At 36.9% G+C, this 72,089-nt stretch overlaps 1 protein-coding gene across 1 annotated transcript; it reads right to left on the bottom strand.

Annotated features, from left to right (window-relative positions):
* Window positions 1–40,440: 40,440 nt before the first annotated feature.
* plppr5a (phospholipid phosphatase related 5a) lies at window positions 40,441–71,311 on the bottom strand. The gene is made up of 5 exons (XM_053647479.1): window positions 70,834–71,311; window positions 56,897–57,029; window positions 53,538–53,788; window positions 46,239–46,415; window positions 40,441–41,864 (listed from the first exon to the last, which is right to left on the bottom strand). The coding sequence occupies exons 1-5, from the start codon at window positions 71,035–71,037 to the stop codon at window positions 41,730–41,732; spliced, it is 900 nt and encodes a 299-aa protein (XP_053503454.1). The 5' UTR covers window positions 71,038–71,311; the 3' UTR covers window positions 40,441–41,729.
* Window positions 71,312–72,089: the final 778 nt, after the last annotated feature.

Below are 72,089 nucleotides of genomic sequence, written 5' to 3'. Positions count from 1 at the left end.
GAGCATTCATAGTAAAATACATAAACCAGACAGATAACACAAGATACAGTATAAGGAGACACAAAGAATATGGTTTAAAATTACAGCTTTAATGCATTCACCATTTTATAAAGATAATCAACCAGCTAGAAGTATATTACCAAATAAATATACATGAAAATGATGATCAGCAGGTCGTGGCAGAGCTAGAGCTGGTATGATGCAAACAGGAAGTAAACATATTTTAGATTTGTATTTTAGATTAGCAGCATTTCTCAGCCGTTACATTACTTAAGGCTGTCCAAATAAGATACCTCAACTGCATCTGTCATACCGATCAATGTCTGTTTTTTTTTTTTTTTTTTTTTTTTTAACTCAACTTAAATTATATAGCTAACATCTACACCAAGGGTTCAGCAAAAGAAAGAAAAAAACTGTTATACCTAGAGACAAACTGCAAGGGAGCCTGGAGCCTATCCAAGGGCACAAGACAGGGGACATCCTGGATGGTGTGCCAACCCATCGCATGGCACAATCACACACACGCACAATGTCACACACAAATTTGGACATGCCAATCAGCCTACACCACGTCTTTTGATTGGGGGAGGAAACCGGAGTATCCGGAGAAAACCTCTGAAACATGGGGAGAAAATGCAAACTCAGCGCATGCAGGACGGAGGCTGGATTCGAACCCCGGAGGTGCGAGGCAAACTTGTTAACCAATATGCATCCATCCAAGACACTAATATTTCTGCTTATTTATTTACTAAAATGTAATAGAAGTCTATCTCAACCAAAATCAGCATACACTTGCTTCAGTTGAGATTGACACAGTAGTGATAGTAGTTCCTACTGGCTATTTGTGTTGCCAGTTCAAAAAACCTCCTTGTTTTATACAAAATTATACCAAATTGCAGTAAAGAAAAGTTCTTCAAAATGGCCTCCTAATATACCTCTAATACAAAACTAAAAATGTTTTGACTAACTGACTCCACTTGTGGCTTTGGTAAAATTGTGTGATGTTAATTTTTCAACAAGTCATCCTTTAAAGGTGTATTAGGATGACTAATCATCACCTCTGAATCTGAATCTACTCTGTCAAGTCAACAGATTGGTGTAAGGTTGAAAAATATATATTTTTAATATAAAAGATGTGAATTATATATTTTTTTAATTGATACTACAGTTTTAAAGTAATCTATCTCTTAAAATTATTTTAGTCAGTAATTTTAATCTTCATGAAAAAGTATAACTCATAATGCATTACATATCTGCTTTTGTATTTTCAATTCGTTTCCCTTTTACTCCTTACTCTTGCAGACTGAGACAGTCATGTGTGAAATTTTATATGTGATGTTGAGTACTGCCTCTTGTTAAACACTCATCCTGGTTGTGTGATGGCATAAACAACAAAACTGACAAAACAAGATATTTCTGTTCATTATCTGTAGCAGCTTTAAGGAGGTGTTAATGCTTATAAAACAGCAACATTACTAGTGAAAATTAACTCTTGAACTTGGAGTGTAGCTTTAGTATAAAGCATGAATGAAAATTTACTTCTTGTAATCATTTTCCAGGGTGGTACATTTTTTTTTAATAGTAAGGCATCAATTTATGAAAAGGAAATGTAACTTTTTTTAATTGAACTTTTTAAAATCTCTGATCATTTTGCTCTTTTCTCCCCATGGACACTCTAATCAATACATAGCAGCTTTAAAAGAATAAGACATTTAGAAAACAGCTACAGAGTCAATGGAGTCAATGCTTTCCATATATTTAACTTTACATTTCTTTCAAGGATCCATATAGGTACATGCCAGTAAAGGATTATGGAGTCATGTCAATGGATTTTCAGTGTTTCACTTTCTAGAGGATGTATTCAGAGTCAAGTTACATGCACATAATGAGGATTTAATACTGAAATTGCACACATGAAATTGGTATTCAGACCTCAAGACTACAGACTTAAGTATTATTCAGAGTTGTACACACAGGACAGAGTTTTCAAAGGCATGTTTCAGTTATATGCAGTTCTTAAACATAGTGTTAAATTCATAATGACTCATTAGATATTGAAAGCTAGGTTCAAGTTAAGTATATGGATGTGGGTTTTGTCTTCTTGAAGTTTGTGCCACTTGACTGACAGAAAAATGAATGAAATCCAAACAGCCTCTGCTTGGTTGTACAACTTTGTCATTAGATAAGTTTGTTCAAAGATTAAGTGTTAAATAAAAGCTATGTGTTAAGTAAAAGCTGTCTTTCACCCTGATATTAACTATTTGTAACATTTTCCTCATGTCTCATAGTTAACAATCATTTCTTAACAAGTGATGAGTTAGAAACAGCATTAGAATTAGTTACATTTGCATGCAGCCAATTAATCTATTTACAGAAATCCTCTATGCTACTATATGACTAGAGTAAAGCATCTAAGGACAGAATTTCTACCTGAACAACAGATGAGGATAAGCTGTGTAAATTTGTAAACACACTGACCAATGTAACGGCTAAATAAATGGGCCTGTGAAGTAAAAAAAAAAAAAAAAAGAAAAAGGCAAGATTAACAGAAGTAGGGGGTGAGTGCTTCTGCATTTATCTTACTTTTCAGGATACCAGTACTTCTTCTTGCCTTCAGTTCAGTAACATTTGGAAGATGTTTTGCTGAGCCTGGCATTATACAGCCTGGCAAAATACAAATGATGGTATTAAACACTTGGCGCACTAACAAAACTGTTGTTTTGATGTTCGTGCATTCATCTTGGATTACGTGCAATGTAAATGAAGATGTTCAACAAAACATCATGTAAGCACTTAATTTGGATTGATGGAAATATTTAAGACAAGCCACATCTTTAGAGCCATTGCTTTTTACACTCAAACCTGAGTGAGCCATAATATAGATGAAAAGCACTTCACTCCCAATAATCGGTCATTCCTGCAAATCCTCTATAATCGTGGCCTCCAATCCAGCAGGCGTAATAGTGTCTAATGCATCCATCTACTGCAGTGTGGCCAACTACAGCAAGACAGTCCGCTCTGGCCGTGCTAATGGACCAAATGGACGGAAATGCCATGTGAAAGGGCCTGATGTATGGGAGCTGCTGTTGAGGGGGAGGTTAGTGTTGATCTAATTACACACTGGCAGTGATGGAGCAGGGCCTAGCATTGAGGTCTGACTCACGCTGGATCTGGGAAAACGCCACCGGGCTCAATTGGGCCCACGATGCATGGCTCTGCTTCCCACTATTGGCATGTGCAAGACGGCGACCCGGGGAACATTAGTCTTAATATTTTTCCGCTCGGAGCGTCGTGTCCCCGACTCGTTCGACAGGACGTCTTCCATTCATCGTAAATGCATTAGGCTCCTTCAGGGCTTGACTTCTTTTTGTTGCCCTGCAAAATGCTACAATATATTTCTGGATAGCATCTCAGATCAATTCGATTAGAGGTCACAACAGGACTGGGAATTTCATATGCGAGTACATTCACTTGTCTCAGATTTATTTATTCATTACAACAATGCATATGCATCAATTGTCAAGCTGAACAAAAGCAGGTTAAATCAATCCGAATGGAAAAAATCTATTCAAAGTGTGTTAGACGACATGATTGGTTTATGATGACCTTTCTAGTGCTCTCTTTCATCCGGCATGGCCTAACTAGTTTTAGATATGATCTCTTTGGAGCCTTGCCAAGATTCACCAATCAAATGTAGAGGAAATGTAAGGTCATTTAGTTCAGACAATGAGTAAATTTTAAAACAATAAAGTGGTTAAAAGTAATACGATCAGAAGACATCAGATTGTATGGCTGGTCTGAAAAGATTAGTGTTGGTCTGGAGTGTTTTCCTGTTTTAGCATGCCTGATTTAGCTAAAGAAGAGCTTCAAACAGACAAAACTATAAATTACTTGAGATGTAAGGAGAAAAGCTGGAATGGAGAAACAGGCCACCATCTGGAGCTTTGCAAACAAGATTCATGATACTTCAAGACCTTAAGAAAGCCTATAGGAATTCCAGTTTCTCTGGGTTTTATTTATTTATTTCTTTATTTTTATTATTCTGTTGGTGCCTTGATACTATTATTCAAAGTGCATTACAAGCCAGGCCAGAACCACTTCACTCATCAAGCTAATCAGTTGATGGTTAAGAAATAGTCAGTGGTTCCAGCTGAAGTAAATTGGAGCTATGTTTTAAAATTCAAAATTCTAACAAATGCAATCCTTCTGAATGCGAATCCAATACAAGAGCTTTCTGAATTGACTGGCAACATGATTGGAATGGAAACACCTTCTTGTTCTGATTGGATGGATATTAGTGTTAGGATTTGTTAGTATTCGGTTTACAGAGAGTGTTACTACCACAAAGACTAGAGATTTTCTTTATACAGATATTTTACTGATAGCTGGTAGAATGTCTGGAAGACCTAAAAATGACCCCAACTTTAAATGTCTTGCTCCAAGACCAAACAGTGGATGTGCTGGGAATTGAACTCTGTATTTTTTGGTCTGGAGAACTATCACCAGTAGACAGTTAAAGATCGGACAAAATACCAGGTGATGTTTTTCCAATCTGCAAATGTCCAATTTCAGTTTCTTCTGGCCATTGTAGGCTCAGATTCCTGTTCTTGGCTGACAGGAGTGGAACCTGATGTGGCTTTCTGCTGGCGTAGCCCATCTGCCTCAAGATTTGACATGTTCAAGCTTTGACAACGTTTGACATGTTGGCATTCCAAGATGCTTTTCTGCTTACAATGGTGTAAAGAGTGGTTATTTAAGCAACCATAGCCTTACTGTCAGCTAAAACCAGGTTGGCCATTGTCCTATGATCTTTCTCCTCAACAAGGCATATCTACCCCACAGAACAACTGCTCACTGGGTATTTGTTTGTTTGTTTTCTCACCACTTTGTGCAAACTCTACAGACTATGTGTGAAAATCCAAGGAGATCAGCATTTTTAAAAAAATATTCAAACCAGCCATTCTGGCACCAACAACCATGCCACAAACAAAATCAATGAGTTCACATTTTTTCACCATTTTTGCCATTTGATTGGCTGATTGGATAATTGCATAAATGCATAGGTACTCAGGTGGCTATATGGAACGAATGAGTTTTCACATCAGCTATTACATCTTCACTCTTTTTCAATATCTACTGGTTTTACCTCTTACAGTCTCAGAAGCACTTTGTTTGCACAGCTGATGAAGGAAACGTCCTGGTTCTTTGGAAACTTTGTGTACCTCACTTAATATAGGTGATGCCTTCTACTGTTCTATTGTTTTGAGTCGGTAGTCACACAGTGGTGAGCTTGTGTGGAAATCAGTTTTGAGGGTGTTTTGGGGGTTTTATTGTGCTCTGATCAAATAAAGTTGTGTCTTTCATTCCATCTCAATATTACTGAGAAATTCAAACAATAAATTGGAATACAATTGGAAGATTTCGAACTATGACGCATTTGCTACTTTCAACAGAAAGTTGCATTAGGCTGCGAAACCAAGTGAACTGTGCAATACATCTCTGTCTCTCGCTCTGTTCCCACACTCATTCCTCCTCCTCTTTTCTTACAAGTTGTAGTACAAAAACTCCAAACTCATTGGAATATTTGGTACATTCTCTCTTAGTGTCACCCAATCAATAAATGTTTCCAGATGAAGACTGGCATCCAATTTGCAAGTGCATTTGTGTGTTTGTTAAAAAAAAGATGAACTTAAGGGCATTTTTGTTTTCTTAAAAATTAGGTTGGATGAGAGTCGACATTTAAATAAACATTTATGCTGAAGCAAATATAAGAAGTAGAGAACATGTATTCATTTAATTAGACATATATCAAAGGAAACCAGACACATTATTAAACTGTGTCTGTAACACAAAGCAGTGGGCACAAAGTCGATGTGTTTGTGGGAAGAGAACAAAGATTGGCATGGAATATAGATCATGTTTTTATGTCAGAGCTGTTAAGTTCCTCGCACCCACTCAGATACAGTACATACTGATCATTAAACTATACACTGTTTCTGTCTATTATACATGCAACCACTGATTTTCATGATCTATTTACTGAAACTATTAATACCTATGCCTCTACACTATATATTGGCCAACTCCAAAATTATTGGCACCCTTCATGGTTGATATTTTTAGCTTAAACATATGACAGTCACTGTGCAGTTTTATTTTAATAAAATATTTGTTCAACCATTACACAATACCGGAAGTAGTGCAATTGTTTTCCACACAAAGCTGCTTTAAAAATGATCAGCACCCCCGCAATTATTATTTGGCGACAGACTCTACTGGAGAGAATAACAGCACAGAGGCTCCTTCTGTATTTTCTAATAAGGTTGGAGAAGCGTATAAGAATTCGTAGGCCATCTTTCCATGTACAACATTTCAAGCTCCTTCATTTTAATAAGGACTTCCCTTTCTAATTCCAACTACAGATATTTTAGAGTTGAATTACATAGCGTGAGATACTAATCATGGAATTTGTTCCTGAAATAATTTCTTTGCTCATCCATGGTGAAGTCTTAACCTCCTCACAGAGGCAACTTGGAGTAAAATATCTTTTTACATACTGTATTACAGAATCCATTATGCTATCAATCTTCACAAAATCCCCTGAACCAACAGCTGCAAAGCATCCCAAAGTATCAGTGAGCTATCACTATATTTTACAATGCATTTAGAAACATTTCCCTTTTTTTTTCCAGCAAATATGTCATTTCATGTTTATGCCCCAAAATTTTGACTTATGTTGGTCTAACATTATTGAAATTGATGCTAGGCTAAATTCAGGCACTGCTTTTTGTGCTGTCCGCAGTGACAATACTCTTACAACCCTTCTTCATTGTACTTGTTTAGCAGTTTTTTCATTAATTTAAATTATATTCAACATAATTGTACTAAATGTTCTACTATGTGAAGTCATGTTGAGGCTGGTAGATGGAACACATGAGGATTTTAGAGCAAACAACACTGACATCTCCTGGCCAAACTGCAAACAAGGATACAAGAAAAAGGTAAACGTACTTCCATCAGTTATCAAAATTAGTACAAAATCTACAGTAGGTACTTATTATTTAAGAATAAATTGTATGAAATGGTGACAATTGTGTAGTTTTTTTTTTTTTTTTTTTTTAGCTAGAAAGCCTACATATGAAAATCCGTAAATGCAGTAAAATAAAATTAAAAAAAATATATCATCTGAATGCTCTGTATAGTTAACATTTTCTAGAGGTTAATCCTTAATGTGTTGTGCATTGTGTGTCCTTAATGTGTTAATGTATCATCCATAATTCTTTCAGATTATAAACAGGCTGTTTCATAGTTCTGTTAGCAAACTGTGATATATTTTTTTTAAAAAACAAAAATATCTTAGCTTTTTTTAACTGATGAAATAAAACCAGTTCCTGGTAATGGACTCAAGCTTTTGGACCTGACTATAGACGTAATATAATATAATGTAATGTAATGTTATTTAATATAATATAATATAATATAATATAATATAATATAATATCTCTCTGAAAAGTAACTTACCTTTGTACAGCACATTTAATGCTCAGGTAATGTCTTCATTCAGAGCAGTTATAAGCGTATTTTTAAGGTTCTCTATGTGGAGGTCATTTTCATCTTCCATGTGCATAAGATTAAAAAAGAGGGCTTTTAAAAAGAACAGGCCTTTAAGTGGAGCACTTTTTCTCATGTTTTTAAAAATGCTGGTTACCAGCGACTGAAGGACAGTTAGAAATATAAAAAGCGTCTGTCTATCCATCTGACAAAAGCCTGGGCCATTTCAGAATCATTACAGACACTTATTGACTAAATGGGTTCACCTTTTGTCAAAGGAAAAAACTTCTGGCATTTCGTTTTCTTCCCTTTAAAGAACTTTTTTTTTTTCTTGACAAAAGTTCATTTGGTGTATTTTTTTTTATTATTATTATTGTCCTGTTGATTTCAGATTAAATTTTGTGACACTGGGAGCCAGGGGCAAGGAAGATGTCCAGCCATCCATCCATTTTCTGTACTGCTTATCCAACACATGGTTGCAGGGAGCCTGGAGACTATCCCAGGGGACTAGGGTTGTTGGACTAGGGGAGGAAACTGGAGTACCTGGAAGAAAAGCATGGGAAGAACCTGCAGACTTCGTGCACACAGGACGGAGGCAGGAATCAAATGTGAACCCCAGAGGTGTGAGGCAAATGTGCTAATCGTTAAGCCAGAGTTGCAAGGGGTATGTAAAAAAAATGTATATATACAAAATTCACATCCAATCTGTATACTACAAGTATCTTTCAACTGGAGTAGGAAGATGAAAACATAAGAGTAAAATGAATTATCTGAATGTCATAGTTAATTTTTTGTCCTGGCATCACATTTACTTTAAACAGCTGCCAAGTTCGTGACTATCATACACTGCCTAAGGTTTGCAAAATTGCATAAGTATTCACCCCAGTAATGTAAACTCATAAATTTGTTCTGGTGTAATTAGTTGCTATCAAATGTCACATAATTAGTTGAATGGAGTTTAACTGTGTGCAAGTGTCACAAGATTTCAATATAAATACACCTGTGCCTGGAAGATCCCATGGTTTGTTAAAGAACACAAAGGAGTTATCAAAAGGTTCTGGTAAAATATACATCATGGTTCAGTCATTTAACACAGCTCAGACTGTTTTTTCACATGAGAACCATAGCCTGGAAACTCCAGGGATAAACTGTATGGAAGAGTGTTGAGAAGAAAGCCATTATTGAAAAAAGCTACATGAAAACTCTGCATATGAAAACGGTCCTCTGTTCTTATGAGACCAAAATTGAATTATCTGAAATGTTACATTTGGCTAAAACCCTACACTGTTCATCACCCTGAGAACACGATCCTCACACTGAAGCATGGTGGTGGAAGCATCGTGTTGTGGGGATGCTTTTGAAAGCAATGTATTTGAGAAAAAATGGAATACTTTAGTTATTAACTACGAGTTACAATTTATAATATTGTCCATAGTTATACATGTAATTATATAGTTATTTTAAAAATACATTTATAAAATGTCATAACACATAATTTAAGACAAATAACTCTTCCTGACATTTCATAAAGAGCACTAATGGAAGTATTTTAGACCAATTTTGGTTGGTCACTGAGATGATTAATTATTGTGTAAAAATGTAAGACATTTAAGTGCAAGCCTGGGATCTACTTCTGCTCTTGAAATAAATACATGTTCTGTGGGGAGAAGTGGTATTATTTTTTACCATTAACACAAATGCATGTGCTGTTAGAAGCACCATTCTTATTAGAGCTGAAAAGACTAGTGTTGAAAATTACTAATCTTACCATGACATTAAGTGTTTAGGCACATTCACATCATTCTTTTTGACAGGACACCATATCAGATTAAAATGAAGGTCCAGAAACACTTACATTTTTACCTGAACCATGCCGAGCAAAACACCAGCGTATCGTAACATGTGATGTGGCAGAATGCTTTGTGTGAAACAGTAACTGTTTTAGAGACTGCCACCGACATGAATATAAGCACATATTGCTTTTAGAAATTGACATATGAGCAATACAATTTAGGAGTGATAAGAAATGTACTTCTCTGTGTTTGTATAATATGTACAGTCCCTTCCAAAAGTATTGGAAAGGCAAGGCTATTTCTTTCTTTTGGTTTTTTTGTTGTTGTTGTTTTTTGTTTTGTTTTTTTGCTCAGGAAATGAAAGCTGAAACTCTGATCTATTATCTCATATTCTCATTCTCATTATCTCATCTTCTGATCTCAAACCCAAATGTCTTCAGTGTGTAGCAAAAACAAAAGAATTGGTCTTGCCATTACAGTACTTTCACAGGAGACTGTATAATCAAAGCATTCAGACATCCTGATGATAAATGGTTGTTTTATATGTCTGTCTTTGTTACAGCGTGCAAAAAAAACATCACTCAGGCTATCTGAAATTAACTGCAGAAACAAAAGCAAGTAAGAGACAAGAGACAAAATACAGTATATGTATATATACAAATTATATTTTTGACACCAACTTGAGTAAAAAGTAGAATCTTAAATATTTACATGGATTTCAGGGTTTCTTAGTATTTGCTATACAGTGCTCTCCACTAATATTGGCACCCTTGGTAAATATGAACAAAGAAGGCTTTGAAGAATTGTCTTTATTTTTTAACCTTTTGATCTTTTGTAAAATAATAATAATAAATAAAGAAAGAAAGAAAGAAAGAAAGAAAGAAAGAAAAAAAAACATTTACAAAAATACTCTGCTCTCATGGATATCAAACAATTGCAAACACAATACAGGTTTATCCAAAAAAAAAAAAAAAAGATATATCTTTGTTAAATTTAGATGTGCAAAAATTATTGGCACCCCTATGAATTCATATGAGAAAAATTTATTTGAAGTATATTCCCATACATATATTTAGTACACCTGGGTGACTAGAAACAGGAAATTGTTCAACCATGACTTCCTGTTTCACGGGGGTATAAATATGAGTAACACATATCCCAAATTCCCTTAGTCATTCATTACAATGGGTAAGACCAAGGAATATAGCTGTAATGTGTGGGAAAAGGTTGTTGAGCTTCATAAAATGGGAAGTGGCTATAAGAAAATAGCACAAGCATTGAAAATGCCCATTTCCACCATCAGGGCAATAATGAAGAAGTTCCAGTCAACTGGAAATGTTATGAATCAACCTGGAAGAGGACATGTGTCTATATTGTCTCAACGCACTGTGAAGAGGATGATTCGAGTGGCTAAAAAATCTCCAAGGATCACAGCTGGAGAATTGTAGAAGTTAGTTGTGTCTTGGGGTCAGAAAGTCTCCAAAACTACAATCCGAAGTCATCTACATCACCACAAGTTGTTTGGAAGGTTTCAAGAAAAAAGCTTCTACTCTCATCCAAAAACAAACCCAAGCGTCTTCAGTTTGCCAGACACTACTGGAATGGTTTTGAGGTGGTTTTGGCACACACAGAGAGGTAGCCATATGGAAACGTACCTCATGCCCATGGTTAAATATGGTGGTGGCTCTTTAATGTTTTGGGGCTGTTTTCTGCCAGAGTACCTAGCATTTTGTTAGGATACATGGCATCATGGACCCTATCAAATATCAACAGATATTAAATGAAAACCTGACTGCCTCTGCCAGAAAGCTTAAAATGGGCCGTGTTTGGATCTTTCAGCAGGACAATGATCCAAAACATACATCAAAATCAACACAAAAATGGTTTACTGACCACAAAATCAAGGTCCTGCCATGGCCATCCCAGTCACCTGACTTGAAACCGATAGAAAACCTGTGGGGTGAACTGAAGAGGAGAGTCCACCAGCATGGACCTTGAAATATATATATATATATATATATATATATATATATATATATATATATATATATGTATGCTTTTGCAATTGTTTGATCAAAAGGTCAAAAGGTTCAACAATAAAGACCATTTTTCACAGCAATTTTTCTTTGCTCATATTTACCAAGGGTGCCAATATTAGTGGAGGGAACTGTATGTCCCCTTTTTTGCTTTATTGACAGTGTGCACTCGAGCTGGCATGGACTCCACACATTTGTCAAAAACCTGTGATCAATTTTACATTAAATCTATTGACATGTCATCTGAACACATGCTTTGATAGAAGAGATTAAGCATGAGGAAAATCCCAGCTCTTCGATGTCGTCTCAGACTTTTAGATCCTACTATATATCTGTTTGGAGAAGGCTTTGAAAACTTGGTTAGATAATGTTTGATGTTACTATTTTTTGGAAAATTAAATAAAATTAAAATAAAATTTTTGACTGTGTGCTTTTCATGTTTTTTGTTTTTTTTGAAAATCCCTAAACCTGATAATAATGCTTTTACTTTAAATGTTTAAAAGTTAAAATGTTTAAAAGTTTTCCTCTCAGGAAAACTGAGAAGTTTCCTACTTAAGAAATTAACTAAGAAATTAAACATAATTTAAAAACTGTGAGAATGGGATGTTAAGATTTAAACTATTGATTTTTTATCTAAAAGCTACAATTAATTATTCTCAATTTTAAATTATGCATTTTGGTTAATTAAAATATTCTATTATTTTTTGATAAATGATGAAACAAAGATGTATTGGTAGCATGTATATTTTACTGCAAGCTGATTACAATTAAATGTGCATCAGAGAAGACAATTTTAAATTTGTTTTAATACATAGATCAACATTCTGTATTGTAGCTGACACATCAGCATGTTATACACTTTATAACCAACAGATGGAGGCAAAGGCGCAACAAGAGGACGTTTCTCAGTCTTCCTTATTATGTAGTGCTGTGGGAGCTAAAGCAGAAATGATTAGTAATATCATTAGAGGGGAGATGAGCAGTTGAGCCGGCCCTTCATGCACACTCTCATTATAATTCATGGTCCTGGTTTGATACTTTTTAAGCAGGTATTCAATCCTTGCGTCCAGGGCTAGGCTCTGGATTCACCTCAACCTTGACAAGGATAAAGCACTTACTGAAGATGAATGAATGAACACATTCGGAGTGACCTATGTTATCATCCATATAACTCTCAGCTTAGTGACTAATTGAAATGATAAAGTTTAATGATGGTAAAGTTTTGTTCATGTTAAATCACCACAAGTCACACTGTATGCTAAATCACCGTTTGTATATAATCACTGAACAACTAAGGCAGATATTTACACATTTTGGGTGAGACAGAATTTCTTTTTCTTTTTTTTCTTTTTTTTAGTCTTGTAGCTCCAGTACAGGTCTAAAGAAGGAGAAAATGTGTACATTTGATTATTCCTTTAACTGTTAGCTCAAAGTGCTTTGTGGTATGTAGGGTTAAAAAAAATATTGCTTCTCAGGCAGTGATATCACCAAAAAAAAAAAAAAAAAAAAAAAAAAAAAAAAACATTAAAAGGAACATGAAATTATAAAGAAGGCCAGTTAGCAGTGATGCCTCAGCTGTGCTCAGTGATGGATCATAATACAGCCAGAGGAAATGTGGCCCACACACACACATATTTGTCTTTCTATACCTACTAACTCGTCCATTGATGTAACCTAGTAACAAAACAACAGTAACAAATCCTAGTCTTTTTCTATTCTTCACCTGTCCAATTTCAGTGAGTCTGCAGCCTCAGATTCTTGTTCTTGACAGGAGTAGAACCTGATGTGGTCTTCTACTGTTGTAGCCCATCTACCTCAAGGTTCAACACACTGTGCATTCTGAGATGCTTTTTTCGGCTCATCACGGTTGTAGAAGAGTGGTTATTTGAGTTACCATAGCCTTCCTGTAGGCTCAAACCAGTCTGTCCAATCTCCTCTGACTTCACTCATCATCAAGGTGCTGCTCACTCAATGAGTTTTGTTTTTCGTGTCATTCTGTGTAAACTCTCGACTGTTGTGCATCACAGGTGGTCAACAGTTTCTAAAATCCTCAAACCAGCCTGTCTGGCACCAAGTCACTGATATCTCATTCTGATGTGAACATTAACTGAAGCTCTTGATCTGTGTCTACATGATTTTATTAACTGAGCTGCTGCAACATGATTGGCTGCGACTTAATTACATGAATGGGCAGTTGTATGGGGGTTCCTAATAAAATGGCTAGTTGAGTGTATGTTTACTTTCACATAGTCACGTTTATAAGTTTGAGTCTATACTATGAACTGTTTTCATTTCACATTTTCCAATGTGTTAGTACTTATTATTAAAGCTGAGATAAATATCTGTTGCTGTTAGAGAAATCATTGTATGAAATTAAAATCTGAATAATATATTAACACAATTTTCTCCGTAATTTGACATTTAAATCTGACTCTAAATTACATATTGATGCACTCTGGTTCATCATCTTCAACCGATTTTCTTGTATACATACTGTACATATGTACATTAGTGCACATAATATAATCAGTGCGTACTCTGAACCACAGCCAAGTTCAAAATCTTCTCCTCTATCTCATACCTGCATGCAAAGGCAAGCATACTAAAAAGCCACATGGCTCAGCCCGAAGCAAGGGCCCTTAGAATTGGTTCCCTTGTTTGAAGTGCCAATTTATTAGAGGCTGCATTATGAGTCAGCCCCCAAACCATGATGCAATGGACCCATTTAGAGGGTCACTTCATTACCTGAGGTCATGAAGATTCAACAGTTTGAGCATTTTGAAGGATGTACTTCGTCAGAATCTAATACATTTGAGAAAAGTGAAAAAGAAAGCCACCACAAATGAGTTGCCCTTCTTCAGTTCCAACTACAACACAAAAACAGAAAAACAGACAGACAAAATGATAGACAGGCAATGAAAACAAGAAAGATAAATAGTTCTCTCTATGGCATTGTTTATTTTCCTAGTGCCTGAATATTTTTGGCTAGGACCTAAATACATTACAGATATGTTCACTTAATATAAACCGAATAGGCCTCTCAGATCATTCGGATCAGGTCAGTTAGAAATACCAAGGGTTCACTCAATACAAGGTGAGACAGTTTTTAGTTATTATGCCACCCATGGCTGGAACCAGCTTCCTGAAGAAGTAAAATATGCTCAAACTCTACAGCCAAACTATTGTTTTGACAAAGTAGCCAGCTACACTACAAGCTACCAAGGAAAAGTGACTGAAGGTACTTTGTGAAACTGGGGAAAATTATTGACAATTTAATTTTAGTGCACAAAATAAAATTTCTTGTACAAAATAAAATGAACATCAATTTGAACAGGGTAATAAAGAAATTTAGCTTTTTTTACTCTTAGTAAGAATGAGTTAATTTTACTTAATTGTAAAACAATAAGGGGGGGGACACGGTGGCTTAGTGTTTAGTATGTTTGCCTTGCACCTCCGGGGTTGGTGGTTCAAATTCTGCCCCTGCTCTGTGTGCACGGGGCTTGCATGTTGTCCCCATGCTTTGGGGGTTTTCTCCAGGTACTCCAGGGGGTTTTTTCCACCAGTCCAAAGTCATGCATTGTAGACTGATTGGCATTTCCAAATTGTCTGTAGTGTGTCAAATTGTCTGTAGTGTGTGTAGTGTGTCTGTAGTGTGTCAAATTGTCTGTAGTGTGTGTGTGAGTGTGCCTTGCGATAGGTTGGCACCCCATCCAGGGTGTCCCCTGCCTTGTGCCCCAAGTTCCCTGGGATAGGCTCCAGGCTTCCCGCAACCCTGTGTAGGATACGCAGTATGGAAAATGGGTGGATGGATGTAAAACAGCATGGGTGGATGGATGTAAATCACTTGTGGAAAAAAATAAACTTAGTCCTTACTTACTTTGGTTCAGTACATGTCTGGAAATATCTAGCTAGCTAGTTAACATTAATGGACATAAGTACATCAATGCATATAATACTGAATTAAATAGCCATGTTTGAGTGTTTGCTGCAATATGAATAATAATGCTGGTTATTTCAAATTGGCTGAATATTAAACTAAAAACTTGAACCCATCTGTCATGCTCTGTCCAAACAGTTACCTGTTTTGATAATTCATTGCTTCATTGCAATAATTCAATATAAAATAGGCTGCTTTACACCTAATGTATTCACTCCTGATCAAATACTTAAATTAACCAGCTTAGTAATCAATAATTTAAAAAAAAAAACATAACTTACTAACCTTTATGTGTGCCCTTAAATTGGTGCTTAAAGTTTTGGATTTTTTATTTTTGGTTAATATACGTTAGAAATAAACTCGTGTCTGTTGTTATCTGAATGTTTCACACTCAATAATATGAGTAATTTTGGCTATGGATGTTTGAAGTGATTTGAGTTTTGATTCCGTCACTAGAAGAATGCCTAGTTGTATCTAGTGAGTTCCTGCTATTCTCTACACAGGTCCATGAAAGCTGAGGTGCACATGTTTAGGCATGTTCTACACTACTCAGATGTATTGAACTTGGTTTAAAAGTTTGCAAATTGTGATGCGTTTAATTAATGCATTTTAATTAATGAACTGGATATGTAAAAAAAAAAAAAAAAAGGAAAAAGCAGTGTACATTATTTTGAAAATAGAGCAGCTCCTGCCACAATACTAATATATGTAAGTAGCTAGTAGATAAGTAGTTATTAGCATTGCTACTTGCTCCCCAACACTGTCTGTCTGTTAGTTTCTTTGATTTAATGTCCATAACAGTCCTTGGGCACTTGCTTTTGTCCAGTGTTTCTTCCTGACAAATTGCCCAAGTCTGTCTTAACTACAAACCTTATTTCACATTTATACAGAACCCTTCCATTTCCCCTGTAGGCTTGTAGTAAATGAATCAGGAGTGTCTACGCTGTCTACAAAGTGAAACAAAGTGACATTGCCTCTCGCTGTCACTCTTCTGTATGTTCAAATCAAGCCTTTGATAAGTGTTGTGCAATCAAGTGGACCTAAAGGAAGATAGAGGTCCAGCATGGAGATCAATAGAGATGACATTATCTCGACAGACAATGTCAAATTTCCTTGCACACACTATGTAATATGATGTAAGTGTGCATTTATTTCCATATCATTGCTGTCCAATAAACATTTTAGTGCTATTGATAGCTAATAAGGATAAATAATATTCCCAAATGAATTTTATTGCTATTCTCTTCATACAGATATTCGGGAAAGACTGGTTTTCCGTGATCACGCTGCAAGATACCAGACAATGCAGGGCTTCTGTACACACAACTAAGGGAAAAGTGCACAACGAATGCAGCACAATAGAATAAACACTGTGTGGGTGGCATCAGGAAAGACCAGACAACATAATTAGCTCTTTGGGTGAGCAAACTGCATTATAAGTAGATGCATATAAAGAACGTATACACTCACAGTCAGGACAAAATTTGACTTTAAGGAGTAATTTTCAGTTCATGAAAAATGGACTCGAACCTCAAATGTTCAGTAGTTGATCACATTTGTAAGTTACTTTTTTAAAGATTTGATTTACACAGAGTTAATGGTAGCAAAGTACCTGACTAATGTAAGCCAGTTAGCTAAAAGACAGGAACAAGAACATAAATTTGATCAGATAACAAACATTGTTTAGGTAAATTTACTGGAGCAAAGCACTGACAATGTTCTTATTTTTTCTGTATTTGTATATGTTTAGGACACATTGTCTGGTTATACTGAAAAAATATATTTGTAAACCCCTACTGGTTAGCTACATTCACTTTGTAACTTTAATGCCAAACTAAAGTAGTATACTTCAGACAGCAAGATTGCCAAATGTAGCTTAACAATTCAATTAAAGATACAAATATCCTGCAATTCCCTATAGATTAATGGAATGAGCCCATTGTGGACAACCGCTTAACTCTGTATGACGCTACATTATTTTGTTTTGTGTTTGCTCAGCACTGACCAGATAGCTGGTGCATAACTGATAGTGATGTAACATTATAGGATTACAGACAATGAATGCCATTATCACCAATACAGTGTATATTTGTCTGTGTATGTTTGTGCGTGTGTGTGTGTGTGTGTGTGTGTGTGTGTGTCTTAACAGCCTTCCTAACAGCTGTGTGAAGTCCTGCTAATGTGTGGTAATTAGCACTGATTCCAGGGTCCTGCACACAGCAGTGTTTGCATCTGTATACGTGTGTGTGTGTGCGTGTGTGTGTGTGTGTGTGTGTGTGTGTGTGTGTGTGTGTGAGAGAGAGAGAGAGAGAGAGAGAGAGAGAGAGAGAGAGAGTCAGAGGGAGACAAATAAAGAAAGAGTTAATTGGCCCAGTCCATTATCCTGAATGGTCTAACTGCAGGTGTTAAATGCATCGTGATCTTTCCTGTGTCACTCTCCCAGCTTGATGAACTGTAGATCAGATCAGGAAGATGTCAGCTCAGATGCTATTATGACGAATGTTCTAGGTCCAGTTAGAGATACAAGCAGGATGCCGCATTGAGGTGCGCTGGGTTATTCTGAAATTCAAGACATGCTAGATCACCTTACATAGCTACAGTAGCATTACCCTGGCAATGTGTGCTTTGCTAGCTAGCTAACAAATCCACTTTTCATAACAATACTAAAATACAGCAGGTAGCTCACAACAGCTTGCAAGTGTGTTTTTAAATGTTTTTTTGTGCAGCATTCAGGAAACACTTTACCACATATTAAGGGTGTTATTTTGCCATTCAGATCCAGAGTTGTTTGATCATCAGAGAAATATCTGATTACACATCATAGAAATATATTGGTTTGGGGGTTTTTTTGTTGTTGTTGTTTGTTTGTTTTTATGGGGGGTTTTTTGGGTTTGTTTTTTTTTTGTTTTGTTTTGTTTTGTTTTTTTTGCTTAAAGGTTTATCTTTGATATCCCAGGAGATTTAATAATGCATCCTACTTGTGTATCATTTCAGTATCAACTCTATCAGATATATTTCTCGTAAATGTAATATTCTAATATGATTAAATTCTATATTGTAGGTGTAATTAGGCTGCATTATGTACAAAATCTGGTGTACAAGTCTAAATGTGCAGTTTACATACAGTTTATGTAAAAACATGTAAAAGTGTGTATCTGTGTATGAGGACATCTGTGTATGGAATTTGATTTAAAAGGGTGGAGAATCGGAAATTGCAGCTGATTTTCTATTTGATTAATTAAGTGCATGTGATTTAGTGGCAAACAATTCTCAGGCATCAGGAATTTAACACATACATAGGCCTTAGGAATGAGAGCATCCTTCAGTACAAATATGCTTTAGCCTTAAGAGTATTTTTAAATGAGTATTTTGGAGTGCTTCATAGGTGTCTCAATCTGTTATGAGTAGTAAAATGTATTATGTAGTAATATGTAGCAAAATGTACTATGTAAATGTATAATAATAATAATAATAATAATAATAATAATAATAATAATAATAATAATTAGCACGTTCGCCTCACACCTCCAGGGTCGGGGGTTCGATCCCCACTGTGGCCCTGTGTGTGCGGAGTTTGCATGTTCTCCCCGTGCTGCGGGGGTTTCCTCCAGGTACTCCGGTTTCCTCCCCCAGTCCAAAGACATGCATGGTAGGCTGATTGGCATGTCCAAAGTGTCCATAGTGTATGAATGTGTATGTGATTGTGCCCTGTGATGGATTGGCACCCTATCCAGGGTGTACCCCCCCCCCCCCCTTGTGCCTGATGCTCCCTGGGATAGGCTCCAGGTTCCCTGTGACCCTGAAAAGGATAAGTGGTATAGAGGATGGATGGATGGATTATTATTATTATTATTATTATTAATGAAACATAATAGAGAATTCCACACTGGTATGATCGTACTTCTTATGCACTTCTACTGGCTGTTATCATGTTTATGCCGGATTCTGCACTGGACTATGTCACCCATGAGCCCCAGCAGGTCACACGTTTCCCACCACATGCACCTGTGTCTCGTTTTCACCCTGATTAACACTGTTCTATAAGTTCCTTTGTTCCAGCACCTGTTGTTGTGCTCCTGTGTAACTTAGTAAGCCATAGTCTTACTCATGTTCTGCCTGTTTTGCTCTGTATCTCTGGTTTGGGTTTGTGTTTCTGGTTTTTCACTGTTGAAGTTACTTGTTTGCACCCTCTTAAAATAAAGTCTGCACTTGTATCCACTGCCTCTATGTACATGACAGCTACTGAAAGGACAGATTTCGAGAATTGGAGCACTTTTGGGTCGCTGATGCAGTTTGCAATTTTCATAAATACTACTTATTTGTGAAAGAACTCTTCAGGTCCACTGCTTCTGCATCGGAAGCTTTTTGTCATCCAGATCTGGATGTTAAAAAGCTTGAAATGTATTATTTTTCTCTGTGATATCAAGTGGGTGGTAGATCATTAAAAGCTGGAGAAGAGCAGAGATCTTTATTCTTATCTGCCATCTGGATTTTGCCCCCCTGATGCATCCATCAGCTGTTCCTCTGCTCTCGGGCTCCTCGCTAAAGCCCAAGCAGAGCTATGCATATGAGACTGCATTAAACATGACCCTGCATGACAGATAGCTTGCATAGTAATGATTATGGATATGCTTTAGTGAGAGCTGAAGGGAAAGCATTTAGCAAGCATGCAGTTAACATACTCCAAATACAGTCAACATTGAATTTATTTGCACTGTTCGAGCGTATGGGCAAAAACTCACTTACAAGTATTCAGTAACTGCTTTATCCTTGTCAGGGTAGCATTGGGAGGAATCCAAAGAATCTGAGGACACCCACACAGACATGGCAAGAACATGTAAAATTCCAACCTGAGCTCGGGATCAAACTGGTGTCCCTGGTGCTGTGAGGCATGCAAAGCTCCCCAATGCAATACTGTGCTGCCCTGGGCTAAAAATATTATATGAAATTGATTTTGCACACCTGTTACATACAATTGTTTAAAGTTTCCATTCAAACTATTGCAGAAAATCCATCCATTTTTCATACCACTTATCCTGCGCAGGGTTGTGGGGGACCTAGAGTCTATCCTAGGGAATTTGGGGAACGACACCCTGGACAGGGTGCCAACACATCCCAGGGCACGATCGCACATACATTCACACAATACAGACAATTTGGAAATGTTAATCAGCCCACAGCACCTGTGTTTGGACTCGGGGAGGAAACCAGAGCACCCAGAGGAAAGCCCCGAAGCACAAGGAGAACATGCAAACTCCACACACAGGGCAAAGGTGGGAATCGAACCCCCAACCCCGGATGTGTGAGGCAAACATGCTAACTACTAATCCGCCATGCCCCTTATTGGACAAAATCTTTTGGGGACATTTTTCCCTCATTTTTAAATGATTCATCCATCCATCCATCTTCTATACTGCTTATTCTTCCTTCAGGGTCACAGGGGAACCTGGAGCCTATCCCAGGGAGCATCGGGCACAAGGCGGGGTGCACCCTGGACAGGGTGCCAATCCATCGCAGGGCACACTCACATACACATTCACACACCCATTCATACACTACGGACACTTTGGACATGCCAATCAACCGACCATGCATGTCTTTGGACTGGGGGAGGAAACCGGAGTACCCAGAGGAAACCCCCGCTGCATGGGGAGAACATGCAAACTCCACACACAACGGTGGGAATCGAACCCCCGACTTTTTAAATGATAGCAAACTCTTTTGTGCAAACTTTTGTGGTAACATTGTTGATAATATTGAGAATATTTCAAATAAATGCAAACAAATTGTCATCCTTGAATTTTTTTTATTATTATTGGTCTGATTATTTATATGCTCTGTTCTTCCATCACCACGAAAAAAAAAAAGAGCTTTCCACACAAACAAGAAAGATGGCTGTTTTTAGTTAGTACAACCTTGATGGTAAAGCTTGTCTTGCTATATAAGCTAGATCAGTCTTGCTGATTGCTTGCTTGAAATTATTATTTGTATACAGAAATGTCATGGTTGATGCTGTGAACACTGACCAAGTCATGGCATCAGTGTGTTAACAGTTTGTTTAAATATGAGTAAATGTTCTGTTAACAGTTGTTGTGATGTGGATTAGTGCAATCACTGAGTTAATGGCATCTCTGTGATTCTCCATCTGCTCCCCATTTCATATTAAGAACATGCAGTACTTTGTTTGAAATGTACTGTAGATAAATGTAGCAGAACAATTTATCAGTAATGTTATTATAGTTATGTTATTATTCTTCATGTCATCCTCATGTCTTGCAGCTCAGCTTGAGGATAATTTATGTACTACATCTCCTAATGGTTCAAATCTTCACAGGAGAGCTGTTTTTAAAATGCATGAGATCAGCATGCAGCATAAAATGAATGTTTGATTAAAGCTTTGATTAATTCCTTGTTTTAAAGCTTTAATCAAGTCTGTTTATTTTACATTAACATTGAAAATGCGTTCACTTGGTGTAATAAATATATGCTGCCTAAATTATTTATGGCATCAGCATTTAAGATTAAATCTTATATAAGATTAAGAAATGAATCAGCCAGTTAATTCCAGAGTCAGAGCGCAAATGTCTAGACTTTAAGAGTGACAGTGGAGCTATTTAAAGCCCACGCTCAGGCTCAGGCTGCCAGATAGAGTAAAGAGCTATAAATTCGAGCATTTGGAACAGTCCCATTCAGATCTTCCCTCTGATACACCCTTCTCTGCTGTGTGGCAGTTGGTCCTTTCCTCAGTATTAGATAAGAGAGCTTTGGAAACGGTGAAGACACACACACGGAATCAGAGGAAGAGGTGTTGTATTGGTAAAATGTAATGATACCAGACACTAACTTGTCTGCAACATTAAATGTAACTATAAATGGTTCAAAGCATATGTCATTGATTTCATAAATGTAAAATTGCAAGTGTAGAATGTGCTGCTATAGGAAAATAATCCACTTCAGTGTGATAAAGCATCATACCAACACATACTTGATTATTTTCCTATAACAGCACATCCCAGTGTTATTCCTTATGTACACACCCCAATTATTCGAGTTGTACGAGTTGGCTAGGGTTTCAAAATCAGGTTTGCAATCTTAAAAATGGTATTGCGCATAGAATTTGAATTTGGGAACCATTATGAAACCCAAATGGCAACCCCAAGGCAAACTTTTTGGTGCGCACTGCTTCTCTGGTCAAAAGAACATTGTGTAATTTTATTGTACTTCCACAGCTGCAGCATCAGATGTTCCCTGCATTTGCCTTAAAAACTGTTCTACTTTGCACAGTGGAAATGCCTTTCTTAAAACAAGCAAGAGACACTTAAATCTTGTTAAAGTGTACTAAAATCAAGCAAAAAAAAATCTGCCAACAGGGTAAGCAAAATTGCCTTGGTAAGTAATCTTGAAAATAGCATAAATTTCTAGTCACTAAAAATGCTATTGGATCTTAAAACTACACAAAAATGGCAAAATATAAGCAAGTTGTGCTTATTACAAGCAATGAAAACTCAGTTATTCAAGATAGACTTACTTAAAATGAGTATTTTGGTCTCTTGACTGAGCCAACTTTAAGAATTTACCCCTTAATCTGAGATGAATAATAAGCAGAAAAAAGCTTGCAATAAGACACAATTTCTTCAAACAGCATAATAAAAATAAGTGACTTTGTCTTAAAATAAGGCACCAGAAGTATTGTTATTTTTAGCATTTTTACTGAAACATCACAAAACTCCTTCAGGGATTGGAGAAGGCGGCAGATGCAAGTGCAAATTTTTACTGAATAAAGTGCAAAACAAACAACCAGAACTGTGAAAACAAGAACCATAAACATAACAATGAACCCAAGGCAAAAACACACAGACTATGAGAGCGGCTGTAGGACACATGATAACACATGAACACGACAACAACAAAAGCTTGACAGTAGGGTGCTGCAAAACTAGAACTTCTATAAGGGTGGTTATTAGGGGTAACACAGGACAGGTGTGAGTGATCAGTGGGACATATGACATGGTCATGTGACATACCAGGGCTGATGGGTAATGTGGATTTCAGCATAACCATGACACATATCTGCTTCATTGAAAAATTTAAATGTATTAGTCTTAAAATAAGGAAAACCATATTGTTCCTCTACTGGAATATCATGCACACCATTTTTTTTTAGCTTGCTACTGGTTAAACCTTGCTCAATATTAGCTGGAAGACCTTATTAAGACAAATTTAGATATATTTTCATAAAATGAGATTACTTTTCTAATGCAAAACATGCTTGACAGGATTGTTTTTCTTTTTACACAAAAAATGACTAATTTCCCCATAAACAAGGCTTTTTCTACGTTCTTGAAATTCCTTTTTTTGCAGTGTGATGCTAATTTAAACAAAATTGCACACACAAGGTTCTTTTGTAGGGGCTCCCAACTGCTAAGTATTTTCTACCTGTTATAATTACAAGCCAGTTGCTTTATATCTGAAATACTCTAGGACATGTCTCTCTTATGAAGCATCTTATAAAATGGCATAATAACAAGGCATGAAGAAAAATCCTTTTTTTTTTTTTTTTAATTTAGTGTACCGTAGAAGCATTTGAACCATCAATCTTGTGGATATTGATGTATTCATATGATGAATTGCAGTCTTTCTCTAGTAAGCTACACTTATTGGAGAATACATACAAGATACGCATCTAGGCACTCAACATAAATGCATTTATTTTTCACTTGATTAAAAAAATTAAGTTCGTTTGTTTTTCTTTCTTTAGCAAGACATCTCAAACACAAGCTATTTAGTGTGTCCTGACAAGGAACAGGTGTTAGTACTCAGGGAAAGTGGAGTGCTGGGAATTTCACTGCTGAGAACAGAAATCAGGAATATTATCAGATAGGCTATGGCATAACTCTCTGGCTACATTCTGACACTCACTTAATGCTTGAACATACTTTGTGAAGAGCTTATTAAACATTTCAAAAATAGAATTTCTTTTTAAAGGAATATTAATATTATCAATATTATTATTTATACATAAATACATAGTTTATATTATAATAAATATATATACAGTACCATTCAACTGGAAATGTACCATCATCCAAATAACTTCTAATGAACATCACACCTTCTACATGAGTTTAATGCTGCTTTTGTTTCAAACTGAGATCAGGCTGTTACTGTTTTTAGCTGTGTGTTGTCCTTCTATATATTTTTATATACTCTATACCAATGTCAGAAACCACATATGCACAGAAACAATTTTTTGTATGTTTAGACTTGCATGTTTAGAGTTGAGTAATATAATGATTTAGGCACACAGTTAATATGATCCTAAACTGGACGCTATAAGCTTTCCTTACATGTTAGCTAAATTAATGTCGTAGCTCAAAGCTCATTTACAATTATAAACCCTGAATAATTTGGGTGATCGCCTACTGTAAATTTGGCGTAAAATACAGTTATACAGTTAAATACAGTTGCATTTTTCTTTTAACATTTCTCAATACACAATTATATACCCATTCTAGAAGTGACATACTTTTTGGCATAGTAGCCAGATCTTCATAGTGTTTATAAGTAAGCCGTGAAATTGTAGCATTCAGCTTTCTAGTTTGATGATAAACTGATTAAATGAATGACAGAGAAGATTTGCCATATGTTTATAGACGATGTCCGAGTGTTTCATCCTGACACCATCTGATCTGTTAAAAAAAGAAGGAAAGAAAAAACAGTTCTTTCATCCTCAAAAAAAGCACATTACATAGCATTAACAGAGCACTAGGTCTTCCTTGCTTTAATCAATAACAGAGGAAGTAATGCTACAGAGTAAGAGCTAGCCTCTGGAGCTTTCCATTTATTTCCATAGAAATCCATCCATTGTGAAAGCCTGCATTTGGAAAGGCTGTATTTGGAGCAGTGAGATTCTCCTGTGATTTAGGAGGACAGACAGATAGGATAGGCTCGCTGGACCAGGCTTTCATTCTTCTCTCTGCCTCTTTCTCTTCATGTCCTTCTCTGTCTCGGGTACTCAGGAGAGCCCAGAAGATCTGTGCCACACTGTGAAAGAAAGAAGCACTCAGGCAGTCAGACAGCTGCAGGATAAAAATCTACTTTAACATGTCTCCTTGTATAGGCTGGCCCTTTAAGGCATGTAAAACTCTTCATGTAAGTGTTTGGCTCGAGGAAGTGTCCTGAGCTATTTTTAGCTCATTGAAACATAGCTTCTCAGAGCTATCTGAAGAAACAGAAATGCACAATGTAAGGATAAAGATATTCATTATATGTAGAATTCACCTTTATTGTGTTGTGACACTTCCCTACATACACTCCTCATAGAATATTTATAAGTGTGACCTGCATGAAGCTCTGTATACTCAGCCATCAACTGCATCATGCCAAACTATGCACAGTAACCTGATCTCAGGATCAAACCAGGGAACTTGGAACTGTGTGGAAAGTTTTCCATAATATAAATAATATTCACAATGTTCATATACTAAAATATATATCACAAAAGGTTAACTGTTACATCATCATCCACCTGTATGTGCCCTTGTGTGTTTTGAATCATCTTGAATCAAAAATTAAATAATCTTATAATCAGGTTTTTCCATTCAGACTCAATTATGGACAAAAGTTGAGGAAACAGCATCACAAATAATCTACAAACAAAGCATATTGTATGACTTAGACAAATGAGAAACTTGATTTCTTTATATAGATATTATTATGGATGCCATTTTTAAATTTTTGTTAGATTTCCTACACAAATTGTTGTAATTATTATGAATTGGCAGTGTTGGCTCATACTCTCATTTTGTTGTGATAAGTAAAGTTACATAAAGTCACATGAACTTTACACAATATTATCCAGCCATACCTGAGTACTATGGTACCTGCTTCTCCATGCAAACCTAGATAACTAGTCTGATATAAAATCAATGTTATTATAAATAAAGTTTCTTTTATCTAATTATCATATGGCAGAATTTTTTTAAAGATTACTTTGTTTATTATGGAATATATTCTAAATGTATGGGTAGTGGTACCTTAGTATTCAAATGTTGTCACTAGAAAGTAGTGAGTTAAAATGTAAACAAATGGAAAGATACAAAGGTTGAGCTTAAGGTTAAGAGAGGGTTTATTGTTCATACCTGAAATGAAATGCAGCCACAGTTCCTCACGCATGTTAAAATTCGTATAATAATAATAATAATAATAATAATAATAATAATAACTTTTATTTATAATGTGCTTTTTGAATAAACACATAACATACAACAGCAACCACCATACCAACAAATTTGGTATGACAAAAGGCAACAAAAGACTCAACAGAAAATTACAACATACAGCAGCAACCACAGATAAAACTAATATTAATAAATACTAAAAAACTATCTTAAATAAATGAGTCTTAAGTAACTTCTTAAAACAATTCAAGGTTGGGGCATTTCTAATAGTAAAAGGAAGAGCATTCCATAGCTTAGGGCCTCTGAAAGAGAAACCTCTTTCCCCCATAGATTTAAGTTTGCAGGAGGGCTGCTGAAGTGCAAATGAATTGGCAGAACAAAGAGAACAGGAGGGAGTGTAGGGCGCAACAAGACTGCAAAGATACTCTGGTGCAATATCATGGACTGCTTTATATGTTAAACTGAAAGTTTTAAAATCAATACGGGCATGGATCGGAAGCCAGTGCAACTGCGAGAGCACGGGTGTAATGTGTTGACATGGTGAGGTATGTGTTAGAACATGAGCAGCACAGTTCTGAATATACTGAAGCCTATTTATTGTTGTTTTTTTTTTTTGCTGGTAGGCCAGAAAAGAGGGCATTGCAGTAATCCAGCCTTGAGGTGATAAAGGCATGGCTAAGCCTTTCAGTATCAGCCAGAGAGAGGAAGGGCCCAAGTCAGGCAATATTTCTAAGGTGGTAAAATGCTGTTTTAGAAATATTTTTAATGTGTGCATCAAATGTCAACTGGGCATCAAAGATGACACCCAGGTTCCGTACTTGAGAGGAGGTAAGCACAAGGCTGTTGTCAACCATCAATTTGAGATTTAGGTCAACTTTACAGGTAGCAGCCAGCGTACCAATGAGCATGAGCTCAGTTTTGGAACAGTTCAGCTTCAATAAATTGTGCTGCATCCAGGTACTAATTTCTTGCAGACACTCCATCAGCACAGTTAAAGTGCAGTTAATATCAGGGCCAGTGCTGATGTAGATTTGTGTATCATAAGCATAGCAGTGAAAACCAAGGCCATACTTCCCAATAATCTGCCCGAGGGGAAGCATATCAATGCTGAATAGAGTGGGGCCCAACACTGACCCCTGTGGCACATCCTGATGCACTGGTACAGTCTCGGATTTAATATTACATTAGATTTTATGAATTTTGGATGAGATTAGGCCAAAGAGCTGCTTTTGGGATTTGAGCAAAACCCCTTATGTTAATCTCAACTGCAGGCTGGGATTGGATTCTGCTTCAGTTGGATAAAAACTAAGTATGAATAAATATAAAGGTACAGAATTCTGAATTCATAAACACACACACACACACACTTGTCTTAATAATTCTCTAGTATTTTTTTTTTTAAAAAAAAGCTCCATGTTCAAACAAACAAACAAGCAAACAAACAAACAAACAAATTTTCAGGCCATAACAGTCAGCAAACTCCAGAACACACCGCGGCCTACAGTCATGGCCGCCACAGACCACACATCCCAAGAGACATGCACATTATCATGCTCACAGTCACCTGATTTATAAAGCATGCAAACCTGTCACTGATCACCACCGGCACTAGATACTGGACTTTGACAAACACACAAAAAAAGGAAAATCTCAGTTTGTTTGTTACATCTGGCTTTACCAAGCCTTATAATTCTGTGTTCACTGTTTCAGGTTTGACTTTTGCTAGCTTCTTGGTTTTCTTGTTTTTGCCTTAGCCCTGTTCACTCTATTTGTGCCTCGTGTGACCTAAGCCTGTTTTTGACTTTGATCTTACATAATGTTTTTCGTTTGTCTGCCTGCCTTCCAGTTAAAGAACACTCACTGTAACTGCATCTGTCTCAGCCTCCTATTTCATGGCACAAATAAACAAGAGGTTTCCTAGTAGGGACCAGCCAAATGTCCTCATAAGGTGAAAATTGTCAGATATTCCTAACCTTGTAGGGTCATTTAGTATCTATCAAGATATAAATACATGTGCACACGCGCGCACACAGGAGTTCGTCCGTCGATTTCGATGAAGACCGAAGTTTCCATTTCTGCCTCCATTATGGAGAACACAAACTGGAACTCGACTTGCGCATGAATTGGATTAAAGTGAAGAAGACTTGCACAGCATCGGCCTCACTCTCACTTCCCGGTGACCACCATGATCCAGTGGCAAGACTGAGTCAAGACGACTGAAGATGGCCCCCGGGCGCAGTGATTCATACACCCATTCATACACTCATTCATACACTATGGACACTTTGGAAACGCCAATATGCCTACCATGCATGTCTTTGGACTGGGGGAGGAAACCAGGAGTACCCGGAGGAAACCCCCACAGCACGGGGAGAACATGCAAACTCTACACACACAGGGCCACGGTGGGAATCAAACCCCCAACCCTGGAATTGTGAGGCGAACGTGCTAACCACTAAATAAATACACACACACACACACACACACACACGCACACACACACACACACAGAGACAGAGAGAGAGAGAGAGAGAGAGAGAGAGAGAGAGATGCACAGAAACACACAAGTACAAGGTTATAGCTCTAAATCTGACCTCATCCCATTGTTCCTTTTGGGCTAGTAAACCCTTAACCCATTGTTACCATAGTAACTGTAGTAAGGCAATAAAAGAGCACTGCTTCTGTACAATCATAACAAAGTTTAGTGCAATACACATTTCTCATTTTGTTAAAAGCTTCCATGCACACAGATCCATGCAAATTGACCTCTTGTTAAACTGTGTGGCAGTTTTAGATTATTACTTCATGCTGTTAACTACATCCCAGTTACAAATGCGTCCAAGTTCTTTTTATTTCTTTTTTTAGGCAAGGTTAAATATTATATCAGCGTTGGACTCTAAAAAACTTGCATGGAGTTTTTTAAATATGACAACCAGTAAACATTCCATATACTATTAAAAGGGTAAATGAAAAGAGAAATGAGTGATTTAATACCACCAAAGCAACCTATGAGTATAAATAATGAATGTTGAATGTAAATTAAATTTACATAAAGTGTGAATAGATATAAATGTGAGGTAGCTTAATGACAGCAACATGGAGTCAAATAGGCATTTTATCAATTCTTCCTTTTGGAAATTAGAAGGCTTTCAATTCCATTAATTCATTCATTCATTCAAGAGCAGCATTTCTCCTTCACAGCTCCTCTGAAATTGTTTGATGCAATGATAAATTCCACAACTGATCTGGCAGCACACTTCGTAGGTAACACTGCACATACTGTGCCTCAAATTATGCTCTTTATTTAAAAACAGCATGCATGTGAGTCATCACATTCTTGTTAGAGTCCTTATTAGAAGTCAACCTGTGAGGTCATGCTCATGAAGATTTATTAATAGGACATGACATTTGGGAATAATAATAATAATAATAATAATAATAATAATAATAATAATAACAATAATAACAATAATAATAATAATAAACAACTTTATTTTATTGAGCACTTTTAAAAGCAGCAGCTTCTGAAAGTGCTGTACACAAAATAAGCAGTAAATAGCACAAGAAATAAATAAAAAACAAAAAACAAAAATTAACACCAACAAGCAAATGCTAATTTAAAAAAGTATGTCTTGGCTGAGCTTTAAAAATGTCATAGGTTTGTGGAACAGTCAACAAATTAGACTGTGAGGAGCATGGTCTGTGATTTGGGGTGTAAGGGATTAGCAATGCAGATAAATAATGAGGAGTCAAGCCATGTAATGCCTTGTATGTCAGCATCATCATTTTAAAATCAACACGGAACCTGACTGGGAGCCAGTGTGAGGACTCCAGAACAGGACTCATATGATTGCATGTCCTGGTCCCAGTCAGGATCCTGGCGGCAGAGTTTTGTTCATATTGGAGCTTATTAAGTGTGGATTTAGAAACTATGGCTAAAAGGGCATTACAGTAATCTATCCGAGACAACTAATGTGTTTATCAGCTACAGAGAACTCTAGCATAGGGCACAATCTTGCTATATTTCTGGGGTAAAAAAAAAAAGGATGCCTTGATAGTGCTCTGTACAAAAGAATCAAATTTAAGACTGGCATCAAAGATGACTCCAAGGTTCCTCATTTTACTTTGAGTCTCCAGAACAGAGTCATCGACAAATAGTGAGTCGTTTACACAAATCTGTGACACAACGAGGAATGAGAATAAGAGATACAGAATTTACACTGTTAGGTATCTAACTAGTAACCTTCTAGCTAATTTGTGCTTTGTAGATTAGGGCTACAAATCTAAACAGATTTATTTCTCTTTCAGGACACAGTAAATGCAGGCAGATTTTAACTAGCTAATAGTCTGCATGCTAGTCAGCTAACTAGCTAACTGGCACAGGGCTCATGAATGCGAAACACATCTGACCTCTAGCAATATGTTACAGTCTCAGACCCATGCTACTTAGTGTGTGATATATTTTGTCCAAATTTCTGGCCACATGTTTTAGGTTGTTGAAGGTTGCAATCTTATTCACTACCAACTCTTCCATGCACTAGTTTTCAGTAACAAATTCTTGAACAAGGCAACACAATAAACATTTCAGAGCAAAGTCACTGGATTGAAAAATAAAAGGTCACATCAAAGTTTGTGAATAAAAGAGATATCCTTGTAGGTTTGCTGACAGGCTACATGAAATGGTCTGTGGTTGTACCATGTCAGCTAAACAACCTCTTTCTGTGAGAGGAAGAGGCTCTTGACTAATTGTATTTGACAAATTTTCCAGAGTCATTTGAAAATTTTAGAAGTCTGGCTTGCAAGATTGAATCTGATCAGAAACCAGAATCTGATTGGTCAGAAGACCAGAATCTGATTGGTCAGAAGGTGTTGAATCATTTTCTACAACAGCAACTCTAACAATATGTGCTTCTTCTAATACACTACATGGCCAAAAGTATGTGGACACCTCACACCCATATGTGGGTCTTCCCCAAACTGTTGCCGCAAAGATGGAAACACATAATTGGAGAACCAAACGTGTTCCAGTATGAGAATGCCCCTGTGCACAAAATGAGCTCTATGAATACATGGTTTGCTAAGATTGGAGTGGAAGAACTTGAGTGTCCTGCACAGAGCCCTGACCTCAACCCCACTTAACACTTTTGGGATGAACTGGCACACTGATTGCATCCCAGACCTCCTAGCCCAACATCAGTACCACACTAATGCTCTTATGGCTGAGTGAACACTAATCCCCACAGCCATGCTCCAAAATCGAAAGGAAAGTCTTCCCAGAAGAGTGGAGGTTATTATAACAGCAAAGTTGGGGCTAAATCTGGAATGGGATGATCAACAAGCACATTTGAGTGTGATGGTCAGGTGTCCACAAACGTTTGGCCATATAATGTATGTTACTGTTTCTGTGGTAACACTTCATTCACTGGGACTCATTGTATATGGCAGACAATCTACATAATCTAATGTTAATAATATATGGAATAAAAATGTGTTATACTATATTTAACAAAGGAAAACATTAGAAGTCTCACTGTCAGTGCTTTGTAATGGTCAATAAGATATAACACTATAGTTAATTTTATTATGCAATAATTTAAATGTCAGTTATGTCACTCAAATTAACACTATATGAACCAATGTAAATGTAAACCATTAAAATATATTTTTTTTACATTTATGTGGTTTCTTAGGGGCGCACAGTGGCTTAGTTGTTAGTGTGTTCGCCTCACACCTCCAGGGTTGGGGGTTCGATTCCCACTGTGGCCCTGTTTGTGAAGAGTTTGTATGTTCTCCCTGTGCTGTGGGGGTTTCCTCCGGGTACTCTGGTTTCCTCCCCCAGTCCAAAGACATGCATGGTAGGCTGATTGGCATGTCTAAAGTGTCCGTAGTGTATGAATGGGTGTGTGTATGTGAGTGTGCCCTACGATGGATTGGCACCCTGTCCAGGGTGTACCCCGCCTTGTGCCTGATTCTCCCTGGGATAGGCTCCAGGTTCCCTGTGACCCTGAAAAGGGTAAGTGGTATAGAAGATGGATGGTTGGATGGAGGTTGTTTCTTAACTTATTATACAATTATTAGTATCTACTTTGAATTATTGCATAACTACAGTTACAGGACATTTTTGGAGATGAGAAATAAATAAATAAATCTGGACCTACCAAAGGATACCAGCAAGTTAAAAGAGTTTTGTTGTTTGGTTTTTTTTTTGTTGTTTTTTTTAAATGCAGGCACTCCAGTATGAACATAAATTAGTCATGAGTTGTAGCATAGTTTGTATCACTTGATGCATGTAATATGAAACATAAATCATGAAGCAATATGCTTGCTGTTCTAGATGAATTACTGTAATTCTTCCACATTTCTGTTTTCTGTCTGATTTGTGTTTTGAGTGGATGGGGGGAAACCCTCCGAAAATCTGAGGAGACATGCTAAAAACTAGTTATAGATAGCAAAAAAGCAATTTGGTGTAAACACAGAAACATGAAATTGATTCTGACATGAAATATAATTTATTTATGAATTCAGTAGGAAAATCTCATTGCTGGCCTGTAAGAGTTCATACTCTTCAAAACATAAACATGGTAACAGTAAACATGAATCCAGTCCTCTGGCCTCTACTGAAGTCTATCACACAACGTACACACAAATATCTGTCATGAAAATCACAAAAATACATACACACATATTTCACATAGAGTGTGGTAAATTGACAGGATTTACAGTAGTAAGGGAATCTAATCTAGGCAGTACTATAGAGAATATGTCCAGTGTTTTTTTTCTAGTACTGTAGATGTCTGTAAAGTTGTATCACTAGAATGCATAGAATCCATTCTGATTATTGTTTTGTTTTGTTTTGTTTTTCATGTTTATTAAGTGTGCCCAAGCTTCAAATCTTACTTGGGATGAGTTGATGAGTGAGTTTAAGTGATGAGTTGAACCAAGGGTGTTAAATCTGACCCTACGTTCACACTAACAAGCGATAAAGTGTCAGGCAATCATTCATTTTCTATGTTTGTGTACAACATTGAGCTGTGATTTCAGTGACAAGAAATGAAGCAAAAGTGTGATCAGTGACCATTTGAACTGAGCTTTTCTCATGTCTACACAAATTAGGTATGACATGGAAAAACAACAAACTGAAATGGCTGGCTCAAACTATTCTTGGGACCAATCTTATGATGTGTGGTCCAATGGTTCTTTAATTTTCCACTTACAACTTTAATTCCTAGCTGCAATTAGTTCCTATTTACACTTTGATCCACAAAAAAGTGGTTTCATCTTAACCTGTCATATATGACCTCTCATTAAATGTGTAGAAACATTATAAAGAAAAATAAAGCATAGAGCCCATTGGTGCCACTGATGAGTGTGTACAGCTAGTATACTTGTACTAGCTGTGTATATAATGTACTACTTAATGTAAATCAAACAACCTATTTTTACACTGATTACTCCATTATTTCATTTGTCTTTTAATAATTAGCTTCTATATAACACTACTATTTATTTGAATTGGACTGTATACTCCCACAAGCAACAACAATTTAGCAGTCACTACACATCCACAATAGAGTACAAGCAACATGAGCAACTTGTCACTCTATATCACCAACACTCTATATCAACTCGAACAGCCAAAATCTGACATCATAGGATGTTCATTACATAATCATTTGAATGCTGTAGTCCAAGTAACTGCCATTTCTACACACACAATGCATTATGGGAATTGGTCAATGAGACTATAATAAAAATAATAAAAGAAAATTTATTTAAAAAAAAACAAACAACAACAACTATCAAAATATTATTCTATGCATTCTAACATTCCTAAACTGACACAACGTCCTACAATGGTGTTCAAGTAGGAACACTAACTATAAATTAATTTCATACAATGAAATTATTACCAGCTTCATTACCAGCATATAAACCAAATGCATACTTTATTTATTAAACAAATATAAATCAATATAAATATGTGGAATCTGCATGAACTAATTGATTATAATATTTTTTTTACTTTTGATTTGCATAATTCCTGAATGAATTGATTTTGTCTTGATTTAATTCATGTTAAAAAAAACCTTAATATAAGACACATGATCAAATAAAATGAAATGCACACATTATGCAATATATATATATATATATATATATATATATATATATATATGTGTGTGTGTGTGTGTGTGTGTGTGTGTGTGTGTGTGTATTAAATATAGTATATATAAATATAGTTGAATACAGAGTTTCTGAGAACAGAGCGTGTTACCTGGTTGTTGGGTTTTTTTTTTTGACCCACTTTACCTGTTTTAGGATATTGATTATGGTGCCTATTTTTAACATGGTCTGTTCAAATGCTATTGTCCCCTGAAAAGATTTCTGACTAATGTATTTTAAGCCTAATCTCTAACTCCAACATGAAACATAGACATATTAGACTCAGATGTGCAATAAACCATGCTCTGGCCTTGCAGGATGTGAGTGTGACACATCAGGGATTAAGAATGATGATAAACAGCTTTGTCTCAGTAAGATCTCTCTCTAACGTAAAGATATCATTAAACGGTAAACTGCAGATTGTCTGACAAGGCTCAGCTGATAAAATAATGTTGTCCTGTGTTTATGTGGAGCACAGGAAGGACGTAAACACACACACATACACACACACACACACACACACACACACACACACACACACACACACACACAGTTCACTGTGACTGGACCGTGTGGTCAAAATCTGAGCGTGTCTAATCTTTTGTGAGTTCTTTAATCTCCAGTCAATTGAATGTGCCGGCCCTGGCTGAGCCACTGTCTCTAAAGATGACACCAAAATCAATCTTAGCTGCCACTTATCACTTCTCTTACACAGTCTGCCAAAAAAAAAAAAGAAATCTGTACAATAATGTTACTTAGCTGTGTTCACAACTTTTAACACACTGCTAAACAGATGGTGGAAACCCACAACCAAAGTATCTTAATACCGTAGCGCTGTTAAATTCTCAATTCTGATTGGTCGTAAGATGTTGATTGATTTTCTACATCAGCAGCTTTGACAGTAATTCTGGCTGCAAGGTTTATATTAACACACTCTTTCTAATACAGTATAATTTCTACAGTACAGGGATTTGTATGACATGCGCCACATAAACAGATTGTAAAAAAAAAAACAAGTGTATAAAAACGTGTTAGTATTTTTGGAAGGAGTCGTCAGTGTCAGCGCTTTGTAACAGTCAGACATAAAGCTGTAACCTTAAGTTTTCCAACCTGGGAAAGTCTTCAGGCTGGTTGGCATTGAGCTTTTTAACTAGTCTTTATTAGTTGTTTAATACTCGTACTAATTTCAAAAGAAATGGAAAAAAGAGGCTGGTGAATGAATATATGTTTATAGCTGCTATAACATAAATGATAACAGGAACTAACTTGTTTCACGGACATCCCATAACATTAAATTGAGCTATGAACAGATAAAATGTATGATGTGTTGTACATTAAATTAATAAAATATAATTGGCAATCTGATGTAGTATAAAAGGAATAAAACACTTTAAGACCCACTTTGTTTGGAAAACTTGAGGTGTTAACAGTGACTAACAGCTTCACAATGAGCCACATCACACCCCTTTTCATTAATTATTTTCCTATAACAACACATCCCATCATGTTTTATTCCTTATGTAACATTTGTTTAAAGACAATCAACAACAAAACATTTTATCAGTCATCACGAACACTAATAACGTGACAAATAACAACAGCCCACAATGGACAGATTGAAAAGAATTTAAGTATTGCTCAGACAATGGTTTACTTATGTACATCACTGATTAACTCATCTATTTATGGACAGTAAAATTAATCCATGGATCTTACAATCGTAAACTAATTCACAGATGTAATGTAACACACAATCTATTAACATATATACTGATGTCAAAAAGTTTTCAGTAAGACTACACATAATTCACAAAAAAACACACTGTCGCTTTGCAACATTACTTCCTGATGCTGTAAGGACGCTGATACAAACTGGTCATCTTTATAAAAATAGGAATATGCACTACATTTGGTAAAAGAACAAGACAAGGAAAATCTGGGTTTATACTAAGTGCTGCAGTAATTTATGGTAAAAAAAAATCCTTCAAAAATAACATCGCACTGGTTTGTCAAGAAGAGCTGCAGCGTTTTCCTCGAATTTTGGGACGTTCGCATGCTATTGCCGTCATGTGACCTCAGCGTAGGTAATAGGACTCTGAAAACAAGATAAACAAAACAGGAAGTTTGTTCACACATTGCTATAACATTATTATTATTATTATTATTATTATTATTATTATTAGTGTCACATCTGATATCTTCACGAGCCAGGAGCCACTGCTGCTGTTCCTAATCCAGTTGATATTAACACTCACCTGAACACTAGCTCGCCTTTTTCCTGTTTAGCTTCCATGAACTCTGCCCACATAAACCAGTTAAACTCTATTGCACTTTTCGAGGTTCATGCTTTCTTTGTTCTAATTCAGAACTGTTTTGTGTGTGTGTGTGTGTGTGTGTGTGTGTCTTGTGATTTCCTGTTTTGTTAGAAGATTTTTCTCTGATCCGGTTTTGCCTGCAGTGTTCTGTTTGTCCAATTGATTGACCTCTGCCTGATTTTGCCTAATGACTTGGATTTGAAGAAAACTGCATCTATATGGGGGGGGGGGGCAAAAATTCCTGGAATTTAAATAAAAAAACTTATAAAACTTAAACGTGTTATAAAACTTATAGCATTCTTCTTTAATTCCCTTCAAGGTACTCTCCTTGTAATACACTTGTGACTTGTAGTCATCTTCTGTCATCATGTTTCATGGTGGTGAATCTTTTCCCCTTCAGTCTCATTTTTAATTTTGGGAACAAAAAGAAGTCGCAAGGAGCAAGATCACGTGCTTTGTCATGGTGCAAGATCCAGTTCTGGGTGCACCACTTGTCCGGATGTTTATTCCTGATGCTTTCCCATAAACGCCTAAGCACTTCAATGTAAAACTGCTTAGGTGTACATGCCAAGAGCGCACACCACATTCGAATTCAGAGAATTTTTGGCTCCACACTTGTACATGCAGAACAAAAAGTCCATGAGGTGGAATCAGACCTGATTCCAGCCCCTCCTACCTGGGCGGAGCTGGGTGAGTCAGTCAAGAAGTCCAGGGGGTGGAGTATGTTTCAGGCTGGATAGGTGTGTTTAATGTGTTGTTTCAGGTTGTACAGCATTTTGTGGGTTTGGGGTTAGTGTTAGGGTTAGGGTTATGCTTACTAATGGAGTTGGATCAAATCCAGCTCCACCCCCTGGACTTTTGGTTCTGCAGTGAGAACTGTTGAGGCTCTCCCACTTCATGACAATTTGGTACAGATTTTATAAGCTCTAATAAAGTACTATAATTAATTGCGTAAAGATTTTGAACCCAAGCTGTTAGTTTTGTGTCCAGATATTAATTATCCACGTGAAACGCAGGAGTAACTGCATTCAAGACCAATTTAAAAACAGATTTATGTCTATTCACTTAAACCACATTTTATCAGCAGACACCATGTTCATATTAAAGCTGCTTTATAATTATGCACAGTTCTTTATCAGTCATCAGTAATGGAATGACAAAGGAAGTAATTAATATAATCAATTAATTTCATGAAGTATTATCACAGTTTCTAAGTCAAATACCGGGTAGAGAGTCACCCCACATTCTGACAAATGCCTTTACAATTTTCAAGATAAACGACGTAGCCTTGACGTAACCCATTACAGAGTGAATGCTAGCCATGCACTGCAGGCACACACAGTTTGTCTTTGGCAGTAGGATAATCTTGATGGACTGCCTGCTGCTTCCTCTAAACGCCCTTTCACTCACCCTAATATGAATACAGAATGAATCTGGGGAAGTCACATTGATCTATTCATCATATGACTACCGAATAAGCACTGCTTTCTCTATAAGCCTAGTGCACAATGCATTACGAAGCCCTCGGCGTAACGAATATGCACATCCCTAAGGGTTAAGTAGAGTGTTGAGGCTTGCATTGTACATGAGGATTGCTCAGTACTGATCTAGAGGAGACTCCTGATCTGTGTGTCTCTCATTAAAACAGCTATGTACTAATACAATTTAACTGAATGCAACTTTGCTGAATAATAAACATAACTACACATAATTACAAATAATTTGTTATATTATATACAAAATGGAGTGTACTCTTTTATGTTTTATAAGGGTAGAAGAGTCAAGATAAAATAGCAAATGGAAAACCCATTATCATAGTGATTAGAACATCACACCCATTATCCCATTAAGTAAACCCTTTTATTACTTAACATTTTCAAGAAGAACGTCATTAAGTGCTACATAACATTGCAGTCGCAGTGTGATGGTTCAATTAATCTGTTAATTGGGAAATGGACAAAACATTTTTAAAAAGAACACGCTTTACTCGTTATTAGTTTATCAGAATAATGTAGATGCACACGTTTCTACAATTTTCACCTCTTTATCAAGTAGGCCATACTGGTTAAAAAAAAAATCTAAACCCACATGCCGTACCCTTGATAATGTACATGCCGTACCCTTGATAATGTACATGCTGTACCTTTGATAATGCACATGCTGTACCTTTGATAATGTACATGCTGTACCTTTGATAATGATAATGTAAAAAGTATCATTTTTTTGTTAAACTTTAAACCACTTTATACCACAGGGCAGAATTAGTAAGAAGATGGTGATTAAGTTTCTAAAACAGCAGTACTTCTAGCACTTCTGCACCACTTAAACAGATGGTTTAGTTTCCTATGACGAGACGTTTATTTAATATATTTGGAAGAAGTATACAGTGTCCATGCTTTGTAACTGTTAGAGGTAAAGCTGTAAGTTTCCTGACACACCGCTGAGGGTAACATGACAAGCTGTGATTTTTTGCCTTATTAACTATAAAAATGAAAGAAAATACGGGCCGGTGAGGGAAAAAGTGTTTATAACTACATGAAAACGGGAAATAACTTGTTTCCCGGATGTTCCACAGCATTAAATGTAACTAGAAATGGATAGAAAGTATGATGTGCTTTAATAAATAAATAACTGTCAGCATTACTTTTGGTATAAGAGAAATAACTTCAGGATATGCTGTTAAAGAATAATCATCAACATGATTCTCCCTGTCATTATATCATGATGTTGTCACATAGTACATATTTTATTTTATCTTATCTCATGTGTTTTATGGATTATTATACTGCTTCTGGCTAAAATAAGTCTGGTCAGATCATGTTCAGAATGACTAACATTTAGTACAGATTTACATGAAGGCTAAATACTGTACTTCAGTAGATATAATTTATGCTATATTTTCTTTTCAAACAGCAATAATAAAGATCTGAACCTCATAGCAGGTATTAATTAACTCTCTTCCACAAGCACAAGTTAGATTTGCATTTTTATTCTAATTTCTATAATTTTGCCCAGGAGGAAGTGATATTAGTGCTGCAACACAGACAAACACACTCTTGCCTCGAGTAAGTTGAACAGATGATGCATAAAGATGACCCCAAATGTCTGAAACAATTATGTAATGTAATGTTATGTAATAATCACATACTCATTTTCATTTTCATCCTCATTTTATGAATATCTATCAATGGTGTTTCATAAGACTGGGCATCTGCTTTAATGTTCTAAAATTCCTGGGCCATTTTAATAAAATCACAATTGAGTATAGAGAAAAAAAATGTTTTGAATACAAAAATTGATCCAACAGTCTCTGCTGTCTCTGATATGCAATGGTTTACACGCATAGATCTGGCTCAAACTGAAAAGGAAAAAGGTTAAAAAAATTATTCTACCATTGAAAATCGAAACGCGCTGCCTTATGCATATGTGTGTAAACAAGAGAGAGAGAGAGAGAGAGAGAGCATCTTAAGCATTAAATAAAAAATTTGGAACTACGTTGAATGCAATAAAAGCTCAGGGAATCTTGACAAAATCACTGCTATATTATAAAACGCTGCCATAAAATATTCTGACAGCACCATAAACCTTACTACACACCTACTAAGGTGGCATGGGATAACATTAACCAGAGGGGAGCTTGCACCTACATGTGTGACAAGTGATGCTAGATTTAGCAGTTTTGGTTACTCTATTTGCAAGGACATGCACTTCTATAGCGTTAGAGAAAATGAAAATGTAATTTCAGACACATAACAGCTGTGCTGGAACCCAGAGACATAATATTGAGTTGGCAGCATTTTAGCACTATATGAAAAAATTAAGATTTGTGTGTCATGGTAACGCCAGTGGGTGCAGAACGACACTACCCATCAACCCCAGCATGTCACATTGTCACTAATCACTAATCACAGCTACATTCGGTTTGTATTCCGAATATGATGTCTATATGCGTACAGGCATCGGAATATTCCTGTATACATAAATGCGTCCATTTAGCCTGAGTTGCCATTCCTACATACCTAGTCTACAGCTAAACATCTGTTAGCACCCACAATTCCTTGCAGGCTGAGCATGTGCATATAACTCCTTTTAGCATTTACATAACTCAATACTAATTAATTCTGGAATACTGATGTGCATGTAAACATAGTCCTTCTCAAGCTTTGCTGTAGCGCTTGTTGTCGTGTGTGCCACAGTCTTGAGTGTAGTTTATGATTCTTGTTTTCACAGTTTCTGGTTGTTGGTTTATACAAATAATAAAATATCTGCACTTGCATCCACCTCCTGTACAATACCTAACAATTTGTAGAGAATTAATGTACTATAGTTATAGATAATTCATATAGTACTAATAAAGAGAGTAAATGTTTGAAATTGTCGTTACTTACTGAGTCAAACATATGCATGTTAAATTTAAATTGAACTAAAGTGAATTTTATTGGTCTGAATTGAAACGCATCGGGTCAGTACATCGGAATCCTTATTTCGTTAACAATGTAATTTTTGTATTCTACTATATACTACATATCTGCATACATATTGAATCATCTGAAAGAGGTATATTAACACCTACAATCGATGCATACTGATGACAAAACAGTAAGAAACCTGATTACATTTAGTTTAATAATCACGCCATCTTTACAGTACTTCTCACTCTGAAATGGTTCTGAAAGAGCATGGTGCACATTTTTTCATCAAAAATAACTGGAATCCAACTCTGATTACAATACTGATGATAAACCAGTGTTACATCAATACTTTACCTGTGAGACAATGTATTTCTCCATCTTGGGCTCTCCAAGCATGGGAGTGCTGGAAACATTCTCCTCAGGCGGTATCTCATTCAGTAGAGATTTTCCTTTGAAGTTCTTCACTACGCAAACCACCTTCAACAAACATAAACAAAAAAACAAAGAGAAAAACAGCATTTTAAACCTCCAGAGAGACCCAGCAGCAATCTGTGAATGAACCCGTTGGTTCCTTTTGGCAAAACCCATGAATTATGGTTTATGTAACTTTGTAGGGTCCCTCGCATGGATAGTTGCCCTAAATGAAGCACTATGTGTCCCACAGCATAATCATCCATTATCCCGAAAAAAGAAAATTTTCAGTGAGGCAGGGACCATATGGGCAATGTTCCAATAGATAGTGGAGGATGATTTTAAATGGAGCACAGCACGAAGCCCTATGGTCAACTTCATACAGATGCAGCAATTTATCATCCTCTTCAATGTAGGCTTTACAATCTACAGCTATTTCTGCACAAGATCGCTGTTCAGCACTCTAGTCTCCATTCAATTTTTCCATTCAAATTGATCACATGATCAAAGAACCAAAAAAGAAGCACTTAAAGCAGCCAATACAATATGATTAAAAAATGTTTCAGTATGATACAATGACGGTTACATGCACATCAAATTCCGTTTAAGGTCTATATTCGGATTGCAGCCATGTTCCGAATACAGTGTTTATATGCGTAGTACAGGCATCAGAATATTCCTTTATACATGGTTGTTGTAAGTATGCCTGAGGTGACATTCCTAAATACCTAGCCTACAGCTAAGCATCTGTTAGCACCCACATTTCCTTGTGGACTGAGCATGCACATATATCTCCTTTCAGTGGACTTTTCTGAATAAGGTATTTACATGCAACAAATTTCCAATTAAAATCGGTGTATTCCAGGGGTGGGAATCAGAATTTGGGGAATCAGAATATTGCCTTAATATGAACCTTAATGTGAATGTGAATGTGCATGTAAACATATAGTCACTGTGATTCAGTCTTAACCTAAACATAATAACATTTTAATAAAAAATAGTGTTCCGTTTAAAGAATGGGAGTCTATTGGAATATGGAAACTAGTAAACTGATTTGAATCTGAGCCCATAGATCTGGGTCGTAAACTGACAGATTACAGTCCAGATACAAATCCAGCAAAGTGTTTCAGTGGATCAAACCAAGTACTTGAAAAAATACGGTAGCAGAGCCAATAAACATTTGATGAGCTAGCAGATTATGCACTAGCTCAGCTTCTGTAGCAGATTATCTGTTACAGCTTATCTAGTCACATGCATTTATGCATTGGACTATAGACTAGCTAATGACTTTAGGTAGGGGAGGGGAATGTTTTCCTAGAATTTCATAGATTTTTCACATTTTTTAAATGTGTCTCATCAGTTCAGAGTCTGTGGCACTAGTTAAAAGTGCTAATGTGAAGCACTACTACTACTACAAAAAAAAAAAAAACCCTAAAATTGTCTTATTTATAACCAGAAACTAGTCACTAATGTTTAAGCCTTAAAAGGTAACTCTTGTCAGCATTTGTTCTGTTTAGTTGCCTATCCAGTCCTTTCTGAACAATGAATTTCATGTAACTGGACCTTATTTTCATTTTAGTTGAATACTCTTGCTATAAATTGATACCATGTGACATTAGGGTCCTGAAACTGTTGAGTTTCTTATTCCCCGATTACCCAACCTTTCATCTCCACTTGGAGAAATAGATCAGCATGCTTCACAGTCTCAAGGGAAACACTTTCCACCCAAAACCACCTGCAATGTTACTTTCTCTCAGCATGAATCAACCAAGCAACAGCTCCCACACTGTACACACACTCGTGAACACTTTACACACTGACCTTTGGTTGTCTTGGCACCATGGTGCTTTGTTAGAGCTGAGAAGAACGCTTGGTCAAAGCCATGACTCTGGCTTTTCCCTTTCAAAGCTGTCCTATATTGAAGCAAGATGTCGTTTTTTTAATTTAGAATATATCAAAAGCTAATACCAGCATTTCACTTTCATTTGGGTGTCCTATACGAGTGCACATCGTGCACCTCTAGATTCTTGACCAAATTATCTACCCACAATAAAGGGGGCTGCTCCCTGCTAACTGCACTGTGGGAGAGGAGGAGCACCCATTAGGTATGTGCAGATCATTTACATTTATATTGACTCACTTGGCAGAGTGACTTATAAAATGTGCCAAAAGCAAAAGGCACAATGATAAAAAGAGATGTTGGAAAGGCTGTGTGATATTTCTAGTAGACTCTGGAAGGCAGCTGGAGGAAAAGAGAAGTATGTTTAATCATTGGGCAGATACTTTTACCAAAAGCAACTTTAGACAGAATCTAATCCAAGCACACAGTAGTGTTAAGTACCTTGCTTGAGGGCTCAGCAGTTGTTCTCTATCAGTCCCGGGATTTAAACTCATAATCTTCTAATAACAAGCTCAGAATGTGAGCTATCACAACCTGTAAAGCTCTGTTTCATCAGCAGAGCAGTGGTAAAACAAGTCCTGAGGTCAGTAATTTAGTATATAAGAACAAAAGCAACCCAAGAACTGAGCTCTGGGGAACTCCTGAGATGTGGCTCTGTGGTGATGAAACTGAACCTCTCCAGGCCACATCGTAAGATCGATTCTGAAGATATGATTTAAAAAATGAGGTCAGGCTCTCTTGTTGAAATTAGCAAAAGTAGTGATAAGGATCTTGGGACTCATAGTGTGATAGAGAAAGAAGCACGAAGAATGAGGACATGGTACTATCCCTGGTTTTGTTTTACAGCTTCAGTAGCTGAAAGACAGGAAGACAGTTACTGTAGAATATCTAGCTTTGTACTCAGACTAGTTTGTAACCAATAGGTTTTTCAGAGATGATTTAATAAGTTTTACAGTATACTGAGATGTTGAACACATTGTTATCATGGATACTTTAAAGCACAAGCAGCCTTTTTGTGCATCATTTTTATGCACTAAAGGGTCTAATCTGGTCCAATGTCAATCACATGCATGCTGCCTGACTGGCATTTCACCTGGCTCTTCAACTTGCAGCTTATGTATCCACAAGATGGTGCCATGACAGCATTGTGGGCTGAACCTGCCCAGGTTACAAGAATGACCCGGTCACCAGATGCTTGTCTGTAGGCACCACCCATAGCTCTGGTTCATGGGTGTCTTTAAGATTGCTCTTTGCCTGAAATCTCCCCTCAGATCTGTTCTCCAAGGGTGGCGCTACTGAGATCATTAAACTCCTTTTGACATAGCCCTGAGGTTCACTAAAGTACACATGTCCCTTCAGTAAAACAAGGTTTCAATCTGTGGATCCTAAATCCAAACCAAACCCAGGACCTGCTGGAGAGATTATATCTCACAAATCGATTGGGGATGTACGGCAGACAGCATGTGAGAGGAAAGATGCCAAACCTCTAGCTCCACTACAGTGTTTGGTACACGTTTCATCAATAAATGTGACCAAGAACTGCCTATTTTCACAGAATGAGGCAATCTACCTGACAAGGCAGATAAACCATACTTTTCCCACAGCCTGTCAGAAAGCATGTGAAAGTATCTTGATTACTCACCACTAAGTGCTTCACACAATACTCCTGAATCATTTTTAAAGACAGGATTCAGTGATTTTTTTTTTAATCCAGTAACATATTTTGATACAAAAAGTTCATTGTGTTATGGTGATCATAAGTTTATTTTCCTTCCAGAAACTTTGCAGAAACCCTATCAGACTGCAACCTTCAACATCTTGAAGGTCTTGGCCTACAAATGATGTCAGACATTCTATATCCCCTGCATAGAGTGTCTGAGGTTGAGACTAACCCAAATATAATAACAAACTTTTTTTTTCTTTAATTTTTAATTCTATGACATGCCAGAACAAATTCCCTGTTTACTCTGTACAACTGGCACATAACGATTTTCTGATTCAAACAAATTTATTTCCATTTACTCCAAAATGACACAGAAATAAAAACCCAGTGACCCATTCAAATAGAGGTTATGACTGGGCACAAATCTGTCTTCCACATGTGACTGTGAATCCTGAAGGAGAAGAATTTTATGCTGCACATTTTTCTATGTTCCCAATGAAAGCAGCAGTTTTATTGACTCAACTTTTAGCTTTCATTCAGCATGACATTTTAGTAATTGGCCCGAACAACTGAATAAAAAGATAATCCCAAGAAGGGTCCAAAAGTTGGAGAACTGTGTTTATACTTATTTTAATCCCTAAAATTGAGTTATCCAACTAACTGGCAGTAATAGTGAAAAATGATGCTGATGGACAAATATTTAAATAAAAAAAAATATCATAACTGATTAAATAAAAAATATTACCTGGTAATGAATTACATGAAGCTTACAACTGGGAACTGGAGAGAACTAAACTGGGTAAAATAAAGAATTAAACTGGGCAACAACAAAAAAATTATTATTACAATCAAAGTGGAATCACCAGACAAATGTTACCATGAAGATAGCGATGGCCGCCCCGATGATGAAGCCAGCAATGACGTCACTCCAGTGATTCCGATACTCCACCACACGGTTTATTCCGGTTAGGAAAGCCAGGCATATTAGGCTTAGAGAGACAACAGGCTTGGCCAGACGTGTGCCTTTGGACCTCACTGAGCATGTAATGTACATCTGTGCAAACACACACAATCTGCTATAATCAGTCTTCATTCTCACTGCTAAAAAATATACTCAATTATAAACAGGTATTAATGTGATATACAATGTGCAAAAAGATATACAATGTGCAAAAGACAAAATAAAGCCACAGTAGTTATAATAGCTACATAGCTTTTATTTATTATTATTAAATGCTAAAGTACAAATGCATGTTTTGGGTTGTTTTTTAAACTGATTATAGACAGATCATTAATTAATGTTTAGTGAATTTCAGATTTTTGCAGAATAAAATCTACAACCCACTATCACCACTTATCTTATGTTTTAGTCTGGGAATGTTCAGAAAGGCAGCTTTTAATGATAAGAGCACTTAAGATGTCAGACATGATGACTACATACTGCAAAAACATCCCCAGCTATTTCCTTATTTGTGACGCAGATCTGTCATCTTCATGACAGTGTGAAAGCAGCAAAAATACATTTCATATCAAATTTTTCATTCCAATTTGGGCCACTTTTATATCCATCCATCCATTTTCTACACCACTAATCCTCACCTGGAGCCTATCCCAGGGAGCATGGGGCACAAGGCAGGGTGCCAATCCATCACAGGGCAGAATCACATACACATTCACACACCCATTTATACACTACAGACACTTTGGACATGCCAATCAGCCTACCATGCATGTCTTTGGACTGGGGGAGGAAACCGGAGTACCCGGAGGAAACCCCCATAGCATGGGCAGAACATGCAAACTCCCCACACACACAGAGCCATGGGAATCGAACCCCCAACTCTGGAGGCGTGAGGCGAATGTTCTAACCACTAAGCCACTTTTATACGCACAACTGAAATCAAATACAGATTTGACATGTAACAATGTGACCTCAGTGTGTTCAGATCGATCCAGTGGTCTGTAGAGTATGGTTCTTAGGGGTCTTCTGATATTTCTGGATTTTGTACAACATTTCTACACTGTATAAGATATTGGCTGTTACTATAGTAACAAGGACAAGCTTTATATTTTTACACCATCAAAGGAATGACCTCTTACTGTGTTTGTAATAGATTTTGTATTTATTACCATGTTTTACATTTTCATCAATATTCATTCATCAGTCTGCCTGCAGTTGCAGAAGCTCTCATGAGACCTGGTACATTGACAGACGTTGCTGTACTTGGAGGGAACGGGCTACATCATTAGTTGCTGTTTCATCTCAGCCTTAAAGGAAGGAAGGAGAAAGAAAAGGGCACTAGAGCAGGAAGTGCCCTCCATCTCCACACACACACACACACACACACACACACACACACAGCCTAGAGCGAGTAGCAGCAGAACACACTGAACCACTGCACTTTTATATAAGGTCCTTTGCACACTTTATCTCTTTAATGGCAGAGAGCAGGTAATTCAGCAAAGATGAGAGGCTTTAAGGCGCAATCATTTCATCGATCGTTTCAACCTGCTGTCATTTCTGTACTTAAACCCAACAGAAGTCTGTAGTTTGGTATCATCAACATTATTAACATGATTACTGTCATAGAAGCCATCGATTTAATCTCCTAAAAGCTTAACATACTCTGTCAGTTTGACCTCCTTCTCTACAGGCATTTTTGTCAAAATTATTCCCCTCTTGATTCATTTTATATTCAATTCAATTTTGGTTCATTTCATTAGCATCATCAGTGGAATATTCATGAGCCTTACATAAGACTGGGCAGTATGATCGTATAATATCAATATTGTGATTAATGATTAAATTAGGTCACTATATACTTTTTGAAGATATTGTGGATGCTTTTGTCGTAATTTTTTTTATTACAATCTGACTGGAAGCAGCTGATATTATTGGAAGTGCTTAATATTTAAAATTGTAAAAAAAAAAAAAAAAAAAATGTAAAAAAAAATTTTTTTTACAGGCTTGTCTTACATTTTGTGTTTATTGTTTATATAATATAAGAAATAAAAATAAATAATTTTTGAAGCCAGTAGAAAGTGTCACAGGTTTTGTTGTTGTTTGCTTGTTTATATGTTTGTTTGTTTGTTTTCTTATTGCTGTGAAATTATATCATGTATAATAGAAATGACTTTGAGAATCGTGAGTCGATATTTTTGTCATATGGCCCACTCCTACTTCTTACACCTTTTCTTAACTCTGGTGATATGATGTCTTTTGATTAGCCTGGTATCCTACCAAAGAAACATCCAAATGCCTTTTATTCACTCTGGAGATCATAGTTTCTGCTGAATGACAGGAAAAACTTAGTCTGGTTGGTTAAATAACAATATTATCTGCATTTATCTAATACAGGTCTTAATGTAAATGTAGCTCTGAGAGAGTTAAAAAGAACAACAGTATAAGGTTTTATCTCCAATTTTTGTTCGAAGCCCAAAAGTTCCTGCAGGCACTTCTTATATGAGTAACAAAGATTAGAGCTGCAGTTTCAATTAGTTTTAATGAAGCCCAAAATCTGGACTGTTTTTGTATCAACCGCCCTCGGTGCACAGCTTGTTTTGCTTCCTGGTCTTGTCCCTGCCCCATCCTCTCACTGATCTGTGGTCTATACAGTATGTGTGCATCTGTGCTTAGATTTGACTACATATTGTATACCCTCATGTTCCCAGCAGCTGCTTATGACCATAGATTTTGAGTGGGGCAGGATGACATTAATAACCACATACACTCAAACATAATGAACTCAAGTGGCTATCTCACTGGACTCACGCTATAGTCTACTAACAGGAGAATTTTTAGCCAAACCCTGTAATAGACACTTGAGAGTCAACAACACACAGTCATCCGGGATACAGTCTAGAGTGGGTTTTAGATGTACCTTTGTCCAACTGTGTTCATATCATTAGCCAGAGTTGACAGTTTTAAGCAAAGTTTCCAGACCAACTACATCTCAAAACCACACAAAAGCAAAAACGATATTCATGCATTCAATAAAGGACACATCTTCATTTGCTCAGCTTGTGCATGCAGAAACAAGTATTTCACACATAGTTCTGATGTATGAACATTATCCACTCCATAATCCCCCTTTCCTTATCCCATTTTTTGTAATATACAGTCTCTTATACTAGAACTGATTCTGTACGTCATAGATGCACTGTCTGCACCTACACTTTGAGCTTTTGCAGAAATATATTAGATATAATTATGATTATTTGGTATATTACAATACCTTGGAGGCCTTGCAGAAGAAGCCCAAATATCGCAAAAATCTGGTCTTTAACTGTCTGTCCGCTGCTCTTCCTCCACTGAAATGCAAGTATGGGGGAGCATGATTCCTTCCCCAATGGGCCTCCAATTGTGCCTATTGCAGTTGCTAGTTGCATGTTCCTTGTCTAATTGTGTAGTTTTGTCATTAGTATTGCAATTCTAATCTAGTTTATATTGCATGTCCTCTGTACTGTGTCTAGACCCTTGCTTGTATGGTGTTTATAATTATGGATATTCCACTGATAACCCTGCCTACCAGTTTACTGACCTCTGCTATGGATTATGACTATGAGTATTGGATTCACCTGATTAAAAAAAGCACTGAGTTTATGCACTTGCATCCTTCATCATCACACAGCATGTTACAGTTTCTTACAATTCCCATCAAGCAACCAGATGAAATTAAGTTCTGGTCAAATTCACTCACATGAACCAATATAAACCAATATAAAATAATATACAATACTGTCTCCAAAACAATATGTCATGTCAATTAAGCATTTTTTGAGTCAACGTTTGTATTCACTGCAGTATGATCTTCTAGTCAGCCTGTAGCTATACCTCAAAGCTAGTAGAAAAAAAAAATGGAAGAAATCTATCTGCATAATCCTTTAAAGCAAACGAAAAATTGTGGCTCTGCTCTTCAGATGTATTTTAGCGCAACCACATTTCTTATTTCCTCAGATACTGCATATCAACAGGGCACTGAGGATCAGTTGGTAAAACCAGTGTTTAATGTATAATGCACTCTGATTTGAATCTGTTAAGTTTGGTGGCTAACTTTAAAGTTTCAGGCCTCAGAGTGTGCAGATGGAGAAGAATTGATTTTCAAAAGTAATATGGAGTCAGCTTTAGTTATGTTATAGGCTGCAGAGATAGATGAAAAAAGGCAGTTTACTCTCCTATATTTACAGAAGTATTAATGTTGAATACGATGACATTGGTTTCCAATAAGTGTCCCTTGATGTATTCACACGAGCGGTATATTAGACAAAATTGCTTAAAGGTGAGAGTTGAATAGGTGGCCTAGTTTCTTGTATCCTTAGTGATATAATTCTTTTTAGATCAAAATGAGTAGGCTTCAATCTCAAACGTTTGCTTCTCTGCTTTAACACTGTAGTAGAAACACCTGCAGTGATGTGATGATGAAATCCACTCTGCTACCAGACCAGCATACAACATTTTGCTCTGTTGTAGAAAAAACGAAATGCAATTCAACTCACACAAGTCCCTCGTGCACACAGACATAGCATGCCATGAGGAAAAGCACTTGAGAACCCAAAGCATTCTGTAAAATGTTTTATTACTGAGTCTCCTTCTCCACTTTCCCACAAGTTCAATTCATTTCCAGTTTGCAGGATTCTGGGCCTTTTCCATTATTAACATCATATATAATGTAGTTTCTGTTAGTTATGTAGTTGTGATTATGGGTCAACCAGCTCGCTAGGTCAGTAGTCAGGGCACTGATTAGAGAGTCAGCCATTTTAAGGGTGGTCTCAATTGCAAAAATCCTTCCACTGGTGCATTCACGCACAACGCACTGGTGCGTTGTTTTAAAATGTTCACTATGTTCCGTTACTGAAAATGACAACATGTTTTCTGAAGCCCCTCAGCTCGAAAAACAAAAAATGGAGGATGAACTCTGAGCCAACTTCCGGCTACAAATGAAAGTAGCTTGTTATTGTTGTTGTGGCTCTCATAAGATTACTTACACTAGCGATTTTTTACTTTAATTGATGTGATTTAATCATTTGTGTATAGAATTTTTTTTTTTAATCCACTAGTTTGCCTTCGATCCTGCTTGACATATTATCGATACATATAAATACGTGTGATTAAGCTACCAAATTTATATGACATATACAACTGAAATAATGTTATGTTTTTAATTTTTGGCGACGTTTTATAATGCGAGTACGTAGTCATGTCGCCAGAAATTATATGTGTCCCAATGTGTAGTGAGCCAGAGTCCTTAACAGTGCCCGGACTCGTGTACACGAAATACTAATTCACTACCTACTGAACTAGGGAGCTGGTTGAGACACTCTATACAGTAGCAACAAATGAGCAGTTAACTTAATCTGCCTTTGCAAGCCCTAAACTAAATGCCAAATGGTAATTTTACAGTGGACATTGCACATACTAACGGGTGGGTCTGCGTTTTAATTTAGATTGTAAAGCCACACTGAGATTGCTCTATGCTGCTCACTGCAACCATTTATATTTTTTTGCAGTTAGGAAAATCAAACATAGTGACTTTTTAAATTCTCGCTGTTCTATCCTGAGCTAGAATTACTGTATAGAGCTCATATATAATGGGTTCTCTGTTTCTCTCCCACCTCCCAAAAGCATTCCAGGAGGTGAGTTGGATAAGATAAACTGCTCCTAGGTGTGCATGAGAGTATGAATGTGTGTGTGCCTGGTGCCCTGAGATGGACTGGTATCCCATCCAGGGTGTATTCCTGCTTCATGCACAGTGTTCCTGGGATAGGTTCCAGATCCACTGTGACTCTAACCAAAATGAATGAATGAATGAATGAAGTAGGCTATATTTGAACTTCGGTGACAACAAAATTTCAGGCCTCCTGTGTGCTGATGGAAATATTCGATTTTTAAAAGTAGCACAATACTGAGTCAGCTTTGGCTTTTTTTATACACTGCAGAGAGAGATTGAAAAGACAGTTTGATCTTCATTTTAGGAGGATTATCATTTTTTTTGGAGAAAAAAAAAGCCATTGGATTCCTTTGGCTTCAGTCAGTAAATAAAAAAAAAAAATAGCACAAGCATCGTTGCTCTACAGATACCTGTTTAGAGTTCATTGTTAAACAGGGTTGGGAGGGTTACTTTAAAAATGTACAATTACAAATTACTTTATTAAAAATGTAATCTGTAACGTAATCCAAGTATCACAATATGAAAGTAATGTAATCTGATTATTTTTGGATTACTTCAAGGTCACATAAAGTCACGAGAAAAGAAATATGATCAAAAATATTTTTATTTAGAGCTTATTTTTGGATTTGTTTTCATAAAATAAATAACTTTGTTGCTCGTGTGAGTCACAACTGGGAAGAGAGAATCAGAACTATAATCATGCAGCTGTCTATATTGTGTTATCTCAAAAGCAGGGCTCCAGACAAAAAAAAATCTATTAAGGACCCATTTTTAAGGAGCCGTTTTTTTTTCAGTGCAATATAAAAAAATTTAAACATTTACTTTGTCATCCTGTCATGTGTGTATGTGTGGCCTCCTTTTACAGCATCAGCATTTTCATCCAAGTTCACTTGGAAGTGGGAACTGAACTTCTTGTAGTTCACATGCACGAGACATTGGTGTGTTCTGTGGAGCACTCTGCTATTACATAGTTACGAGCTTTTTTATGCTTTTGACTATGGCCCGTTTTCTCACAGTCTCTTTCCTGAAATGGTTTGTTCTGGTCATTTTGAAATCAAAACATTTCATTTCATTGGTTTTAAATGAAAAAAATTGTAATCCTGATAGTGTTGCCATTTTTTTACAAAATGTAACTGTAATCTGATTACTTTGTTTTTAGATGTAACTGTAACGGATTATAGTTACCAGTTTTTTTGTATCCTGATTACATAACGCCATTACATGTATTATGTTACTCCCCAGCCCTGTTGTTAAATAACATTACACTTCCTGTGCCATGTGTGTACTTCTTCATTTTATTAATCTGTATCACATGTCTGTATCACATGTCTTATCTGTATCACATGTCTAAGAGAATCTGTATCAGGGCTGTCCCTATATTCATTAGTCTCACTCAGAAAGGATGGCTTCTACAGTAAGTCTAAATCTTGACTTGTTAGGGGTCAACTCTCAGATTTTAGGAAAGCTGAAAATGTGTTTTGTTAAAAACTAAATTGAGATGTACTCACAGCAATGTAAAGTGCAGCGTAGACACTGAGAGCGGCCTCTTTGGAAGGAAAGGATTTGCGAGCATGCAGAATGTCGTCGCCATTCCCCGTGCATGCTTCCTTTTGGCTGATGAAGCGGACACCCTGCTGGCATCCCAGAGCGGTGTAGTTGGGTTTACACACAGTCAGGAAGTAAGGGGACAGACTCCCCGTCACCACCTGACCTGCATTCACAAAGATATCTGTGGCAAAGAGGCCAAACGCATACACACCTGTTGACAGGAAAAGAAAAATGATAAATAAGGCTAGACTGAGTAAAAGATTATTTCAGTAAAACATTCAAGGGTTATTTTGTTATCACAAACAAGTAGCATGTACTATGTAAAAAAAAAAATAATAATAATTCTAATGAGCTGTAGACACTTAGTCAGTTAGCAGTTAGCAGTTGAATCATATGAATTAAAAAGTAGCATGTGTGCATGTAAATTAAACAATAATAATGATTAAACAAGTATTTGCAAGTACTAAATAATTAAATGATGATTAACAATTAATTCATTACTAATTAGTTAGTTATTAATTAATAATAATTATGGAAAAAAAAGTTCCATTTAGAAGTCTAAAGCAAGGGCTCTCAAACTTTTTACAGTCAGTTATTCTTTGCAAATTACCAGCAACACGTCCACTTACTATGCACACACAATTGAACAGATTTGGGATTTTAGTTCATCAGAACTAGATAGTATTAATTGAAGATGATCAGACAGGAGTTCATTTAAATATGTCCTAAATGCTGAAAAATGAATCCATATCTTTGGCACTGACGATAAAGTACGCACTCCATTGCAGTCCAGTTGTGTTCAGACTCCTGTACATCTTTCTCGGTGTTGTAGGGTTTGTAGTACAGGCAAAGGGGGATGAATGCCAAGCTTTGTCACCTAACCCTAACCCTGGAGAGTTCATTGTAGGATCATACTCAATTAAATTGAGCATTAGCAAGAAGAGTTTAAACATTGCGCTCCTGTGGCAACTCTAGTGTTTATCCATGCATTTTGCCCTGATGGAAACCACAAAAAATTGCTTCCACTAACTTCCCTGACCCTGATCGTTTTGTAAGAATAGAATACACACTAAAATGATCTCATTTACAGCATTTGGTAGACACTCTTATCCAGAGTAACTTACATTTCTCTCAGTTATACAACTGAGGGTTAAGGGCCTTGCTCAAGGGCCCAACAGTGGTAGCTTGGCAGTACTGGGGCTTGAACTCCTGACCTCCTGAAACCCAGAGCCTTTAACCACTGAGCCACCACTGCCCCTACCATTGTGTATGCTATTTTTCAGGGTCATCAACACTGGAAAGACTTTGGGTTTTGCAGTTTCTCTATAACATGACAAGCTACTTCTTTATCTTCTTAACTTCTTAAGAGAGAGTAAATAAGGAGTGGCCGTTGGAGGAAGAATGAAACACAATAGCGCATGCCGTTATATGAAAATTCCATCCTATTCCAGGGAACTCGGGGCACAAGGCGGTGGACACCCTGGATGGCGGGGGGGGGCAACCCATCACAGAGCATAATCACACACAAATTCACACACTACAGACAATTTGGAAATACCAATCAACCTACAACACATGTCTTTGGACTGGGGGAGGAAACCGGAGTACCCGGTGGAAACCCCTGAAGCACGGTGAGAACATGCAAACTCTGCAAACACAAGGTATTGGCAGGATTCGAACCCCGAGTCAAACATGCTAACCACTAAGCCACCGTGCCCCCCTATAGGAAAATTATATAAATGATTATCTAAACTCATTCAGCATTAAAATAGTTTATGATTATTTCTTTATAAAGATGGAAAAAATATTTTCCAGACCTGACAGAGGAACTGAGATCAGATCTCTATCAAAGGCTTCAGTTCAGGAAACAGAACTACACAGTGCTGGTACACACTAGTACCTTTAGGGGGTCCAAGATTTCTTGGCTTCTAAAAGGGTCTCTACTTGAATCACTTTCTAATAGGGAAACACTAGTAGTGTTCTAGTAATCCAAGTAGCTCCATCCTCCCTACTGCACAGGCACTTTAAATTAATAATGATGCACGTCACTGTGTTCATTACTACATTGACAGACTGTTTACAACACACCGACACTCTGATTGTTCTGATTCATCACATTACCACACTGTCACTTTAAACGTCATTCACATCAGGTTTCTTTCACAAGCATTTCTACACTGAAACTTTTTACTAAATTTATTCTAATTGAGCTTTGGACCCTACTGTGTTTACTGTAATGTCTTATTGTCATTTTAAATGTGATTGGAGTATTTATTCTCTGCTGCCCGTTTTTGTACACACTTCCACTGTTTCCCATAACCCCTCCCTGTATGCTTCCTATTCCTGTTGCACTTTATTTATGTCCTGTCAGCATTGTGTATGTCATACATGTATCTTACACATTTGTTCCAGGAGAAATGCTATTTCGTCTTACTGTTCACTGCACATTTTATGGCTATAATGACAATAAAGATTTACTTGATGTGACTTGAGTGCACAGAACCCCACTGTCCAGCCCAGGACATTACATCTCTTTGTCTTTTTTTGATGTACTACTTCCAGGTGACGTCCTACCTATAAAGCATATAAGGCCAGTACACATTGTGGCGAAGTCTTGCCAACCTTATTGTCCGTGTAAGTTCTGAGCCGTGTATACTGTGATCGTCATTCCTTTCTTGACCTTTGACTTTTGATTTGGTTGGATATATAATGTATTACTGTTCTGTATTTGACCATTGGTACTGCATTTGACCATTGCTACATTTTTGGTTCTGTTTTTGGATTTGTTAATAAAACCTCCTGCACATGGATCCTCAACAACCTCCTGAGTCCTGTTAGTTACACCCACATATTTCCCACAGAAGGTCAACTGAAGGACCCATAAGGTACACTGGGCAAGCTTCCTTCAAAGTATGTTCACTATGTCTCTGTAACTATTAATGTTTCGCCTTATTTGCACCAAAAAAAACCACATGTCTGTTTTTATTGCCAGAAGGCTTTTTGTGCTGGTCTTTATGAGAGTGGGTATGATCCTTATTTTCTGACAAATCTGATTCTGTATGTTCAAATGGATGATTTCAAGCAAAGATTTCAGTGTTCAAGAGCTCTGGGACATTGAGCATCATACTCCAGGAAATACTGCCTAATAAATGAACAAGAGCATGGCTTCATGACACACGCTTACGGTTCTACCACCACTCATTTGAAGACTGACGTTTTCCTGAGAGTGTGAAAATAAATCTGCTATTTGCTATTCATCTACTGCCAGCATTTCAGCCCTGAGAGATCAAGGGCACTGTCAGTTAACAAGGAGACGTACCAAGAAAGCGGAATGTCCTGCGCACAAGCGGGTTAAGGTAACAGCAGTCGCCCATCACTATAATCTTCTCCCTGTTGTCCAGATCTTCAGAGATATACTGCAGCAGGAAGAGCACAGACTCGGTTCCTGTGATCTGAGAACATCAACAAAGAACAAAAGCCAGAGCATTTTAACATGCGGTACGGGTTGAGTCATACACTTTGGATTTGTATATGCTCTTACTTTGGTATGAGGTGTGAGGAGACGCCTAGAGTCAATCAGGGAATATTTGAGAAATTGGCATTCCAAGCATGTGAACATGGGAACAAGCACTCAATGAGCACAATGGACATGATTAGGGCTCTGATGAAGCCAGCTTCCATTCAGGTCTTAGCATTAGCTTTCCTAATTCAGAAAGGCTAATGAGGCTTTCACAGGTTGCGCTGCATAATGAGGCTAAGGCCGCTTGTATGTATTAGACTTTAAACATGGTTATGATAATATGTTAAGGTTGGATTTCTTATCTAGACGTCTGTCAATCAAAAAAAATGTGTTACTCAGGACAGAAAAGAAATGGTAACTACAAAAGCCAACTTGCATTTGGCAAGTGACCTTCCAGAGTGACAGTTCTGTACAATATGTTTTTAAAACTGAAAGAGATCTCTCATTTAGTAAATGGACTTAGGAGACTTCCGGTGCTGAGAAAACGTTCGCCAAAGAAAAAAAGGAACAAGCTGTTCTTATGCTGTTTCAGAGTACAAAAGTGGTTGTCTAGTCTTATTTTTCTCAAGTCTCTGACCCTTGCCTTGTTGTCTTGAACCTAGTTTTCTTGGTTTCCAAAGTATAGATTTAAAGTTCCCATGATATCAAAATTTAAGTTTTGTGGCTTTTAGTGTGACTATGTTAGCCTTAAAGTTATCTATAAGCTAGTGTGCTCCAAAACAATGACAAAATTCACATTTAGACAATACATCCATTAAAAATTTACATTCTCTCTCTCTACCACTAATACAGCTCAACAATTTTGATTATTTTGATCATTCTGCACTTCAGCTTCTCATCAGATTTTCTGTCCAATCAAATGCTCTTTAGAATCTGAAGTGTCCCGCCCCAACAATATAAAAATCCATGGTACTAACTGTCAAGTACGGCTTAGCCCGGGTTGTGGGGTAAGCTAAACACTATTGGCTATTTAAAAAGGGGGACGGGCCACTTGAGATGTTTCAATTTAAATTTCGTCAACAAATAAATAATGTTGTGTGTTCAAGGCACTTTACAGGGACTTTAACTGCATGTTCCATGCAAATGGACCCTTACAAATGAACCATTTGTTTAAGTATAGACCCCTGACTGATACACTCCGACGTCATCTGCACTTCCCGGTAGCAAAACCATAGCAGGAGAATTCAGTCATTTTTAATAGCAAGGCAGAATTCACTTTCTAACTTGAACTATTGGGTGTCAGACTCGGAGAAGTGTTCATAAACATGTTTATTTTTACAGAGGTCACCTTTTCACAGAAGACGGTTAAAGTTACAGACAATTAGGAATGATAATAGGTCTGATGGCCTCCAGTGCTTATTTAATCTCAGTTAAGTAGCTCAGTATCATATCAGTCAACTTGGCTTACTAATTTAGAATTTAACAGACTTAGCTTCCTATTTAGCTTCAACAAACCTACATAGATCACCTAAAATCTACATCAGGAAATTAGCCAGCTAACAATAGAAAGTTAGGTCACATACTGACTGAGGGGTTGCCTACAATGGATGCGTTTATGGATGCATTTGTTCAGCTTATGAATGGGTTTATGGCATCTGGCTTGCTTGTTTTAATTGTTTGTTTGACCTTGATGTTTCAATTTTAAAACACTATATCTTGAACGTGTCCACAAACAACAAAACTGGAATCATCAAGAGACTTGTATGCCTTCAGTTTCTCTTTAGTATATATGTTCAGAGTTTCTATGAGGCATGTACAGTGCCTTCCACTAATATTGTCAGCCATGGTAAATAGGGGCAACAAAGCCTGTGAAAAATTGTCTTTATTGTTTAACTTTTTGTTATTTTGTTTAAAAGAATTCACAAAAATACTCTGTTCTCATGGATATCAAACAATTGCAAACACAACACAGGTTTTTCAAAAAAATATATGTTAAATATAGGTGTTCAACAATTATTCACACCCCATGAATTCATATGAGGAAAATATATTTGACGTATATTCCCATTGATATTTAAAATTTTTTAGTACACCTGGGTGACTAGGAACAGGAAATTGTTAAAAAAAAATAACTTCCTGTTTCATAGGGGTATAAATATGAGGTAACACATTAGGCCAAATTCCCTTAGTCATTCATAATAATGGGTAAGACCAAGACATATAGCTGTGATGTGCGACAAAAGGTTGTTGAGCTTCGCAAAATGGGAAGTGGCTATAAGAAAATAGCACAAGCATTGAAAATGCCCATTTCCACCATCAGGGCAATAATGAAGAAGTTCCAGTCAACTGGAAATGTTATGAATCGACCTGGAAGAGGACGTGTGTCTATATTGTCTCAACGCACTGTGAAGAGGATGGTTGAGTGGTCAAAAAATATCCAAAGATCACAGCTGGAGAATTGCAGAAGTTAGTTATGTCTTTGGATCAAAAAGTCTCCAAAACTACAATCCGGAGTCACCTACATCACCACAAGTTGTTTGGAAGGGTTTCAAGAAAAAAAGCCTCTACTCTCATCCAAAAACAAACTCAAGTGTCTTCAGTTTGCCAGACACTACTGGAGCTTCAAATGGGATCAGGTTCTACATTCAGATGAAACCAAAATAGAGCTTTTTGTCAATAAACACCAGAGGTGGTTTTGGTGCACACAGAGAGGTAACCATATGGGAAATTACCTCATGCCCATGGTTAAATATGGTGGTGGCACATTTTGTTAGGATACATGGCATCATGGACTCTATCAAATATCAACAGATATTAAATGAAAACCTGACTGCCTCTTCCAGAAATCTTAAAATGGGCCGTGGTGGGATCTTCCAGCAGGACAATGATCCAAAACATACATCAAAATCAACACAAAAAATGGTTTACTGCCCACAAAATCTTTGAAATCATTTACCTTAAAATTTGAAGTATCTGGAGAGATTCTGTATGGAGGAATGGTCTCAGATCCCTTGCCATGTATTCTCCAACCTCATCAGGCATTATAGGAGAAGACTCAGAGCTGTTATCATGGCAAAGGAAGGTAGCACAAAGTATTGACTAAAAGGGTGCCAATAATTGTAGCAAACATATATTCAACAAAGATTTTTTTTATGCAATTGTTTGATATCCATGAGAGCTGAATGTTTTTGAACAAAATATCAAAAGGTTAAACAATAAAGACAATTTTTCACAGCCTTCTTTGCTCATATTTACCAATGGTGCCAATATTAATGGAGATCACTGTATACATGTCCGGTTTATTGCAGGCTATAATGTTAATTTAGGATCAATTACTGTATCATTGCCAAGCCTTCTATAGAGTTCTTCTAAAGTTACATGATTTGAAAGTGTTAGTTTAGCTGAATAGCACTCCCTCTCAACCCATAATAATATTGTGATTATCAAATTCCTAAATAAAATTTGTGATAGATTCTTCACTCAGATTATAACTAAGTTGCAACTACTTTTAGTTTTTCTGCAACCAAGTTGTGTGTGCATCACTAAAGCGGTCTATGCTACCAGTTATCTACACATATATAAATATATCCTTAGTACAGAGGGAAGTGTACTATTTACCTTTGATACTGTATATTAGCAAAGACAGAAGTACTTAGTTTAATATTGTGGAGTAAAATATAATAAATGAAATATCCATACAGGCGCATGGTGGCTTAGAGGTTAGCACGTTCGCCTCACACCTCCAGGGTCGGGGGTTCGCATCCCACTGTGGCCCTGTGTGTGCAGAGTTTGCATGTTCTCCCCGTGCTGTGGTGGTTTCCTCCGGGTACTCCGGTTTCCTCCCCAAGTCCAAAGACGTGCATGGTAGGCTGATTGGCATGTCCAAAAGTGTCCGTAGTGTATGAATGAGTGTGTATGTGTCCAGGGTGTACCCCACCTTATGCCTGATGCTCCCTGGGATAGGCTCCTGTGACCCTGAAAAGGATTAAGCGGTATAGAAGATGGATGGATGGAAATATCCATACAATTAGATTTAGTATTCATCTAGTTTTTACATATTTGTTTGCTGTAATTTGTTAAAATACAATGAGTTGAGCAGACGGATAAAAACTTTATTAAAGGAAAGGAAAGATTTTGTACCCTCCGATGCGTATGTTAGCAGAGCCCGATCTGTGAGCACAAACACGTATTACTCATTGTACCCGGGTGTGTCATCCTGCCCCATAAATGTCAAATTGCATGAGGCTCATGAGAGAGAGTCTGTTTCATTTCATTACCATGCAGAGCATGATTTTAATATTCTTTATCAGGGCTTTGTTTCATACAGACATGATAGGAGAAAGCTTACATTTCTTATACAGTATGTGTAGATAAATGCAGTGGCAAATGTGTACATTCATCATACACTTTATTAGGACAATCTATATACCTGCTCCTTCATGTAATTATCCAATCATGTAGCAGCAGCACAATGCATGAAATCATGCAGATACATGTCAAATGTTGCAGTTAATGTTCACATCATACATTAGAATGGCGAAAAAATATGATCTCAGTGACTTTGACCATGGCATAGTAGTCTATAAAGTTCTATCATCTATAAAGAGTTTATAAATAATATAACAAAAAACACCCCTAAGTGACAGTTCTGCAGGTGGAAATGCCTTTTTGATGAGAGAGGTTGAGAGAGGAACCCTAGGGGAATGGCTGGTTCGAGCTGACAGAAAGGCTATGATAACTCTAATAATCACTCATTACAACTATGGTGAGCAGAAACACATCTCAGAATGCACAGCACATTGAACCTTTTGGCAGATGAGCTACAACAGCACATCAGGTTCCACTCCGGTCAGCCAAGAACGGTGAATCCGAGGCTATAGTAGGCACAGACTCACCCACACTGGAGAACTGAACATTGGACTTGCAAATGCATAGTAGGTTTTAGTAAGTAAATCAATAACTTAATTTATGACAACATTCTGTCATGAGATGTTCATGCAAATTCATTGTTCATATTCAGTTGATTATTTTGTCACTATGGGTTTATATATGTTTATGTTTATTTTGCCATGTATAGTTTTGATCAGTTTAGTCTGTAGGCATTTTATTTCAGCCTTGCCATCTTGTAACCAGTGATTTGAAAATGCAGCCTGAAAGTTAATTAAAGTGTGCTTTGAAATCAGAATGCTTTAAAGTTGTAATATTGAGATTGAAGTGAAATCCATGTTAAAATCACAGCTGCTGATTTACAAGTTACGGATTTGCAATTTATGAGATTATGATAATTGCACTTACAGACGATTCCTTTGACAGCAAAATCGCGCCATACTGATCCATAGCATGCATTCTGCTGCCTTTGGTGCTCTGTATTGTTCAGTACTCCCTTTGTTGCCTCTATGTGACATACACACATTCAAAACTCTTAAATGGTAAGAGTCAAAACACACTCTGACCCAGAATAAAGCCTAAAGTAAACTATGTGCTCACATTACTTTTAAATGACTTTTATGCTAAACTGGAGGCTATAAGCTTCACCTAATTGGTAGCCACATTAACTCTGTAGCTCCAGTGCAAAACTAAAGATGCAAGCATGTCTTGGACAATCGAGCCAGCAGGAGCCCAAAGCATCTGTGCTCTTGCCTTTAAATACAAAAAATCCACTATCAAAAGTCTCTCTCTCTCTCTCTCTCTCTCTCTCTCTAAAACCCTAATGCCAAATCTTCCCAGCAAAGACATGCTCTGTCTTTACGTAGGCACATATTTTGTAAGTAATTTTATTTTATTTTGTTGTGCATAACACTGTATGGGACATCTGTATTAAAAACATTAACTTGGCTAGTCAAGCTGTTAAACTGTTAAGCCGTTCCTTCTAATAAACATTCACATCCTGAGGTAACCCGATAGCTAAAGGTAAAGTGAGATGGGAAAACCATAGCTAATGTGCAAAACAGTAAATAGATGTTACTTTACTTTACAGCAGATGGTCTTATCCAGAGCAACTCACATTGATCTAGTTTACACAACTGAGCAATTGAGAGTTAAGCAATTTGCTCAAGGGCCCAGCAGTGGCAGCTTGGCAGTGCCAGGATATGATCTCATGACCTTCCACACAGAACTCCAATGTCTTAACATCTAAGTTACCACTGCCCACTTGCTACTACTTGCTAAACAGACTAGACACACACCTCAGAGCTGCAATTCTGTCTGACATGTCTTTGAAGTTTGTATGAGATGCTGAGCCACTGGAGAACGGGATTCCGAGACAAAGCTTAAATTTGAAAGAAAAAAAGTCTAGTTTAGAAGACAACTGTGTTATGTTACTTTCTAAAACTCTACTTTTTTACTTCTACCTCTTTCTGCACTTCTGAGCCACCTCTTGTTGTTCAGGATGGTCCCGAGATTGATACACTGCATTTCTCAAAAACTGTTTGTGCCCAAGTCTCACCTTTGCTTCAGTGGATAATCTCACCTGGATACTGGTCTAAGACTGTTCTGTGCTCATCCCAGGACTTTTATTCACAATGTACACCTACTGAACATGCTTTCAACACACTTAATGCTGTTTGTCTTTACTCTTCTACACCTGTATTCTTAGTGAGATTTACAATCTCACTATCCAGTGTTACCCAGAAGAGGATAGATTCCCCATAGAACCTGGCCTTCTTGGGGATTTTTTCCTTGTTACCTTATTAGGGATCTAAATCTACATTCAGATTTTTGTAAAGCTGCTTTGTGACCCCCTAAATCATACTAGATGATACTAGATCATACTAGACCCCTTAGATCAACTAGTTTCTCAGTACAGTGGACTCGGATTTCACTGAAAACCCTTTGGCTGTATAATTCATTCCTGGGGTTTTTTTTGTTTTTTTGTTTTTTGTTTTTTATTACAAATTCTGCTGACACTCCTAGCATATTTGTAACTTTATCACACACAATGACTTTTCAACACACATGACATTTGTCACACCAATGGCAGAATTCCACTTCCCAGAACACACCGCGGCGTACAAACATAGCCACCGGGGATTACAATCCCCAACACCTCTCACCACCGGCACATTCACACTCACCCGAATACTACTGTAACAAGTCACATCTGTTTCCATTTACGCCCTCAGCCTATATATGCACAGACTCTCACAATGACTGTTTGAAATGAAAGTAGTGCTGAGTGTTCATTCACCTGACTTACCAAGCCTTAATTTATGTATTTGTTATCCAGGTTATTTTTATCTCGCTTATGCTTCCTGGTTTTTCTATTTTTCATTTTCTCTCTGAATTACAGGTTGCTGATTGCTTGACCTTTTACCTTTTCATGTTTTTGAGATTATTTCACACTTTGGATTTGTCTGCCAGCTTTTTAGTAAAATTCTAAACTGCAGATGCATCTCCGACTCCATCGCATGACATCATTGTTGACCAGAACAAAACCAAAAATAGATTTTGACCATGCATTGCTATACACTCTGCACACCAACTTTCAACGCCTGTTCCTAGAACCTTCTCATCTGGCATCATCCAGTTCAAACTCTTGTGATTTTGTGGCTGAATGGGCAGAAATCCCCATAGCCACATTCCAGCACCAAAGTGGGAACAACTCAATATGAATGCCCATGGTTTTGGAATTGGGATATTCAATACTCAGGTGTCCACATACTTTTGGAAATACAGTGTATACGCAAGCATGTACAAAGACACTTTTGTACTAATATTTTTTTCTTTAAATTTTTACCACTATCCTGAGTACTATTAAATGATCAATTAATCTGTGAAACTAAGATTTTTAGACTAGATTACTGTGAAAATTTCAGATTATAACACCACTAATTAATTGATTGACAGTTAATTGATAAAAGTGCTACGCAACTCAAACAAGCTTTTGCATAAAGTTCAAAATGTTTACCTAGGCAGATAGAAAACAAGTGTATGATTTGTATGTGCACAATGACATTATTGTGCTTTTAATTATCACAGTGTTTTTGTTTCACAGATAATGATTAGGTACACAGGGTCAGAAAGGCACTTCAGAAGTGACTAATATCAAATCTGTGGGAGATGTGTTCAGGATAAGCTACCAGCAGTTCTGTGCTGTAGAAAAAGGTCAGCCTGTATGAGTCAAAGAACAAATCCATCTACACCCCAGTGTCAGGCCCACTTACAATAAATCCTCTTTCAAAGGTAGAATGAAGTAAACAAGATGTTTTGTTGTTGTTGTTGTTGTTGTTGTTGTTGTTGTTGTTGTTGATGTTGTTGTTGTTGTTGTTTCATTTATGAGCATGGACTCGATACCAAAAAGCATCTCTAAAGCAAAATAACATGGTCTTCCTAAAATATCCTACAGTAGCTTGCAGGAAAACTTGGCTAGTTATGTCATGCAGATGGCTGCTGCTATAGAGGTGTTGTTAATGTTAAATAATTTTAGCACAGTTCACATTAAAATATAATAAATTGCACCTTATTACTTGTCTTTATGTATAAAATATATTCATATACAATGTGAATGTGTTCATAAAAGTTAATTTGGTCAATTTTAATAATAAAGTATATAAAATGCTGTTTATAATCATTTCTGTCTAACTATACAGTTTGATTACAACAACTCATCCCACATCTTCCTGACCATTTCTAAGAATTAGACTCAAATAAATGTATGATTTACTGTATGTCTGTAATGAAGCAAACAAATATAAGAAAGAATCAGTGTAGACACTGTTTTCTTTATCAAATTGTATGATTTTCAGTTCCTCATTGTCTTGGTAATGTGTCATGCTGTGAAATTTCTGAGTCATGTTTTTGCCTTATCTGTGTTTTGACCATTTTGCTAACTCTGTTTCAGCTACTAGATGGATCACCATTTCTTTGATGATTATTGCTTAACCAAATTGCGCAACGATTTTGGATTGTGTTTTAATAAACTCTGCACATGGATCCCTTACTTTTCTACCAAGTACGGGTCTTTATACTGCTATTTATTAATATGAAATTATGATAATAAGGCCCCAAATATGAGATTACCATGAACAATAAGGATAGTCTTTGTCTACAAGCTGCATTTATGTTTAATTTAATTTCACATTTATTTTATTATTCCACACACATTGCCCTAACATGAAATATGGGCACTTTCATTCATGTAATATTTTATATAAATTCTGCCTTAATTATGAAGGTCAACACGGTTTGTCTAATTTCATTTGTTAATTTTAATCTTCCCAATCTTGATGAATGACTAAGGGAATTTGTTTTGTCACCCCATTATTATATCCCAATGACATAGTCATGCATGACTGCTTAAAAGTTTCTACACATTCAGGTGTACGTATATAAATGGGACCATTCTTCAGTATAAATATAAATGGGAACATGCTTCAGAATTTCTAGTGGTGCCATTATTTTTAAATAATCTTTAATTTACTTTAAAAAGAAGTTGGTTTCTCTCATATTTTCAGTTTGAGATCAAGCTGATTAGCCACAATTTTTTTCTCTACTGAGGGTGCCAATAATTCTAGGGCTGACAGCCTTAAGTACACCTGAAACTGACTTCTTTTGTGGCGGACATGCTGACTTAATGTAGTTAATGTAGACTTAATGTAGCCACATTAACAGTGGCTAATGTGGTATCGACTGTGTGCTGGTGGCCAAATGAGTAAAAACAAATCTTGCTCCTGAAAATGGAAGTTATGTAACTTTCCAGACTCATCCGTTCTCAGTGGAAACTGTGAGACAGTGATTTGGGCTCCACTGCCAATTCCCAAGAGGTCATCAACTTGTTACACACCCGGTCCATCTCAGAGTCACCACCAGAAGATTAATGCTGTATCCATCAAGCAGTATAAATAAACAGAGATATAACTGGTGATAGCTGACCTTTACTGTCTACCAGCGCACACATAAAAACACCACATCAAACTCTTTACTTCTCTTGGCTTCACACTTGGGTCTATGGGGGAAAAACCTGACAAATGGCTGATGGTGACAATCGATGAAGCATTCACTTCTATGGCCTTCACATTAGTGCAGAGTCATTTTCAGCAAGGCTGAGCAAATATACCAGGCTTTGTACAAGTTTATATTATGTGTCTACATGTGTATGATTCTTCTTTATCATAATTGATAAAATTGATGACAATTTGATGCAATAGTAGTAGAAAACGCTCTCTTCTTAACAAGGACTCAAAGCATGATAGATGTTAAGCTCCACTTGTCTCCTGCATCCTCCACCAACTGCAGCTCACAGCTTTCTACAATTTCAGTGTGGAGGACATGGACAGAATTACAAATTGGAGACATAAAATTGGATTTTAGATGTAAATTAGGAATCAGGGGATTATAAACATGCTTTTTACCACAGCACTGTAGAATTCCTGAATCTGAAGTTGAAGTTGAATTATGCATTTCTGACAGTAATTCCGGCTATAATTCAAATGACTCAAGGTTTATATTAATGCACTCATTCTAATACTTGATCGTTTCTATAATACAACTTATTTTCTATTTTTACAAAGAATTTTCTGCCATGTGACAGTTTTTTAGGACCGAGGAATTTGCATTGACAAACTGTGCCTTTCGTTTTTCAAGAGAAAGATAAAAAAAGAGAGGCTGGTGAGTGAATGACTCTTTTATAGCTGCTATAATGTAAACAATAACAGGAACTAACTTGTCTTGCAGACATTCCACAATATTAAATGTAATTATAAGCAATAAAAAATCATGACAGGTCATTCATTAATAAATTAAAAAAATTATAATCATTGGCAAATCACTGTTATATTATATTATATTATATTATATTATATTATATTATATTATATTATATTAAACACACAGGATGTGCTGTTATAGGAAAATAATGTTTATGGTTTTTTTCTCCCATGCTGCATAGAATTTATTATTATACTATGTAATATGATTAGTACTCAAACTTGTCACAGATTTTTAGTTGACCTTGCTGCTTAAAATAGCCCTGTTACTGTTGCTATTATTACTCCTTTTATACTCAAAAAGTCTCCAACAAATTTCAGAGAAAAGTGTCCAGTTGGTTTCTTTAATAATGCCTGTTTAAATGGGCCCTTGAGCATACAACAAAGAACCCTTCGTAGTTTTCGGTTATTTAATATAGACTGCACCATTAATCCTTACCAAAGAGGATTATAATGGTCTTTTTAAAAATAAAAAAAAAAGAACAGCTGGTTAAAGGAACATTGAGTGATTGTGTGAGACAGACAGTAAAAGAATGAGTGATTGACTGATTAAGGGAGTGAAGGAGTGAGTGAGTAGTGAGAAAAGTGTCCAAAATAGGTAGAAGAACCACACTGAGCTCTGATTCACTGGGAAACTGAATATAAACACAACCATGGTCATCCAAAATAAATAAATAAATAAATAAAGAAATAAATAAAACGAGAAGCACTCTCTGATAGACCATAGTTAAAAGGTTAAGTGTCCATAACAGGGACATTGTGTTTATAAAGTCTCATAAATGCTTACAAATTGATTTTGTAAATAAGCACTGAGGTGAAAACTACAGTATTATGGATGTGACATTTGAACTTATATTGACTTGTAAAATGTCTCACTGCATCCATGAGCTTAGAATCAATTAGACAGTTTGCATATTTTGCCATGTGCCCTTTTAGAGAGAATGCAAATCAGCTCTGTGGTCCATACTGAAGAGATCATGACTAAGGTCTACTCCCTGCCAAAGCTATACACTTCACAGTGAGAATCTCCCTCTATGGGGCTTAAAAGTATCAGCCACACAGAATAGACTTCAGTGTTAGTTTTCAAAGCCAATGCTGGCGCTTGAATAATTGCTACAAAAAGGTGTACGTGTTTACTAAATATAGTTAATTTTGTACAGTAGGCAAACATAAATGCAAACAAATAGCTAAACATGTACATGCAACAGGATGCTACTTGAGGTAGCAATTTAAAAAAATGTCAGCTTATGCAGCAGCACTACTTTTGGCTTTTCCATTGAAACAGTTTGGTGTTGAACAACCTAATAAATGGTTGCTGTGATCATTGCACCTTCTGAGTTCACTCAGTAACCTTTATTTCTTTATAAAGGATGTCATTTATACAGTGTTTTGAGAGATGAATGTACAAGAACACTGTAACTTTAAAGAAAACCCTGTAGAAATATTTCTCTTGTAAAATTATATTCCCCAAAGTGTTGCCACAACGTTGGATGCACAGAGTTGTATAGATAATTTCCCTTCACTTGAACTAAGGGGCTCAAACCTGAGCCAGCATGACAAAGTGAGATTTATAAAGACATGGTTTGCCAAGGTTGGAGTGGAGGAACTTGAGTGTCCTGCACAGAGCCCTGACCTCAACCCCACTGAACACCTTTGGAATTAACTTTAATGCTGACTGCACCTGAGGGCCTTCTCACCCAACATCACTAATGCTCTTGTGGTTGAATGAACACTAATCCCCACAGTCAACCACCAAAATCTAGAGGAAAGCCTTCCTACAAAAGTGGAGGTAATTATAACAGCAAGGCGGGAACTAAATCTGGAACAGGATGTTGAACAAGCACATGAGTGTGATGGTCAGTTGTCCACAAACGTTTGGCCATATAGTGTATTTCATACATTCAATTCATCCATCCATCCATCCATCTTCTATACCGCTTATCCTTTTCAGGGTCACAGGGAACCTGGAGCCTATCCCAGGAAGCATCGGGCACAAGGCGGGGTACACCCTGGACAGGGTGCCAATCCATCGCAGGGCACAATCACATTCAATTCAATTCAGTTTTATTTGTATAGCACTTTTAACATTGTCCAAAAGCAGCTTTACAGAAATATAACAAGTCTGGACATAGATTTTAAATGTATGAATTTATTCCTACATACGTAATAGTGACATGTGAAAACACCCAAATAACTCCATAAGAATCTGAGAAGATCATGACAATATGAAAAATAACATCACTTAGGAGTGTGGGAAAAATTCATTTTGATTGATTGATTGATTGATTCTCAGCACAGGTTCTCCAGTTTCTCCCGTCTCCAGAAATATTCCGGTATGTGTATATGCTATGCTTAATTGCCCCTAGGTGTGAATGGTTTGTGCATAGTGCCTTCTGACAGATTGGTGTCCCATCCATAGTGTATTCCCATTGGATTTGAAGCATAGGGGCTTTAAATCCACTGAAGGTCTGACAAGGATAAAGTGCTTACTGGAGATGAATTAATGAATGAATTAACTGTACCATTCATGTACATTTATGTGCACATAAAAGATAAGTGTTATGAATGTGCAGTCACATGTAGGTACAGTAACGTAAAGTCCTTCAGAGGACACCAGTGTGCAATTTCTGTTTTTGGACTTAAAATCTGTAAAATTATGGCATTCCCCCCCCCCACACGTTTCATAGGTAATATTGACGTGAAATTTTATAGGTATACTGTATGCAACACGGGACAATATCAAATGTGAAAAATAAAAATATAAATGTAAAATATGTAGAAGGCATATACTGAGGGCAAAATGGTGCCTTATAAAAGTTAAATGTTATTTATGGTGTTCGGATCCTGTTCCCAAATTATTATTTTTTTCCCTAAATCTGACATTTGCATGGAGTAATTTTGACATTTAAAGACATTTGTTTAAAAATAAATAAATAAAAATAAAAAAATATCAACGCGTACCTGACATTTTGGTTCAGCACTGCTACATCACCTTATCATTAATGCTATAAACTGTCTATATTGATGAAGAGTTCGTGTTAAACAGTTTGCGGCTTCATTAAAGTGTTGAAGAAGCGCTTGCGGGTCACTCACCACCAGCGCGGGCACACCGGATACCACCGCGTACAGAAGCACCGGCGGAACCGCGCTCGACTCTTCCGGTCCGAGGTACGGCTTCGTGTACGCGCTGTCGTGGCAGAAAAAGCCCTGCACGTGTACGTTGAACGTGTCCGTGTACTCAAAGTAATACGCCAGCATGACCGTCCCTGCCATGATGACCAGCTGGAAGTAAAGCATCGTACAGCAAAGAGGACGTAGAGGTCAAATCAGTCCAATCAATCCAATCTAGCCGTGAACTGCTTCCTTATGATGATCGGTTCATAAATCCCACATAATCCCGGGTTTGTCTTTAGGTTAATGAAGACAGCGTGCAGATCCGTTTAAGGAGCGGAATGAGCGCAAGAGCGCGGATCCGCGTGCTGCTGGGAGGCGTGTCTCAGATCTCTCGTGCACAAAACACAAGTTTACAGCTTTTTTCTTTTCTTTTCTTTTTTTTTTCCCTCAACAGTGGTGTTTTCTTACTCTTGCTTGCCACCTGCCACTTAAAGAAACACAGTGATGATTTTAGACCAGGTGTCTAACTTCAGTCTTTGATAAACTTTTGGTGTCCTTTAACCCCCCCCCAACCCCCCCCCCCACTCCCCCTACCCAAAAAAAAATTATCTAAAGGGAAATGTACACAATATCTAGTCCGAGCTTCAATAAACGTTAATATAGTGTGATGCTTGCATTCAATAATAATGACAAAACGTTGCATATGTTACCCATAGTGCAAAGCATAAATAGCCTATTATAATCAGGAGGAGGTTAAGACACACCCACACCAGTGCAATTAGAATTTTTTTTTTCCCATGAGACGGCGGGGTTCTGATAAAGTAGCCTGTAATACTACTCTACACTCACCGTCCACTTTATTAGGAGCACATTTAGGTTGTTATCTAATCGGCCAATCATGTGGCAGCACCGCACTGCATATAATCATGCAGATACAGGTCAAGTGCTTCATGTAATGTTCACATCAAACATCAGAATGGGGGATAATTGTGATCTCTGTGATTTTATCCGTGGCATGGTTTTTATTGCCAGATGGGCTGGTTTGAGTTGATCAGAAACTACAGATATCCTGGGAGTTTCGGACATGCATGATAGTCTCTAGAGTTTACACCGGGGTCTGCAGGTTGAAAAAACTTGATGAGAGAGATCAGAGGAGAATGACCAGATTGGTTTGAGCTGATAGGAAGATATAGTAACTCAAATAAGCACTCTTTACAACCTTGGTGTGTAGAAAA

This window comes from Ictalurus furcatus, chromosome 17 (genome assembly GCF_023375685.1).
Source record: "Ictalurus furcatus strain D&B chromosome 17, Billie_1.0, whole genome shotgun sequence".
Lineage (NCBI taxonomy): Eukaryota > Metazoa > Chordata > Actinopteri > Siluriformes > Ictaluridae > Ictalurus > Ictalurus furcatus.
This window is presented reverse-complemented; position numbering and strand designations above follow the sequence as displayed.

Excerpts from the sequence above, each read along its gene's own strand:
- plppr5a (XM_053647479.1), bottom strand. The coding sequence starts at position 71,037 with ATGCTTTACTTCCAGCTGGTCATCATGGCAGGGACGGTCATGCTGGCG. Across the intron at positions 57,030-70,833 it reads CCGGTGTGCCCGCGCTGGTG|ATCACAGGAACCGAGTCTGT; the intron begins GTGAGTGACCCG and ends TGATGTTCTCAG. Across the intron at positions 53,789-56,896 it reads CAGGACATTCCGCTTTCTTG|GTGTGTATGCGTTTGGCCTC; the intron begins GTACGTCTCCTT and ends TCCTGTCAACAG.